At 44.8% G+C, this 72,089-nt stretch overlaps 2 protein-coding genes, 1 long non-coding RNA gene and 2 pseudogenes across 4 annotated transcripts; 1 reads left to right on the top strand and 4 right to left on the bottom strand.

The window, feature by feature from the left end:
- Positions 1 to 26,486: 26,486 nt before the first annotated feature.
- On the top strand, positions 26,487 to 33,604 carry LOC118477085 (uncharacterized; annotated as a pseudogene).
- Positions 33,605 to 37,081: 3,477 nt separating this feature from the next.
- LOC100274024 (ENT domain containing protein) lies at positions 37,082 to 40,704 on the bottom strand. Of its 2 annotated transcripts, none has more exons than XM_008678634.3 (8): positions 40,397 to 40,704; positions 39,693 to 39,892; positions 39,498 to 39,607; positions 39,202 to 39,376; positions 38,507 to 38,749; positions 38,374 to 38,436; positions 38,202 to 38,265; positions 37,082 to 37,568 (listed from the first exon to the last, which is right to left on the bottom strand). In XM_008678634.3, the coding sequence occupies exons 1-8, from the start codon at positions 40,422 to 40,424 to the stop codon at positions 37,525 to 37,527; spliced, it is 927 nt and encodes a 308-aa protein (XP_008676856.1). In that variant the 5' UTR covers positions 40,425 to 40,704; the 3' UTR covers positions 37,082 to 37,524. The 2 variants fall into 2 exon arrangements, with proteins under 2 accessions (XP_008676856.1, NP_001141881.1); NM_001148409.1 differs by having other exon boundaries at positions 37,157 to 37,568; positions 38,507 to 38,713; positions 40,397 to 40,622.
- A 1,681-nt stretch (positions 40,705 to 42,385) lies between these two features.
- On the bottom strand, positions 42,386 to 42,503 carry LOC111591479 (uncharacterized; annotated as a pseudogene).
- Positions 42,504 to 52,649: 10,146 nt separating this feature from the next.
- On the bottom strand, positions 52,650 to 53,406 carry LOC109945616 (uncharacterized). The gene is made up of 2 exons (XM_020551932.2): positions 53,152 to 53,406; positions 52,650 to 53,061 (listed from the first exon to the last, which is right to left on the bottom strand). The coding sequence occupies exons 1-2, from the start codon at positions 53,200 to 53,202 to the stop codon at positions 52,702 to 52,704; spliced, it is 411 nt and encodes a 136-aa protein (XP_020407521.1). The 5' UTR covers positions 53,203 to 53,406; the 3' UTR covers positions 52,650 to 52,701.
- A 149-nt stretch (positions 53,407 to 53,555) lies between these two features.
- On the bottom strand, positions 53,556 to 55,341 carry LOC109945615 (uncharacterized). Its single transcript, XR_002268874.1, has 2 exons — positions 55,154 to 55,341; positions 53,556 to 53,890 (listed from the first exon to the last, which is right to left on the bottom strand). It is a non-coding gene; the product is annotated as an uncharacterized lncRNA (long non-coding RNA).
- Positions 55,342 to 72,089: the final 16,748 nt, after the last annotated feature.

Here is a 72,089-nt window from a genome sequence, read left to right as displayed (position 1 = left end):
CGTCCTCATGCCCCCTCCCTCTCCGCGTTGCCATTAGCTGTGGCCAACGGGCGGCACTCTGTTTCACGGCCAGGGAAGAAGAGGACCCCGACATCCGGGACCTACTGGCAGTCATCCCACGCCAACTCCTTCCCTCTCCCCCTTTGTGTCGCTGACTGGAGGGCTCCATCCATCAGCATGTGTCCGCGAGTCCGCGCGTGTGGCTGCCGCACGTCGCTGACCAGCAGGCCCAGCCTTGTCGTGGCCTCGCCCGTTAGGCGCCAGTGCCCTGGCGTCCCGTCGCTCCCCCCCGTCGTCTGAGCCGCTAGCCCGTAGGCCCCGCCCGCCAGAGCGCGCCCACGCTCGCGTCCCGCACCGAGGATGCCCGGGCCGCTGACGTGTGGGACCCATCGGTCAGCCCTTATGTCTGATCTCGCGCGCCCGCTTCTAATCTCGGTCGTCTGTTTCCGACAGGATGGTCGAGAAGCCTAGATACCCTTTTGTTGTGGACAGTTTGCTTAGAACCCCCTCGGTTTCCTGAGAATGGAACCCGCAGTCCTTAGATCTCTCAGCCATGCCCCTAGGTTATTGCAGAAAGGACCCCGAGCTTGTATTTAATCTCAGAAATAGGTTTAGTTTAGGGTTTTAAATTCCAAAACTTGTATATTTTATATCTTTTGCATATGAGCTCCAAATTGGGTTATTCAAATTGCAAAATATTCATAATATTATTCTCTATCTGTTTAAAGTATAATATTTCACTGTATGCATGTCTGAATTTTATGACTAGATAATAGGTTCATTTAAAGTGGAGAATTATTTATTAAAAGGAAAATAGAAGGGTAAAGCCCTAATGAATAGTTAAGTGGTTAGCTTTGTGAAATTAACCTCATGCAATATATAATCCCATCCGTGGAATGACTTTAATTAAGTTATTTATTAAGATAGACCTAGTTAGGGAGTAATTTACTGAGATAAACTTGGTTAGAAAATAGTAGACCCTTAAAACATGGTGATCTACCCTAGAGCATAGATTTATATATGTACCTTTTCTACTGAACCCGTGTTTGATCTATTGCATATGTTTGGTGTAATGTTCTTTGTTATTCCCCAAGTGTGTTGAATGAATGATTGCTTTGCGTAGACAATGAGCAGTCCATGGTTCCCGAGTGTGTTGCCGGAGACTTCCCTGATGAACAACCTGGTGAAGGCAAGTGTCCTCTGACCCATTATGTCCTACTTACTTTACAAATCACTGTCCCACATTACTTAATCGAAACCTAAGGATTGACTAGCTTTGTATTTACCTTGTCCTTGATTACCTTTTTGGGTTATTATGGTTAGCTTCATGCTATTGCTTTACTTTAATCAACGAACATGATGAGAACATTTATGATACGATGATGTTGTCTTGATTATGATGATGAACTTGTGATACTTTAGGGGACTCAGGCTGTTTCCTGAGTACCTCTCCGTAAGGACCTGTTTGTTGAGAGACCACCCGGGATAACAGTACAACCATGTGGAATGGGATGCCCTTAGCTGATTAAATAGAGGAACTTGAGGTGTAGTTGGCTTCACCATCGTGCGGTCAATGGGGACCGGGCACATTACTTGCTCTGCCGAGGCTGGGTGCCGAGGTTCTTTCGTGTTTCTTTTGTTAGTCACCCTTCTTGTGGGGAGAGGTGCTGTGTTTATCAAACTGGAGAAACCTAACAGTTGGCTATGATCTCTGGGGAATCTTTGTAAAGGCTACATAGTGAATCCCTTGCCATTCACCTTGGCAGTGAAGATTGGGTCTGGACAACCCATGCTGAGAAGGGATCACGACTCATGGGTAAAGTGTGCAACCTCTGCGAAGTGTTAGAAACTGGTATATCAGTCGTGCTCACGGTTAAGAGCAGCCTTGGGATCCTCTTTGATTAGAATAACTTTGGATACTTTATGATGATGATTAGTGGTGATGATTATAACTATGGGTTCTAGTATTTCCTCATGGAGGGAGTACTTTTAGGTAATAACTTGGGTTTATTACTAAAACTTGGCTTTTCTACTAGTAATAAATACCTGACCAACTAAAAGTAATTGCTTTAACCTTAACCCCACATACAGCTAGTCCACTTTAGCCAAACGGGACATTTGCTAAGCATTTTGATGTGTACTCACCCTTGCTTTAAACCCCCCAACCCCATGTTGTCCCCATTGCAATCAGTGCCAGGGAGAAGATGAAGGAAACATGGAGGACTTTCAGGAGTTTCAGAACTTCGATGAGTTCTAGTTGTGTTAGTGGTAAACCCCTAGTCAGCTGCCTGTGAAGGCCTTATCCTTCTATGTTTCATATCCGCACTTTGATTATGTTAATGACTATGTTAAGTTAATGACTCTGTGAATGTTTTGGACATCTTGATGTAATAAAGTACTAATTCTGCTATTTACTTTGAGCAATGTGTGATGATGTCCAACTATGTAATCGTTGTGTACGTGAGTTTCTGATCCTGGCACGTACATGGTTCGCATTCGGTTTACCTTCTAAAACCGGGTGTGACACTAGGGCATTAGGGGTCAGCTGATGGAGCTATATGGCAAACTTCTTAAGAACCTCGGTATGCTAAGGCTGGATAGTGGGGCTCTTTTCGATATTGAAAGTTATAACAACCAAAGTTATTATGAAGTCATTCCTTCCTAGTCGCCTTTGTCTGATAATGGAGCTCATGGATCTAGCAGAAGCATTCTGCATTTGGCTTCAGACCCTAGCTCCTCACTTCCTAGATGACGATCACAAGCCTCACTAGGGCATTAGGGGTTAGCTGATGGAACTATATGTCAAAAACTTCTTAAGAACCTCCACAACCATCTTGTGGAGTGGGATTTGAAGCCCGACCTTTAGAAAGCTTCGAAATACTACCACTTCATTCTTCTCAAGAAGAGGGATAGTATTTTCTCCACCAAGCCTAATAATAGCACTTTCACTAATGTAATTAGTATTCTTCAAAACCTAAATATTGACCTTCATCATGGTCAATTTGCTGAAGCATACATGGCTCGATTTTGATGGTTGGTCTTTGTCGTCATTCTCGTTGAACTTAAATTCTTCGTGAAAGGGAAATTTGCTAGATAGACATTTCTACCTGTTTTGGTGATTAAGTGTCCAACAGACCACATTGAAATAACTAGTTTGATATGAGTATGAGCATAGTTTCAAAAGAAGGCAAAGTGAAGGCACTAAGTCCAAATGGTCTTAATTGAAGGCTAGACAGTGCAACTTGTGGTAAAACATGCAATTTGGACCTAGGTTGAGCTAAATAGGAGGCTAGAAATGCAACTTGGATTAAAATGGTAAATCTGTGAGGTTTGAACCCTTAGACATGTTGCATAGGTCCATTACAATTTTTCTAGCACTTGCTTTTGGGCTCTAACTCTTTATGTAGCAAAAAGTGCATTTTGGACTCAGTTTTTGTCCATATTGCAAATCCTAGAGAAACTATGGCAAAGAGGTAAATTTCCCAGACTTAGTAAATTGGATTATGTGCTAATTATGTTTATCTAAGTCATAAGGAAGCTACCAAGAATAGCCAAAAAATATTGGAGGATTTAGGCTTGTCGAGTACTCGGGAACCAGGAACCCGAAATAGGCCATGGCCTCTTCAAAAATGACCCACCTGCCGACCAAGTCTTTGTAGAGCGACTCTACGAGGCAGACCGGTTGACCAACTCCGCTGACCAACTCTCCGCCGACCTACTCTGTTGACCAACTCTCCATCGAGCAACCCGGCGAGGTAGAGATCTGAGTCCAACACTACTGACCCACGTCAGCTTCAACGAGATGTGTCGCCATCAAGCCACATCTAGACAAGCGCACAACACGGCAAGGGGGCACCGAGGAGTCCCTATCAACATGATGTCTCTATAGTAATCCACATACAAGAAAGGACGAGGTGATACACCACACTAGGTGTATGCCTACGCATGCAGGAGAGTGACACAAGGTTTGTGATGAAAGACAAAGCTGCATTGCCACCACGACAATATCGGGCTCGCTAACCCGTACACTGGACGGATGACACGGTGCACCATGCCGGGAGTACGGCCACGTTCGACCCAACGGACCTCAAGGATACCGCGTCAGCACCCAAGGTAGTAGAGGTCTCTATCTGGTGGAAAGCAGGCCACCTCTGTAAGGTTCTTCCCTTGAACTATAAAAGAGAAGCACCACCCCTTTCTTCAATACACAAGCACACCAATTGTAACACGCTCCATATCAATGCTATGATCAGCACTACACTGGACTAGGGTGCAAGCCTAAACCAGTACAAGCCCTCTATCTCAACCGCCATGCTCAAGTCCCAGCGATTCACCATTCGAAGTGAGTTCGTGCTAGCACCCCCCATCGAACACAAATCTTATTGTCCCCTAGTTTCCTAAACCGCGATAGTTAGCGCGCTAGGTAGGGGACCATTAGCGTGCCAAGTGACATCTTCCACTCTGATGGCCCAGTCCTCAGCATACCCAGCGGCAAGACTTCCACTCCTAGAAGCCACATGACGTTCGGCTCCCTCGACTTCCTCGCCACCGCCACTGGTGAACTGCGCCTCACCGACCCCGACATACTTGTGGCCACAAGCGCAGGACCCACGCGCTTCACTAGGAGCAAGGCAAAGAAGCGCCTCAAGAGGCACGTCGCCGCCCTACAGCAACACCTTAACCGGCTCGCCACCACCATAAAGCATCGGGCGGAAGGAACCTCGCCTTCAACACTCGTGGCCGTCATTGGCCACCAACCAACATCCGTTCTCAACCTGATCGAGGAAGACTCGAGCCACAGCTCAACTGAGTCCAACTTTGATGCCAACGAGGTGGCTGAAAGGGCATGTTTTGTGGCAACACGACCACGGAACAACAATGGTGGAGGGGATGAGGAGTCCCCTAACCAGGAAGAAGAGTACTAGCGCCAACTCCAGGCACGCATCCTCGCCCGTGAGGCCACCCTCCACCAGCAGGAGGAGGAGCTCGATCACCTAGAGGGGTTGAATAGGTGATCCTGAAAAATATGACTTAAACAACACAAACTTGGTCGAATAATTGAGTTAGAGTAAATCAAACCAAGTTTGAGAGAAGAGGAGAGAAAGAAAGAGTCTTCCCTTGGTTGCTCACTTGAAATGTGTAAACTAGGAGCAATATGTAAGTAAAGTTTATGCTCAAAGGAAGATAGAAATCGCAGTAAAGTAAAGAGACAAGAGACACAGTGATTTTTATCCCGTGGTTCGGTCAAGCGCAATATACTTGCCTACACCACGTTGTGGCGTCCCAATGGACGAAGGTTTCACTCAACCCCTATCAAATGATCCAAAGATCAAACTTGAGTACCACAGTTCTTTTATATCACGAATCCCGTTTTGTGAGGAATCTTCATATGTTGGAGCCTCACACCTTACACAAGATGATCACAATCCAAATCAGAGTATGGGAGGGTGTAGAGTACGCACACAAGAGCACAATCATAGCAACACACGCACAAACGCAAAGAATAACAAAGCGATAGAGTAACGACACAAAAAATGCGCTCAAAACCCTCTCAAACACTTCAAATGCGTGGTCGCAGAGTCTCAGAGTTGTAGTGTGCTCCAGGAGTGCTAGGTTGTCTTGGTAAAGGCACCTAGGGGCATCTTTTATAGCCCCAAGGGGCTAAGCAGCCGTTGCTCCTTCATTTGGAAGGCGTTGATTGCCTTCTGTTCGCGGGTGCACCAGACTTTCTGGTGGCACTTCCCCCATGTTGCATGCTGACGTGGTCAGCACTGATTACGGTGTCGACCCTTGCGCCGCTTGGGAACTGTTGGCCTCTTGGCACACTGGACATCTCCAGTGCACGCCGGACTATCTAGTGAATTATAGTCAGTGTGCCCCGGCGGATTCCCGAGAGTGGCCAGCTGGCTAGCTGACCAAGCCAGGCACCGGACATGTTCGATGCACACCAGACTACCTGGTGATGCCCAGTCTAGCCCAAGTTTGTCTAATTTTGAGCCAAACTTCTTAACTCCTTTTTGGCTTGACTTGAGAAGTTCTCTAGCACTTAGATGAACATTGTTTGCAACTAAAACAATTGAGAAGTGCTAGAATCATACCTTTGCAACTTCATTTCAATAAGATTTGCAATATGTGCAAACTCAAGCCGAAAAAGTACTTTTCTTTACAAAATGAGTTAGAGCCCAATCAGAAGTACTAGAAACATTACAAAGGACCTATGCAACATATTTAGAAGTGTAAACCTCACACTTGTACCATTTTTCACAAAGTTGCATATTTGGGTCTATTGGGGCCTTCGTCTTTCGAAGGTCCTCAAAAAGACGGACTAACCATTGGTCATCAATATATTTGTCAAGCATTGCAGGAGCTTCGGAATCAAACTACCTTCAGCGTAGAATGATGGAAGAGTAATGAAGGTAGCTTCGTCATAACAACAAAGGGAAAGCGGTGCAAGGAGAAGGTATCATCATGAACACCGAAGGCAGAAGACAATGTTATCCCTATACCATTTGTAAACCTTGTATGTAATTCTTAAGGGCATAAATATAATTTCGTGTGGGGCTATACGATTCCCTATAAATAGATGAACAGTGCCCTCGCACAAAGTACCTTTTTGGGGTGGATTGGACAATCATTGTGTAATTTTCTCTCTACGACACCTTCATTGTAATTCTCTCTGAAGAACCAAAGGTCCAATTTTAAAGTTAATTTACAAAAAGGAGAACATGTTATTGATATATCTTAATTAAGTTATCATGTTAAATCCTTTTATGCTCCTTGTATATTCATTCGCATTAGTAAACAGTGATTTACTCATCCAATAATTAATCTTCGTCTTCGAATGAATCATCTCGAAGGGATGATTCCTTCGTGACGAAGGTTTTCTATCTTTTTAATATTGGGTTGCCTTGTTTTTGGTTGTGTATAGCAATCGAGAACGAGTGACCAACAAGGTCCATGTTTATGCTCTTTAGACTTGACACCTTCCATTTGCTTTTTATACACCTGTGCTCATGCTCATTCCAAGATGGTTAGTTCAAAGTGGTGTGTTGGGTAGTTAATCACCAAAACACTTAGAAATGGCCCAAAGGAGCATTTCCTATTCAATCTCCCCCTTTTTGGTGATTTATGCCAACACACCTAAAGCAAATCAAAATTACTAACTTAACCAAATATGAGCCAACTTTCAAAAATTCAAATCAAATTAAAAACCAAATGAATAAGTATAGGATTTGGCATATTTGGATCATTTTGCCACCACTCATTTTGAATTTTGCAATCAGATTCATTTTTATTACTTCTAAGACAAATTATTTGGTTTTGCAACTCAAATCATTTTTAAAGACTAGTTTTGATCAAATACCAAAAACTCCCAATTTTCCCATAAGAAAGGTTTATCCCCCATAAGAGAACAGTTTTGCAATAAGAGAACTCCTATTTGCAAACAAGAGGGGTTTGATCAAAAAGACATGTTTAGAACTCAAAAATTTTAAAAATCTAAGTGGTGGTTGATCTAGTTGCTTTGGCCTTAATTTATTCCGTTTGGCATTAAGCACCAAAACGAAGAAACTAGTGGTCTTAAACCTCATTGCCTCAACAAAAAATTGCGAATTAAGAGCAAACGACAATGAAACACTAAGGACAACTTGGAACAAAGTACAATGATACTGTTATGCAGTGGAAGCCTTTTTCTTTGACCAAGTCCACCATTTCCCTTCAATCCACCTTTGAGACTACATCAACACAGCTCAAGCAAAAATATTAGTCTCAAAGGGTCAAGTTGTAGCATATCCCCCTAAAGATATGCATCAATGCACAAGGACTTGTGAGGTCCGGGGATGACATTTTACAACTTGAGCACCAAAATAAGCAATAAAGCATAATTAAGCTTAAGAGAACATGAACAAAGGCATCAAGACACATGTATGCTATAGATCAATCCAAGTTCTGTGAATCTAAGACATTGAGCTCATTACGCACTTCATAGAACCTTGTTTCATCCAAAGGCTTGGTGAAGATATCGACTAGTTGTTGATCGGTGCTAGCATGGAAAATATCGATATCTCCCATTTGCTGGTGGTCAATCAGAAATTGATGCCGGATGTCTATGTGCTTAGTGCGGCTGTGTTCAACGGGATTATCCACTAGCGGATTGCACTCTCATTATCACATAAGTGTGGGACTTTGTTCAGATTGTAGCCAAAGTCTTGGAGGGTTTGCCTCATCCAAAGTAGTTGCACGCAACATTGGCCTGCGGCAACATACTCAGCTTCAGCGGTGGATAGGGCAATGAAATTTTGTTTCTTAGAGCTCCAAGACACTAGAAACCTTCCTAGAAACTGACAAGTCCTTGATATGCTCTTCCTGTGAACCTTGCACCCGGCATAATTGGAGTCTGAGTATCCAATCAAGTCAAAGGTAGACGCCTTAGGATACCTGTAGCACCCCAAAAATTCAAATCTTGAAAATTTCTCAAAATCGCTCTAAATTCAAATTTCATTTTAAAATTCGTTTCAAAATGTTTGTTTGCGAGTTGATCTCAACAAATAAAATATAGTGGTCTATATTCTCTCCAAAATCCTCCTCAAAATATCCTACAAATATTTCCCCAATTGATACCCCTCCAATTCTTTCCAGAAATACTGCCCAAATATTCCAGCGATATTTCTCCAAATATTTTCCTCTAGAGAAATACCTTCGAAATCATTTTTAAAGTCCCTACAAATATTTCCTTACTAATTTTCCTCATGCTCATACATATACATACGCCTCCGGTGTCATACTGTGAGCTCTACAAACTAACTTCACTTATACACGACTAATACATGCTTATCTCCCACTAATCCTCGCCTCCTCCCTTAATCCCCCCACCTTGCCTATAAATAGAGGGGCAAGGGCCTCCCCTCATGCCACCCTAAGCCATTTCATGGAAAATCACTCCCCCCACTCCCACTCCCACTCCCACACAAGCACAACGATCGTTCGGTCGTTCATTCAATCGTTCATCCACCTGTTCATAGTTTGTCCGTCGTTCGTCCGATCGTTCGATCGTTCGTTCGATTGTTCATGGTTTGTTCGTACATTTGTTCGTCAAAGTAATCTTTGTTTAGTCGTTATACTGCCGAAATTCTGATCATTCGTTCGTCTGATCATTCGATCGTTCGTCCGTCTGTTCATAATCCCTATTCATCGTTCATCGTTCGTTCATACGAATTATTCCTCATTCGTTCATCATTCATTCATACAGACTATTCATTGTTCATCGGATCGTTCATAGTCACTATTCACCATTCATCGTTCGTTCAGACGACTATTCATTGTTCATCGTTCGTTCATACGGATTATTCATTGCTCATATGATCATTCATAGTCACTATTCATCATTCATCGGATCGTTCATCTTACTATTCATCGTTACTATTCATCATTCATGCGATCGCCCAAATATTCAACTGCTCATACATCATGTTGTCCAGCTCACCTAAGACCTACCAGACCAATATTTCAGTCATACGGACTCCGGTGACTGTGATTTTCCTTCCAGTAAGAACTTTCCGTCTGGTCACCCATCCCAGATTTCTCTAAGTTGAGCACGCTTAACTTTAAGATTCTTTCAAACCAGAATTCAAAAAAAAGGTGAACAATGTTTGTATGGATACACCATCGATTCTATAAAACCTGGACCAAGATACCACAGCTCGCTTGGACCAGAATACCATAGTATTCCAGCTATTTGGGTCCCACCTTATTGTTGTCCCATGTGACACATTAGGTAGGAACAGTTGCCACCAAGAATAGCCCAGGAATAATTTCTGGCACTCTGCTAAAAAATACATTAGTATTTTAGATTTTCCAAATATCTCTAAATATTCAAATCCAGGAATATTCCTTATTCTTTTTCTTTTTATTCCTATGATTATAAAATCCAAAACTCCTCCATCCAAACTCAGATTCCAATAATTCTTGTTTCTAAATTCTTGTCCAATTATTCTCTTTCCAACCATGTCATCCCTTGAGCACGGCTCATTCCAGAAAACTCCAAAAATACTCTTGTTCTATATTCTGCCTATAATTTCCCTATTCGGACTGAGTTAGACGATTCATTCGCCACTATCACAAACAGTGAACTCTATCGTACTAAACCATATGCACCCAGGTATAAATACACCCAGTTACCCTCTCCCTCTCCACACCCTCAGCACCCTGAGCCAAAGCAACCCCCACCCACTATGTCGGCTACACGCCTAGTGTCGCTTTGCCTCCAATCCACCCTTCTGGTAAGCACCTCCACTCCACCACCAGTAATATCACAACACCACATGACACAGATTCTGCTCAAAGACTCTACCCATCCATATATCACCATTCTGACCACTATACTAAATATTTTTTGATATACTTGCTAGTTTGTATGTTTGCTTGTTCATGCTGCATAATTATCGGAGCGTTCGTGCCGTCTCGTGAAGGCCAGTTCTGCAAGTCTACACCAGACGGTGGAGCCAGAAGCCAGTTTCGCGAGCTCTCACCCTTTCACCGGTTAAAGCACGACAAGCTCACTAGATCCCTTTGATGCATAAATTACCTATGTTTTTCAAACACAACCCTCAGCCTGTTATTTTATGCATTATATGATTTTGCTGCTAAGAGGCATGTTAATATGGCCACCCAGCCTTAGAACATTGCTGCAATTCATCATTATACTCCGTGACATTTTTGTTACAAAATGGTTTGAGAAAAGGTGTGAGTTCTTTAAAATAAAATGTTTTTCAAAATGGGTATGATGAAGGGTTATCACCCTTATCACCTTTGAGCGGGATGATCAGGGACCCCCTAGTTTGGGGAGGGCCTTAAGGTGATGGCTCAGCCGGGTTAGGTGTGAGCATGAAGGATTGTCCCTCTCACTTAAGGACCGATTTGTCATCACTCCTTACCTATACTCTTATCAAGTAAAACCACTCGAGACTGTATGGGCAGTCGTTTGATCCGAACTTGCAAAGTCGGTGCCCTAGGGTTATGATGGCTGGGGAGCACCGGGAGGACAAGGAGGGGGAATGTTTTGTCCTGGTTTGGGCATGGATGTGGCCTTGTTCCTTTCGTTTTAACCGTCAAGGTAAAGTCGTGCAAGGGAAGAGAGAGTTTAGGATTCGGGTCTCATTGGCTATGAGATCGCAGAGCCGGACTAGTAGGTAAAGTGTACACCTCTGTGCAGAGTCAAAAACCTACTCGAATAGTCTGTGTCCACGGATATGGATGAGTTATGACTTGGATTTGATAATTAATGTTTTGTTCTCCAAAAATGCTTTTGAAAAGTGGTTTTAAAAGTCCGACAATTGAGTCGTGAGCTGCGGTGGATGGTAAGTCCAGTAGCTGTTTTTAAAAAAGAAAACTGGTGGAAAACTACCGAGATTCCTGGATGGTTTAGTCCATGGGATTTTGTTCTATATTGAAAAACTTTCTGCTCCTTTGGGAGAGGATGTGCTTTGAAAAAGATAAAATGTTTTTACAAAAATAGTCCTGCATCAAAATTGTTTTTTCTGCAAAAATATCTTGAGCTTCACATACTCCATGCATTATATCTAATTTCCCCATTCTGTGGGTGAAGGTGGACTGCTGGGTACGTAAGTACTCACTCTTGTTTATTTGTTGTTTTTCAGAGAAGGAGATCATTGATCGGGTAAGAGTTATGCCTGTTCCCAACCATGCTTGTGGCTGTTGGACCGCTGATTTGCTTCGCTACGTATATCGGGCTACTTCAGCCCCACTCAGATGATATGTCCCGAGTTGTGGACCAACTCTTAAAGTTGATCGCCACCTTTATAGGTTTGTCTCGTTTAAGCAAATCTGGAACCATCTGATTTATAAATGTGTTTACTAGCCTTCTAGGACTAGTAATTGTATCACATTTGAGTCCTAGAGGATTGGGACGCTTCAATACCAGAGCCTAATCATCAAAACATCTTAGCTTCTCCTCCTTGATATCTTGGCCTTTCCTAAGTCCTTGTTGGTCCTCTCCAAGGTTCCTAATCATCAAAACATCCATGGCACCAAGCGTAATCTCTAAAACATAATTGAGTAAGTTAGAACAAACCTAGAGATTTAGCTGTAATGCATGTGCTTGTGTTGTCGATCCATGCATTGTTTGTACGGGAGTGATGTCCTCATCAACCTCGGGCGCAAGTTCCGCCTTGCCCAACTCTAAACTCAACCTCGGGCGCAAGCTCCACCTCGCTCGAACTAGGCCTCGGCTACATGCTCCCCGTGAATCCTGTGGAAAGCCACTCCATCGACTATGGCACGCGTCATCAAGTCTCAAGACAAGGCTTGGTTGCGACTTCAGATGGACCTCTGCCTCGCTCGAACTTGGATATTCCCTTGATATCTATGACAGAAGACTTCCCAACGTCATCAAAAACAGTGGAACTGATGCATCCCGTAAGAACCTTTTTCCCGTGATGGGGACTGTGTCAACCACTGCGGTATTGGCAACTCCACGCTAGGAGGGCTCGGATACGTGACCGAGCCCTCAGCCTCAGCCTTGGCTCTCAACAGAAAACAGGCAAGCACACGTCAACAACAAAGTATCAGGCCATACTGTCTACAGGACATAAAGTCACCCCTTCACAGAGTGTAGTCAACTCCCGTCTACGAGGCGGCTCTCCCTGGCACTACAGGAATCCCGTCGATTCCTGTCAGCCAAAGTAATTCCTGTCGGCCAGTGAAAAGCCGACGAGAATTAAGTAATTCCCGTCGGCCATCTATTAGCCGACGGGGGTTAAGTTATTCCCATCGGCCAAGTCACAAGCCGACGGGGGTTAAGTTATTCTCGTCGGCCACATCACAAGTCGACGCGGATTAAGTGTTTTAGAGCCAGGCCGGGGACGCGCGGGCTTATTTCTTCTTCTCCGTCACTCGAACCGTCGCCGTCTGCTACCCGCGCATCCGACCGCCTGCCGTGCCCAGCCCCCGCCCGAGCGCCGCCGTGCCTAGCCCCGCCCCCAGTCAGCTCGAGCGACGTCGCACCCAGCCCCGTTGAGCGCCGCCCTCCATGGCCGCACCCGCACGTGCGCCGCCGCCCCTTGGCCCGGCTCGAGCACCGCCCACCGGCCTGGCTCGAGCGTCGCCCCCCCCCCCCCCGCTCGCCCTGGAGCGCCGCCGTCCCTGCCCGAACGCCGCCTCTAGCCCTCGAGCACCTCGTACCTCGAGCATCACCGTCTCTAGCCCACCGTCGTCCACCGTCCGTCCGTGTACCGACGCGTCGTTCAGCCACCGCAGGCTCGTCGAGGTATAATCCTACCTATATGTAAATACATGTGATTATTTTCGTCGGTTTTTTATGGCCGACGGGAGTTAACTTTCATGTGATTAGAGTTAGTTTAATATCACATGTGATTAGAGTGTGATTAGAGTTAGTTTAATATCACATGTGTGGCTTGATGTTAGGTAAGTATTAATTCTATTATTATAGTAGATTTAACTTATGCTATTGAATTGTTGAATTTGATGTTATTTATTGATGTAGTAATAAATTTGATGTTCTGAAAATATTATTTAATTTAATGGATTTAATGTTGCAAATATTGTTTATTTTCGTTGGTTTTTATGGCCGACAGGAGTTAACTGTAATGCGATTACAATTTATTTAATATTGTTATTTGTTAGTATGATTTGACCTAAATTTGGATGTTGCAAATATTGTTAATTAATGATTATCATGTTAATGTGATGAAGGTGATGTTATGTATATATATAGTTTTACTACTTACCTATAGATGTATGTGTGACGTGTAGAAACATGAATGTCTCACACGCACTCCTTACTCGTACACACAGCCGCAATAATGGGTGATAGACGTGATTGGATGTATGAAGGTTTCAAGAAGGGTGGGTGTCACACAAGTGAATGGTTTGCCAAGACGCAGATGTTTCTGGACCATGCAGCAGCTTTGTCACAAATAGATAATATTAGGTGTCCATGCAATAAATGTAGAAATATGACAAGCCACACCAAGAGGCAGGTCACACTACACCTGTGCTCGCATGGTTTTGTGCCAGGCTATAAGGTCTGGTATCTCCACGGGGAGTCACGTCTTGAACGAGCAGCAGAAGTAGAAGTTGATGACGGTGAAGATGTGGATAGGATGGACCAGATGCTTGAGGATCTGCAGCCTGAACTGGCCCTAGATCATCATGATTCACCTACACCGGAGGTTCAGAAGTTCTTCGACCTCCTCAAAGCGTCAAAAGAGCCTCTTCACGGGCACACTGACGTGACTGTCCTCGAATTCGTGACCCGGCTGATGTCAATTAAGTCCAAGTTTGCATTCTCAATTAATTGTTACAAGGAGCTTGTGGATTTGATTAGCGAGGTTCTTCCTACGGGTCACAAGATGCCCAAAGATATGTACCAGTCCAAGAAATTGCTTGAAGGTCTTGGTATGGAGTATGAGAAGATTGATGTTTGCCAGGACAACTGTATGCTTTTTTGGAAGGAACATGACAGAGAGCAGAAATGCTTAAAATGTGGGAAGTCGAGGTACGTGGAGCTTGTAAATGAAGAAGGGGAGAAGGTGGTGACAAAGGTTGCACATAAACAGCTTCAGTACATGCCTCTCACTCCTAGAGTGAAACGTTTGTTTCTCTCGAGGAAGACCGCTATGCACATGAGGTGGCATAAAGATTGTACGGACAGACAAGATGGGTTAATGGTGCACCCGTCAGATGGTGATGCATAGAAAGCTCTTGACAACTTTGATCTAGATTTTGCCAGCGATGCAAGAAACGTTCATATCGGATTTGCAACAGATGGTTTCACACCTTTCAATATGACCGCTGCGTCATATTCATGTTGGCCTGTCATTGCCATACCATACAACCTTCCACCTGCTCTTTGCATGAAAATGAGTTTATGTTCCTATGTCTTGTTATACCTGGGCCTGAGCATCCTGGCGTACGCCTCAATGTGATGCTTCAACCACTGATTGAAGAGTTAAAGAAGCTATGGCAATGAGTGGAAGCCTATGACTGCTTCAAGAAGCAGAAATTCAATCTTCGTGTTGCGTATCTGTTCTCGGTTCATGATTTTATGGCGTATGGTATTTTCTCTGGATGGAGCGTGCATGGTAGATTGACATGTCCTTATTGTGCTAAAGATACAAATTGTTTTCGTCTTAGTGATGGTGGCAAGATATGTTACTTTGATTGCCATAGATGTTTTCTACCCTTCAATCACCCCTTTAGAAGGCAGAGAAAGGAGTTTAGGAAGGGCACCATCGTCACGAAGGGACCGCCCAAGCGACGTAGTGGGATAGAAATTACAGAAGAGCATAGGAAACTTGTCTTAGACGAGAGTGGGGGAAAAGGTATCAAGGTTTTGGTGAGGACCATAACTGGACTCACATATGTGGCTTGTGGGAGCTTCTTTATGCTAAGTTATTGATTTTGATGCACAACATCGACGTTATGCATCAAGAGAGTATCTTTTGCTAATCCCTCATAAATACATGCATGGATTTCCCTGATAAAACGGAAGACAATGACAAGGCACGCATGGACTTAGCCGTGATTTGTGATCGTCCAACCCAAGTGCTTAGAGAAAACGGAGGCAAACTAAAAGCTGACTATTGTCTGAAACCTAAGCAACGAAAAGAAGTGATGAAGTGGATGAAGGATATTAAATTCCCCGATGGTTATTGTTGGGGACTTGTTCTCAAATGCTATGAAGTAAGAACAAGGCAACATAAAATGTTAAATATGAAAGCCCTTCGTCCTTTGAAGCATTATTTCCCTTTGGATATAATGGATTTCGGACGAAGGTTATGAAGGTCACACCTTCATAATCATAATGAAAGATAAGAGAGATTTATACATAAAACACGGAAAATAACATGATTGCTTTGAACATTATTATTAATTTATTTCTATTTATTTTACTTATATAAACAACAACAAATTACAAATGTACCTTCGGCTTGAAGGAAAGTAAGGGTACAAGCGTGATGCTAATGCCAAGTCAGCGTGAACAGTACGGGAGTACTGTTCATCTATTTATAGGCACGGGACGCAGCCCGTGTAAAATTACATTAATGCCCTTTACTTTTATCAATAACTCTATAGTAATTCTTCGAGGTCTAATTTGGCTTTTCATCTTTAAGTCGGTTTCCCCTTTCTGCTATCATGCCGAAGCTCTTCTGCACATAGCTTCGTGATCGTTTCATCCTTCGTCATGATCGTCTTCCATTTCAGTCAAGCCTCGTCTTGACCATGCTCTTGTATACCCGCAACCTGATTCCGAAGATACCTACTCGCATACTTGGAAAACATTGTCAAATCATATTTTTGAGGACCTTCGGAAGCCGAAGGCCCCCAACAGTAGCCCCTCGCAATATTAATTTGCTAGAATGATAAATTCATATTGCGACATGGACGAAGGCCTTAAGCCGAAGGTCCGAAAAAACACCTTCTCTTTGCTAGAATAGCAACAGTCTTTAACAAGCGGGACCCTCCAGTTTTCAACGCACTAGGTGTATAAATAAGAGCTCATCACGAGTTTATTTGGCACGCTCTCTTGCCAACTGCTTTTACTCACCCAACTTTTAACCTGCGCGCAACAACACTTGCTTGGCTTTTAGATTTTTAAGCTTCGGGTTCGAGAGCACTTTCTCAGCGTTTGCAAGGATGTCTGAAGATAAAAAAAGGTGTTGGTGATTCGAAGCTAAGTCTTTCTGAGGAGATGCATCTAGGCTTTCTTCAATCAATGTCGAAGACTAATACAGAGAAGATTACTAAAGAAATTTTGGAGGGTTTATCTGAAGATACCGGCGACAGTGACAGTTATGATGTGGATAGCGGTGGTGAAGACTCCGAAGATCGACCTTGGCGACCAAGCCATGCGGTTTTTGGTAAATCAAGTATTAAAGAAAATCATCTTGTCAATATGAGGGGCAGATATTTCCGGGACTTGTCCGTTGTGAGGGCTGATGAAGGAGAGAAGACTTGTTCGACTCCTGAGGAGAATGAAGTCGTGGTATTCCGAAGCTTCTTGAAAGCTGGACTACGATTTCCCTTAAGCAGTTTTGTTGTAGAAATACTGAAGATATTTGAAATCTACCTTCACCAACTTACCCCCGAAGCAATCATAAGGATGAATATCTTTGTGTGGGCCGTGAGGAGTCAAGGTTTGGAACCTAATGCGAAAAGTTTCTGCAACATACATGAATTGTTGTACGAGACAAAACCCTGGGGTAAAGAACAGTATCACAACAATTTTGGCTGCTACAGCTTCGGCTCCCGGTCTGGGTCAAGCTGCCTCGTGCCTACCTTTCGAAAGAGGTGGCCCGGCGACTGGATGACGGAATGGTTTTACGTGAAGAATGACTTGAAATCACGGGAAGATATAAAAAGGATCATTATGCGTCCCATCTGGCAACGCTTCGGCCTGCGGAGGCCGAAGGTGGAAATGAATGAAGCAGCCGAAGAATGCCAGAGAGCCTTCGGTGTTGTTTGCTCTTTTATTGGGACAAGGGATTTGGTCCAAGAACACATTGCCTTCAGAGTATGGCCGCTTGTGGAAAAATGGGAAATGCCAAAGGAAACCATTAAAGAAACTGACGAAGGTGGACTAGTCAGGCTGAAATACACATTTAAATACGGAGATAAATTCGTTGAGCCGGATGATGACTGGTTAAAAAGTATTGAGGCCATCAGTGATGAATTGCTTGGTGTATACTCAAAGGCCGAAGATACTGCATTATCAGCGGCCTTCGGAGGCCGAAAGAGGAAGAGGCTCAATCGAGTATTTGATGCAATTGGGTTTGTCCACCCCGACTACCGCTATCCAGCGCGAGGTGAAAAAAGAAAGAATACATCTTCGGCGAAGGAAACTGCTCCAACCGCTCCTAGCGAGCCGGCGCCGAAGAGGAGAAGGGTAAAAGTTCTCACACACCGGCCACGTTATATTGAACCGGCCACAGTGCCTGCATTTGTCGGTGGGACTCTTTCGGCTACTGAAGCTAAAGAGATAGCTCCCCTGCCAAATATTGAAGTGCTGGCCGAAGTGCCAGTGACTGAAAAAATAGAAGAAACGAGGGCTGAAGAAGTAAAGACATCAGAAGTCTTGAGTCCTTCGGCAAAAACTGAGGCAACAAAAAGCCATAAGGGTCCAGCAGTGACCCCTAAAAGAAAAAGGATGGTTAATGTGCTAGATGTTTTAGAGACAATTAAATCTTCAAGCACAACTCCAAAGAAAATTGCTAAAACTTCCGAAGTGCACACTGAAACCTTTGACGCCGAAGCTTCAAAGCCACAGTCTGAAACTGAAGCCGGGCCTTCAGAGCCCGCCAAGGTGAAATGCTTGGAAACTGAAAAAACAGAAATGGCAGAACAAATTTTGAATGAAGAAACTGGCACTGCTACCCCCGAAGCATCTTCCAAAATACGTGATTATATTGTACGACATGCTTCGGGGAAGAGATTATCTGAAGAAGAGATTTTTGAAGCTAATCACTATGCCCGAGAACTGAAGTATCCGAAGGGGGCCTTAGTGTTCAACGGCACAAATGAAGATGACTTCTTATACTGCCTCCCAGACAACAAAGAATTATCTGTCTACCGGGAGATGGCTAGAAGTATGGGGTTCCCGAAGCTTGAAGCTGGGCTCTGCGCTATGACAAAGGACGATCTTGCGGATAGCCTTGCATATAATAGTCTGAAGGTATGAAAATTGTATATTTGGAAATTTGTAATTTTTGAATTATTCTTTTATTCTTATACTAATTCTTTTTTCATATAGGGTTTAATACTGAGCAACGCTTTGAGAGCGCAAAAGAATGCCGAAGACGAGAGCTATAATATTGCTTTCAACAACCTACGAACAGAGGTTATTAAGCTGAGGAACGAAGCTTTGGAAAAAGATAAAATTCTGCTTACATTGGTGGATAAAATAAAGGAAGACGAAGCTACCTCTAAGGCTCAAGCTGAAGCCCAAAAACGCGAAATTCAGGATCTTCGGAAACAGCTGGCCAGAGCTAAAGAAGAACGTATACTTGATGAAACAAAATGAGAACTTAGTGATCAATGGGCAAATCATTTGGAAATAAATGTTGAAGAGCTTCGTGCAGCCAAGAAAAGGTGATATGACAAATCCATAGAGTGTGTTAAGAAAATAAAATCCAGCTTCGCCAGCGTTGGCGCATTCTCTAGCGAAGAAAATTTCACAAGGGGGAATCCAGAAGGCCCGATTGAATGGATCAGCCACGAAGCCGAAGCCTTCGAGGAAATCTTGAATAGCCGCGGAGACATATGTGCTTTTTCAGGCGCCAGGGGGATTGCTACTGTTTTGGAAAGAAAAGGCTGCGATCATGTGAAATCTTTAGCGCAATCCGAAACTGCCTTGTCTTCCGAAGATATTAAAGACCCCTCGACCGAAGCAAGCCTGGTTGGTGGAAAATTTTTCACCGACATCTGGGACAATGGCGGCCGAGAAATGGCCCAAGAAATCATTCAAAAAAGCGAAAAAGGCATCTATGATGCTAGGAAGGTAGCAGAGGCTGCTGAGAAAAGCACAGAGCCCGAAGGGCAAATAGGTATTAATTAGTGATAACTGACTCTTCATTGTAACTTTTTGATTTTGAACTTATTCATTGTTTGTAATAGTAATATATTGTATCTTCTCTTCCCTCAGAACCTGCTGAGCTATCACCAGGCCCCCACACGAAGGGGGATGACGAAATTAAACAAATGGCCGAAGCCATCATGGATAGAGTTGTTGATCAGCTTCTAAATGAAGCTGCAGAAGTAGTCTTAAAGGAAGATTAAATGCTGATGTAAAAACATTTAGATTGTAATGCTTGCTGAGTATCATGTGTAATATTGTGTAACTTTGGATATAGCATTTTAGCTGTTTATAATTCTATTTTTGACGATGCATGAAACATCACATACGTACCTTTTTTGAGCCTTCGGCGAAAAAAACATCTTCCCTTCTTTTCATGCTTCGTAAAAATCAATGATCAATCCTTGTGAAATCAATAATCAATAGGTCCTTCCATTTCAGAGTTTGACGATGGTATAACTTTTCAACGGCTATTTTTTGTGCCTTGTCACTATTTCTTCAAAACAATCTTCGAATACCAATATCGAGACCCCCCTTCTTGCGTTGTTGATGCACTATGATGTATGATGTTATGCTATGCAAATGATGTAATGATGTAATGCTGTGCAAAATGATATTTACCGAAGGTTGACATTAATTTTTCTCTGTAAGCCTCCCTTAGGAGCTTCTTCGCCTTTTACTTCAGCGGAATCAGCGTTTATTTTTCGCTGTAAGCCTCCCTTAGGAGCTTCTTCGCCTTTTACTTTCAGCGGAATCAACGTTTATTTTTCGCTGTAAGCCTCCCTTAGGAGCTTCTTCGCCTTTTACTTTCAGCGGAATCAGCGCTTATTTTTCGCTGTAGGCTCAGAAAACTTACACTGCGCTCCCTTAGGAACGACTTTTTGCTGCTTCGAAAAAATTGCGTTGCATTCCTTAGAACAAATTTTTGATAATTCGAAGGTCCTCCTTGCCATCATAAATTCTCATGCTTCGGCAACTTAGGCCTGTGGAAAAGATATATTTTTATTATGGTAAAAAGCGAAACTATTACAAGAAATTGAAAGACGATAAAAAACATTTAGACTCTCCATAATTGTTCCTTATTAAAAAGAAAATAATACTGAATGTGAAAATGCGAAAAGATGCTGTCGAGGTAGGATATTTTCAGTAAATGTGCTTCGACTCCGGCACAATGCTATTGACTGTGCGAGCTTCGGACTCCTCTCTGAAGTCCCGCTGAAGGTGAGTGTGCTGACTCCCTTCTGGCTGCTGACCTCGTTGTGTTGGTGGTGGCGGTGGAGGCTGTTGCCAAGATGCTTGGGGTTGGCTTGCCGAAGCAACAGAAGCTGCAGAGTGATTGCCTACATATTCTGGAATGTAAGGCGAATGGTACGAAACAGTATGCATGACCTGCTTCGGCTGACTCTGTTGTGCTGCAGCTTCTGCTATCTCCTTTTGCTTCTGGATTGTAACATGGCACATCCTGGTGGTATGGCCCTTGTCTTCACCACAGAATAGGCAGTAGATTTTTCTTGGCTGATCCCCAAATCTTCCCCCGAAGCCCCTGGCGCCTCTGCCCCTTGGCGCTGGCGGCCGAAAAGAGCTTTGCTGCTGTCCCGAAGCTTGCGAGGAGTATTGTGGCCTTTGCTATTGGCTCCCTCTATCATCATTCTGAGTGGAGTTATGAATTGACCTGACGTGCCTCGGATGAAATCTTCCTCCGAAGCCCATGGTCATTTCAGAGAACCTGAATGCCTCCTCCCTTCTTTGGCAGAAGTCATTGTCAGCTCGGATATACTCGTCCATCTTCTGGAGCAGCTTCTCCAAAGTTTGTGGTGGCTTCCTGGCAAAGTATTGCGCTGAAGGTCCCGGCCGAAGTCCCTTAATCATGGCCTCAATGACAATTTCATTGGGCACTGTTGGCGCATGTGCCCTCAGACGCAGAAACCTTCGGACATACGCCTGAAGGTATTCTTCGTGGTCCTGGGTACACTGGAATAAAGCTTGAGCAGTAACTGGCTTCGTCTGAAACCCTTGAAAGCTGGTTATCAACATATCCTTCAGCTTCTGCCATGAGGTGATTGTCCCTGGCCGAAGAGAGGAGTACCAGGTTTGAGCGACACTCTTGACAGCCATGACAAAAGACTTTGCCATGACTGCAATATTGCCACCATACGAAGATATGGTTGCTTCATAGCTCATCAAGAATTGCTTCGGGTCTGAATGACCGTCGTACATGGGGAGCTGGGTGGCTTGTAAGACTGGGGCCATGGTGTAGCCTACAATTCTGTTGATAGAGGAGAAGCATCATCAAAAGCAAAATTTCCATGATGGAAATCTTCATACTAGTCGTCCTCATTGTAGAAGCCCTCCTGATGAAGCTCTCTGCGCGGAGGCCTTCGGTTCTGGTCATCCTGAGCAAGATGACGAACCTCTTCCGAAGCTTCATCTATCTGCCTCTGAAGGTCAGCTAGACGAGCCATCTTCTCCTTCTTTCGTTGCACCTGTTGATGGAGCATCTCCAGGTTTTGGATTTCCTGGTCCAAGTCGTCCTCCGGAGGCGTTGGACTGGTGGCCTTCCTCTTCTGGCTTCGGGCCTCCCTAAGAGAAAGGACGTCCTGATTGGGGTCCAGCGGCTACAGAGTGACAGCCCCTGTCGCTGAAGCTTTTTTCGGCGGCATGACGAAGGTGATGCTTGCCGAAGATGTTCAAAGCTCAAGAAATGGAAGTGAGTTCACCGGAGGTGGGCGCCAATGTTGGGGACTTGTTCTCAAATGCTATGAATTAAGAACAAGGCAACATAAAATGTTAAATATGAAAGCCCTTCGTCCTTCGAAGCATTATTTCCCTTTGGATATAATGGATTTCGGACGAAGGTTATGAAGGTCACACCTTCATAATCATAATGAAAGATAAGAGAGATTTATACATAAAACACAGAAAATAACATGATTGCTTTGAACATTATTATTAATTTATTTCTATTTATTTTACTTATATAAACAACAACAAATTACAAATGTACCTTCGGCTTGAAGGAAAGTAAGGGTACAAGCGTGATGCTAATGCCAAGTCAGTGTGAACAGTACGGGAGTACTGTTCATCTATTTATAGGCACGGGACGCAGCCCGTGTAAAATTACATTAATACCCTTTACTTTTATCAATAACTCTAGTAATTCTTCGAGGTCTAATTTGGCTTTTCATCTTTAAGTCGGTTTCCCCTTTCTGCTGTCATGCCGAAGCTCTTCTGCACATAGCTTCGTGATCGTTTCATCCTTCGTCATGACCATCTTCCATTTCAGTCAAGCCTCGTCTTGACCATGCTCTTGTATACCCGCAACCTGATTCCGAAGATACATGCTCGCATACTTGGAAAACATTGTCAAATCATGTTTTTGAGGACCTTCGGAAGCTGAAGGCCCCCAACAGTTATGCTGCTATTTTTAGAAGATCTGTGAACTTGAAGACAATGAAGATGAATGAACTCAAGAGCCATGACTTCCACATAATTATGGAAAGGCTCATGCTTGTAATGTTTCGTGGGTGCATTTCCGATGCTATGTGGAAAACGTTAGCTGAAGTTAGCTATTCCTACAAACAGTTGTGTGCTAAAGAAATCAGAAGAGATGTGATGGAACAGCTGGAGAAAGAGGCACCGATGCTTTTGTGCAAATTGGAAAAAATATTTCCACCGAGTTTCTTAATTCCTATGCAACATCTCTTTATACATCTTCCATATGAGGCTAAGGTCGGTGTTCCTGTTCAGTACAGATGGATGTTTCATATAGAAAGAGCATTAAAGAAGCTTAGAGCAATGGTGGGCAATAAGGCAAGAGTTGAAGGATGTATTGTGGAACAATTTAAACTGAAGGAGGTAGCACACTTCACAAGTTGTTACTTTGCAGAAGAACATAATGTATTTGCTCGAAAGAAGAGGTACCATGATGATGAACGAGAGATGCCTCCATGTAGTGATCTTTCGATTTTTCAGACAAACGGCAAATCCATTGGTCCACCCAAGGCATATCACCTAACTATGGAAGAACAAAAGTCTGCTTTACTGTACATGTTCACGAATATGCCTGAAGTGGAGAAATACTTTGTGTAAGACTCGTTTCCTTAAATTGTTCATATGTGAATTAGTTTATGTTAACAAATATCTCATGTCATACAATAATATTTGACAACGAGTTTGATGAAAAAAACATGAGGTGTCTTGGTAGGCCAACAGCGAGAGACATAGACAAATTGCGATGCGATGGTATGCATGGGCGACCTAATTTCATTATGTGTCTTTGAGACCGTGTAAGTCTCAATTATGTGGCTCCGAGACCTAATTTTAGTTAACTAATATTACAGAATTTGCTAATGCTTTATGGCATAATTGACAGTTTGGGGAGGAAATGAATTTGAATGATGACTTACGTCAGTTATCTATTGGAAGCGTAACTGCCAAAAGCTATGGACATTACGACGCCAATGGATATCGCTTTCGATCAAGCATTTTCGAATCAAGTCATCCTATGGCTGCCACTCAAAATAGTGGAGTCGTTACTAGGGCAACCGACATGGAAGGACACGAAGCCTGCTATTACGGGAAAATCAAAAATATAATCGAGATTACATTTGCTGGAAATAAGCCTTTAGCGCTAGTGGTGGTGGAAAATCGCATGGATGGTAAGCTCTAACTTATGAAATTACATGGTTGACACTAAATTGATTATGCTGTAATCATAATTTTTGAATCACTTATAGATACGCACTCTTCGACGGATTCATTGACTCGTCGTCGGTAAGATCTCAGAGGACGGGTTTGTCTTCCCGTAGCTCATGCTCTTGTCGACCGAACGAGCAGAAGTTGGAGATTATGAGGATGCGTGAAGAGATGAGACAACAACGAGAATATATGGAGGCTTGCAATGCACATAACCAAGCGATGTATCAAGTGAGTATACATAATACGAACTCTAAATTATTATATTTCTATACAACATCTTCAATAGTAACACATATGTTTAACATTTAATGCAGCAATAGGGCATGACAACAAATATTCCACCGCCACCACAATGGAGCCAGTTTGCATCCACATTGGCTCCGCCACCACAGTTCAACACTCCTCCGACACATATACCTGCACCTGGATATAGGGTACGTTTGATAACTCTCGATGAATTTATACACTTGTATACTTTTTTATATTTGCATTTAACGTGTTGATATTTGTATTAAAAATGTTGATATTTGCTAACTTGTATAGGTTACGCCTGAAGCGGGTGATAGTGGGTCTAATCCCACAGCAGGGACTGGATTTGTTGACTCCCTCTTCACGTTCCCTCCTCCTGGTGGCAGCAGTGGTCAAAGCTCTAACCACCAAAGTGGTGGTTATCTCTAAACACTTGAACTCGTGCACGCTATGTTTCTTAACTAGTGGACGCTATGTTTTTCGTGAACTAAACACTTGAACTTATCTCGTTGTTTGAAATGTTTGTGTAAACTATGTTGGTGATGTTAAGTATGTGATGTGTGAATTAATTATCAATGCATGTGTTTGTAATGTGTCTGTTCTGTGTGATGATATATATGTTTTGTGTGCAATTGTGGAGAAATAGTGACATAATTTGGTGCTGGTTTTGCAGCAGTATAGGTTATTTCTCGTCGGCCCAGTTAATTCCCGTCAGTTATGGTCGAACCGACGGGGATTAACAATTAATTCTCGTCGGCCCAGTAACTCCCGTCGGCCAGGTAGGGCCGACGGGAATTAATTGTTAATCCCTGTCGGTTTGACCTGGCCGACGGGAGTTAATGCTAATTCCCGTCGGCTTATACGTGGTCGACGGGAATTACTTATTCCCGTCAGCCGCCGACGGGAATTAGCTTATCCCCGATATCTGATGGCCATCGGCTTAAGGCCGACAGGAGTTAGCCATATACCGACGGGAATTAGTTATTCTCGTTGGTTTATAGGTTATTCCCGTCGGTTTTTAGCCGACGGGAATTAACTAGATTCCTGTAGTGTTGGCCTATAAACAAGACAGTCCATAGCTCCACGAAGGGGAGAGAGAGGGTGAACACTTAGCAATATTCTCCTCATACAGTATTGGCACTAGCCTCAGTCACTCCCACGGACTTATGGTCCTCCCCTCTCCCGTCGTGCTTGTAACCCCTACTGTGAGCATTTAGGTGCGAGTAATATAAGCATCATCACTCCTCCGCTGGAAGTAGGGCCCTTCGTAGCCCGAACCAGGATAAATTGTGTGTGTCAACTCGCATCACCATCTGGGTCTAGGGCATGTGATGCTATTTTACTGGTTGGTTAGTCCCACGGGTCCAAACACCGACAATACCCGCTAATCATCAAGGACAATTAAGAAAACTCACATAAATTAATGGTATTACAGAAATTGAAGATTATGTGCAAACCAAACACTCTTGAACCTTGTATTCTAATTTATTGAAGTTGTTTCATGTTGAAGCTAGAAAATCGAAGCTGCAATTATTGAAATGAAGCCCTTCCAAACAGGGTCTTAGTATCGTCTATATAATAGGTGAATTGATATCTCGGGTATCCATTTGGATACCTATGAATAAAATATGTTATTTAAATCTGCTCGATATATTTTAGATACCTAAATAATAAAACTCGTGAGTAAATTTTTCTTCACGTATCTATATCCCATATAACGTACGGATATCCACATTAATGTGCCCACCAACTGCCCAACTGTCATCCCTAGTGGTGGGGCCGGAACCAAAACCTAGATGAACCACATAGGGCACAGGAGAGATAGATAGGCAGGTCGCAGGTAGGGGGGCGGCGGCAGCATGGGGCGGGGCTAGCCCAATCAGACTAACCAAACCCTAGTCGTGACGTGGAGTTGGTACAGCTGGGGAGGATGACGAACAAATTGGACGATCCCGGCGTGTCGTCAGAGACCTCGGCGGCGGCCGACGGCGAGATCTGGGGCACGTGGGAGGAGCTCCTCCTGGCGTGCGTCGTGCAGAAGCATAGGCAAGTCGCAGGTAGGGGGTGGCGGCAGCACGGGGCGGGGCTAGCCCAACCAGACTAACCAAACCCTAGTCATGACGTGGAGTTGGTACAGCTGGGGAGGACGACGGACAAATTGGACGATCCCGGCGTGTCGTCAGAGACCTCGGCGGCGGCCGGCGGCGAGATCTGGGGCACGTGGGAGGAGCTCCTCCTGGCGTGCGCCGTGCGGAAGCACGACACAGCCAGTTGGGACTCCGTAGACATGGAGATGTTGTACCGCTGCCCTCCCGCCGCGGCCGAGAGCCTCATGCCTACCGGGTGCCGCCTTCGCTATCGCCTCCTCCACCGTCGGCGCCGAGGAGCCCGACGCGGCCTCCGCCGATGAGTGCGTGGAGGAGCTCCGCATGCTGCACGTCGCCGAGCTCCGTCACGAGGTCGAACGATACGATCTCTCGATCATGTAAATGGCCGCGAGCACGAGCAGAAAATACAAGCATCCCTACTCGTGCATCATTTTTTCTTTTTTTCCTTTTTCAACCATACCTAATTAATACCTTCGTCCCAATTTATAATTCGTTTAATTTTTTATCACAAGTTTGACCAACTTGTCTTATTAAAAAATTATAGAAAAATAAAAAAAATGTTATGGTTTTATTTATTATCACAGATATTTACATATGACTTAATTTTTTATTTTTTTATGAATTTTTTGAATAAGACGAGTAATCAAAGTTAGGGTTGAAAATGTCAAACGAATTATATTTTAAAATGGAGACAGTATTATTTTATCCTCCACCACTGTAGATGACCTTACCTCCCTCTCTTTCTCTTTACTTTATTTGGATCTATATTTATTTTTATTAGTTTTTGCTAGTCTATGTTTGGCTTGATATTTTTCCTTTTCCACACTTTATTTTGATTATTCTGCTCACTAACTGATGGGCCTAAAAACGCTGCTCGCAGGATGACGAGAAATACAGGAGCACGACCATAAGGCGCCACGTGGACCTTGGGACGGTGAGGTCGAAGCTAGATGGTGGGGCAGGGGCTACACCTCGGCAGCTGAATTCTACCAGGACCTGATCCTCATGTGCGCCAACATGCTGGTCTTCTTCCCACGCGGCTCGCTCGAGCACGTTGTGTGCGTGTGTTAGATCGAGTATGCAGCTCGCCATGCACGGTGCGTGGACGAACTGCATGCATGCACATGAGGGCGTCGAGAGCCGGTTAAGAGGGAGGCCGTGACGTGCGCGTCGTGCGCGCGGCAGTACCGCTAGAGCGTGTGCGTCTGCATGCTGGAAGGAGTGGCGGAGAAGCTAGCGCCTGGGCTGGTGACTTGTTCGTGCGTGTGAGGAGGTTGCTTGCATGCAAAGCAAAATGAGTGGAGGCTGGTAGTGGATGGGTGGAGTTTGTAGCTCTCTGTATGATTAGTCTATAAAGGCTCATGTACTGCTCAGTTGCAAACTACGGCAAGGAAATAGAAAACGCAACGTCCGTACGTTGTAGGTGTGTGCGCGCCAAGTTCCTGTGTCCATTGTCTTGTGTACAACTACTGTTCATCTCTGTCTATCTCTGTTCTTGGCGTTCCAGCGAGCGTGTGAGCGCCAGTAGATTCCAACAACATGTTCAACGACCAGCTACGACCCTCGGGGAAGGCCACAGGGCCGCTGGCGGTGGCCAAGATGGCCAAGGCAGAGGCCAAGTGTGGCGGAACCACCCGAATTATTCCAGCTTAAGTGCCAAAGTCACGCCTCAGGGGTCGTAACACACTTAAATCGGAATAACCCGTCAGTCCCTCAGATCTAGTCTGATGGAGCCACTTAACCAGGATCAAATTCTACAATCTCACTCGAAGGTGAGTCACAGAAGAAATACAATAAAACAGGAATCCTCAAATTAAGTGCTGAATTATTACATAGATCGGAGCTTTTGGGTAGCAAATAAGAGTTCTCAAAATAAAATACAGCGGATAATCAATGTCGTCGGTAATGAGGAAATGGGCAAGGCCTAGCCCACTACTCCTCGTGCTCCTCTCCTGCCGGAGCAACATCCCACTCGACCGTCCAACCAGGTGGCAGGGTGGTAGGCCAAGTCACACCATCAACCATTTCCTGAATGGTACTTGCAAAAATTATGCCACAAGCAAAGCTGAGTATACTAATACTCTGCTAGACTTAACCGGTGTGAGGAGTCTACTCCTCTACCTCTAGACTATGCAGTTGTTTGGCTGAGGGGTTTGGTTTGCCAAAAGCACTAGCGGTTTCTAAAATCAATTTTTAGCTTTTCAAATTCTATCATCATTAACTTAGCTAGATTTGCTCCTTCTAAGCATCCATGGTGACAAGCATTTAGTTCAATCAACAAATTATCTCATGTAACCTCATTTCACTTCTTACTCGATGCAGTACAAGGGGTCAAGCAGTCTCATTAGCTGCGAGAAGCAGACGATTCGAATCGAGTTTTAACCTTGCAAGGTAAACCTAAACACACGGCATGTCAGGGTACTCCGACCGCACACATGACAACCGTCCCCATCGATTCCCCGTTCGCGTCCAGGCCTCACCGCCTTGGCATACAATGCTCCACTGACCCCGGCTGCCACCGTGCAGTGACCGCACTTGTACTCACCATAGCTAGCATGGGAGACCCAGTCTCAGGTCGCATGAGGGATAAAGTCCGCGCCCGGCTTCACTCAGGTACTAGGTTTACCGGTTACCATTTTTCCCGGCATGTGCTTAGTACGTTCAAAAGCTTGACTCAGGTATCCACACATTAATCCTTAATTCCTTTTTCCCGTCTCGTGGACAAGGCATCCTCCCTGGATCCAAGTCCATAGACCAACATAGATCCCGTTATCAAGATGAATACAATCAATTCCTGACCTCGCGCGAGTGCTAGAAAAATCACTCGACTTCTACCGAGATCCTGATTAGCAAGCAGCTACTCGACCTAGCATACTAGTATTCATCTCAAAAAGGAATCCTAAGTTCATGCAACTAGAGGTTTCAAGCAACTCCTACACTTAAGTGCACATTACAATCCTACAAACATTAAGTGTAGTAAAGTAGCATATAATAATACGGTTATGCATATAAACCAGGGCTTGCCTTCAATTGCTGGGGCTGCGGGGAGATCCTCAATAGCAGCCTCGGAAGCTTGCTCCTGGTCCTCCTCTTGGACAAATCCTTGCTCGGGGATGAGCACGTACTCTCCGTCGGCAAGATTACAATCTAATGAATGCAATGCGTAAGATATATGCATGATATGATATGTGCTTTAGAAATTACAACTTTTGACGGTGTATGATCTACTTGAGTTAGACAAGGTTAACTTTACTTATGTAAGACCCTTGAGTGGTATACTTGGTAAATTGGGTCAAACTTTAGCTAAGGTAAGTGGTAGGTTTATTTTTTTGGGGTTCCACTGAATTCTTTTTAAGCCTTAGTGGGAATTGATAAGTACTCAAGTTAGACTTATTGGGGTGAGGTTTATTTCTTCTTCCCTTTTCTTTTATTCTCTTTAATGTTTTGGAGTGGGTTTGAACTACAAGTTGCTTTAATAAAATTACAAAAATTCTGCAAAAATTACAGAGGCTTGGTACTGGTGTATAATTCTTTGCCTCAAAATTTGGGGATCAGAAAGTGAATAGTTTTCTCTAGATAAAATTACCAAATTTTAGGGCAGAAGGGGTGCTTGAACTACAACTATTATTTAACAGTGGGTAATTCTCTAAAACTTATTTTTGCTGGCTTTTAGGTGCTATAATAAGACTTGATACAAATTTCTAGCTATTAATATCTTTTAGTTATTTTACTATGGTTTTCTCAAGTTTCTAGCCCAAGAGGTGCTTTCTACTACCACTATATTTGAAAAATACCAAACAATAGAGTTCTTATTTTTCTTAGCTTTTGTTTTGCGTAAGAGCAATGATTCTGAAGTTTGGCATCTTTTTGCTTAAGGGAAGGGGTGGTATGCATTAATTGGATTAAGTGGCTTTTCTTATAAAGTTTGGACAATAGGTATTATTTTACATCTTTTTAATGGTTTTGCATTTTTTTCTGGTGGCTTATCTCATTATGGACTTAGCAAATTTTTGGCTGCCCATTATTGCATCATTATGGGTTATACATTATTTATTTGGAAAATGCCTCATTATCATCTTATATTTATTTTCCTTACTAAAAATGTTGGGCTGAGGTGTTCATTATTTTTGCAGTGGGGCTCTGGTGGTTATAAGTCCACTAAATTTTTATTATCAATTTTGGGTCTAGTTTTGTAATTCTAATAATTGATTTTCAGTTCAAATAATGCTAAATAAAACATTTTATTTTAAAACTGATCTGGACTAAAGGTCTATTTATTTTTCCTAGGTTCTTTGTTACTTAAGAAAATTAGGAAAAATAATTCCACTCACTGCTCATTACTTTCTAATGCCTTTCTTATTTTTCCTAAGTTTTGGGCAAAATAGCTTTAAATGAGTATCTACACTATATTCTTCAATACTGGGGTTCCTATTATTTTTAAACAGTGCTTAAGTGAGGTTTGAACATCTACAAATTTTCTTAGGTTCAGCACAGAAGTAAAACTAATTTTCCTTAATTAAACAAGGTTTGGTCAGTTTCTGTTTTTAATTTTAAACTCTAAAATTTAGAACAGAAAGCATAGGGTTTATCATTTTTAAATGATAGTTCATAATATTTAGGATCTAGCAAAATTAGTTTGACAACTTTTGATTAAGAATTCATCATGTTATGGTTTTTCTAAGTTCTCTGGTTATTTAAAAAGATTAACAGAATTGATTAAATGGAAAACTACTTTGCATTGGGGTCCTTGGCGGGTGTTTTAAGTTTTCTTCACGGATCAGTCCCTGGGCTACTATTCAAATGAGTCACTGACGTTACAGAAAACCCCTCGGGTTCTTCTAATCCTAACCCGAGGTCCTTCTCCTAACTCAAACAGTAACCGCGGCGGAAGAAAGGGCGGAGGGGCTTACCGGCGGTGAGATTGCTCCGGTGAGGTGGTCGAGGACGTAGGGGAGGTCTCGGGGATCACAGCGATGTGCGGGTTGCCGTCGGGGATGGTCGGAGTCGGCCGGTCCACGTGCACAGGCGGGGATGCTCGTCGGCGGCGAGGAGTTCGGCCTGCTCACGGCGCGATAGTTCAATTGAACGGGTCAGAGAGCTTCACCAGGGAACAAGAAAGGGGTGTGCGCGAGGAATTGAAGAATGGCTCACCGGAGAGCTTGGTCCACGCGCGCAGGCGGGCGACCGAAGTCCGGTGAAGTCGATCTCGGGCTTCCGGTGAAGTCCTGCCGGGTCCGAGGGCTTGAAAAGCTTCACGGGCCACTGGCGGAGCTAGCCGAAGCACTGGCTCGACTTGGGGGCGGCTGGAGTGGGCTGGCCACGGTTGCCGAAGCTCAGGCGGTGGTGGCGGGCGGAAAAGAGCTCGCCGGAGCTAAGGAGGGGTTGCTGGCCGGTGAGGGTGAGCGCGGGGTGAAGTGAGGCGCGCCCGGGGAGGCTTTATAGGCACGGACGGGCACGACCGAGGGCCAGGGCGCGCGGCGGACTTGACCGAACGCCGGGGCAAGCGCGCGCGCGGGTTGGGCGAGCGCCGGCGTGCCGACCAGGGTCAAACACGTGTGGTCGTGCGTTCTGCGCAAGTTCTAGCGCGTGTGGTCACTCATCCAAGCTTGCTCTCGCCTTGGTCAGTGCACAAAACCTCTTCTCCTCCCTACAAGCTACCGATCTTGTGTGGGGGTCATAGGATTTTGCCTACTGGTTGCAGAGATATGGAGCCCGGAAATCTGGTCTGTCTCCCTGCTCAAAACCGAGGCAAATCCAGGGTTTTGTCATGTCTAGGGCTCGCGTCCCAATGCCATCTTCTGGCACACGACAGAGGGGTTAGTTAGGCACATTTTTGTTAATGGGGCCATTAGGATTCGAGTTAGGGATCAAGGTGAACAGGCTTGATCTTTGGCTCAAGGTCTGAAATTCAGAATTCTGAAATTCAGAATTCCCATTAAGTCCCTACATGAGAAGCTTGATTTGGGGTTTTATTTGAGTTATTTTGGCCAAGCTTTCTCAACCTTTCTTGTTGCTTAATGAATATACTTCAATGTTTATAATTGGCTCAAGCCATGATTTTAAATTTTTCATACCCTTTTCCCTATTTTCTTGAATTTTGCTCATAGGGCTCACTTAGGGTTTTCATTAGGGTTGCAACATTATTACCTTTTTGAAGGACCCATTTGTTTTGATCATGATACTTTTAAGTATATGCTTGGTGGATTCTTCATTCTTAAGTCAATTTGATGCTCATGCTTAATTTGGTTCACATAAAATGATGGTTCTTGGTTTGGCATTTTGAGAGAAACCCTAGGTGACACTGGGGTGTCACACCAAGGTCGGGTCCCTGTTGGAGAAGACGACACCCATCATCGTGTGTCGGAAGCGGAGGTCTGTCGCCAAGGCCGCAGCAATGACGGTCGCCAAGGAGAAGGCGAAGATGAATGACAAGGAGGAGGTTGAAGCGGTGGTGGGCAAGAGGAAACCGGTGGCGCGGGGCCTAAGGATGAACAAGACCCATGGCAGCCCTACTGTCCGGAAGGAGGTGGTGCCGGCGGTGGCAGACAATGTCTCTGGCAGCGACACGCTGCCCAAGGATGCCAAGAGGCAGCCTGCCGCTGACAAGAAAGGCGACGATGGGGGAGTCGCAAAGAAGCGCAACGCCGTCAACTTCCTGAAGCGGATAAAGCAAGGCCGCTCAGCGTCGTCAACGGAGCGTGTGTCACTGCTGGAGACGCTCAAGCTATCGGTCGCGGCGGAGCAGAAGAAGGTCGGGAAAGGCGAGGACGAGAAGGAGCCCGCGAGTGGATCTAGGTCTAGGTCCAGGTCCAAGGCCCAGCCGGGGAGGAGGAACGTTGGCAGGCCACTGAAACGCCCGGCTGCGACCGCGACCCCGATCCCGCCGTCGTCCAAGAGGGCAAGGGGCGGCGGCGAGGGGAAGCGTGGGGGAAGGAAGTGAAGGGGATAATAGGGTGGGATGGAATGGAACGAGCCATAGGTCCAGTCTCAAATTGTCTCAGCTCAACTGTGTGTAAATGACATAGTCACGTAGGAGAGTTCGGACCGAGCTTTTGTAATGTATGCCCATTGCCAGTGACTAGTGTTGTAGGGGTGAAAATTTTGTAACTTCTAGTGACTTTTATTACTTTTATTTTAACCATGAGCAATGAGCAATGCTCATTTTCATTAATCAAAAGTCTGATTGTTGCCCACCCCATTCTCTCGGGATCCCACCGACCCTTACCCAAACAAGCCCTCATATCGTGTCCAGCAGTAGACCAATATAGTCACATAAAACATTGTTTTGCACCGTGTACTATATTATTAGCATAGTAGAGTTTAAATATAGGTATATGAATAGGTAAGCTGTTGGAGATAGTCTCAAGGGTTTAGTTTGGGAGGTAAACCCAAAGTAGAAAATCACACATAAATAACTAAATATCTTAAAATTTTTATTGTATTTATTATTCGAGAAAATGACAAGGATCCTGAAGGTAATTTAGGTTTCCAAACTAACCTCAAATGTCGCCTAGGCACTACCGCCCTCGGTGCCCCATCCAACATACGACCTTCATATCTACAGTCTGACGTCCTCGCTCCCATGTTTGTCTCATTTAGGGCTTGTTTGTGTCAATGTTAATCTATATAGATTAGATGGGATCGAGTTTTACTGAACAAGGCCCTTATGGAAGTTGAAATGAACGCACCTAAGGAACCGGTCAACAGAGACTAAAACACAGCCTTCCTATCCTGCAATATAATGTGTTACTATTATAGATGTCCAAATGGGTGAGCCGTGTTGACCTGGCCCAAGCACGGCTAGGCCTGACACGGATTGGGACCGTATCAGCCCGGCCCGGATTACCTAGCGAGTCGTGTCGTGCCGACCCACGAGCCCTAAGCGAGGTACAGGCACGCCTCTAGGTTAATAATCGTGTCAGGTCGGCGCACGGCCCGACGGGTCTAACGGGCTCATAACGACATATGGCGTCTAAATAATAAAAACATCCTAAAAGTATTCATATTTGAGGGATTAAACCATATTTATTAACTCTAAACATTTATTTACACTCACATAACTAACAAAAATATATGTTTCTTGTGTTTTATACTCTATATTCAAGTATAATATATGTATTTATAGAAAAAAAATAAACCAAGCCATGCCGGGTCTAGCCCGATGTGCCACGACTTCGGCCCAGACACGGCCCGGTGATCGGGCCGAGCCAGCACATGCCCCGTTCACTACATGCCGTGTCGAGTTCATGCCGTGCCAAATCCGTGCCGGGTTTCGGGTCGCCCAGTAAGCCTGGCCCGTCTGGACATGTATAGCTACTGCTACCTGCCGAGATTCCTATCATACAGCATAACATATGTCTGGTTTTCCAGCAGAGCCTGCGAACCAAGTTCAAAAAAACTTACCCACGTATCATCGGTTTTAAAGGTATCAAACCGTTTTTTTTTCAATGCAGAAAGCAACTTTTTTCGTAGCAGAACCAAATGTACCCTAAAATCTGTTTGTGTTTAGCCCGTGCAATAGTATTCGAGCCTGTTTGGTTCAGCTTTTCTCTGACCATCTTTTCTGAAAATCTGGCTATGGGGAGAATCTGGTTGTGGAAAGAATCTGAGTATCATTACGATTACGTGTGGAGAAAGATAAAGTTGTTTATAGGGCTTAGGATCTAGAAAGTGACGGATTTCTACTATTACAACGACTCAACCGATTATGTGTTTATGTTGATTTTGGATGGTTTTTGCCCCCAACGAATTTTATAGAAACTGGCTGAAAAACTGAGCGTTTGACAGTTCGCAGCAGCTTTTGTTGGCCATAAGCTGCTCGAAGCCGAAACAAACCGGCCTTCGTGCTGGCTGCTGTAAACTAAGAGGGCTGCTACAAACCGGCCTCTCTAGACAACTCAGACAGAACTTCACACATATGCCCATGCCCACTTCAAATGCCGATTCTAATTCTACCCCCCCTCGTATTTAAACTAAGAGGGCTGCTACACGTACGACTCCAGTAGTAGACTCAGGTACGAGTAGAGTCATCTAATGGCTCATTGATTTATTAGTTCAGAATAAAAGGCAACAACAGCCGTAGATTAAGGTTGGTCGTACTACCGGTGGGTCATACGTGAAGCATTTTCGTTAAACTAAGCTTGGGGTGAACTCTGGTAAAGTTTAAATAGCATACCATTTCAGCAGACATCCTAAGATATTAGCAGTTGTGCAACTTGAAGAGTAATGATTCTACAAGACTACAAGACTACAACTAGTGAAACCGACCCATATTTCTAAGTTGTGCATGTTATGGTCGCTAGATCGGTGAGGGATTGGAGAGGAGTATCGATGGACAGGAACGTCGGTCGGGGGCCTCTGCCCATGGCCGAGCAAAAGGGGTTTCTCCCTTCTAATTCTTGCGTGCTTTATTTTTCATCCATTGGTTACATAAATAGGCTAGATGACGTCCCTATCTAGTTAGAGATCATTATCTTCTTAAAACTCTTCTAAAAACTCTCAACAACTACAACAACTACTAACTGATAAACTTCATAGATAATCTCAACTAATATCCTAGATAATCTCAACTAATCTTCTAATCTTATCTCTATCTATCCTTATTTAATCCCCCTTAGAGGGCCCATGACTGCTACTGCTGCAGCCCCTCCGTGGGCCTCCTTAGGCCCTGACACTACACCCTCCCTAGACATTCAGCTCGTACTCGAGCTGCAGCATCCAACAAACGACATGTAATGACCTAACCTATCACCGAAAAATAAATCTTTTACATCTCGACTCATCTTTTAATTATTCTAGGTATACTGTAACTGCAAGCATCATCATGCGTCCCAAGGAAACGTTGCACAGCGAAGAGGAGGACGCGAGCTGGAACCACGAAAGTAAAGACACAGCAGCCTTTGGAGGCGGGCCTGTAGAGGCCAACGTTGGTGTTGCTTGCAGCAAGTGAATCTCGTGCAGTGCAGCCCCTCATGGTTCTGCGCCCACCAGCGCGCAAAGGATGGTGTGGCTGGAGCAGATGGTCGCGAGGCCAGCAGACCCCTTTACGAAGGAGAGTAGTCATGGTAGCTACCTGGTCGCCGCAAATGAGGGCCAGCACCGAACGGAGCGTTGCAGAGGAGCGCCATGTCTTGCAGCCTCTTGTACGCGGAGGTGAACAACCTTAGTAACCGGGAACTGGGAACTTAGCCACGTTCCTCGTTCCGGGAACGTTCGTTCCGTTCCGGGAACATGGGAACAATCTCGTTCCAGTAGTGTTAAATCCTAGTTTTAGTAGCGTATCGCGTACCACGTTCCCGTTCCTCGATCCCATCGATCCGGGAACCTGGTTACTAAGTAAACAACCACCATGTTGCTCTTGTACCGGTGGGTCATACGTGAAGCATTTTCGTTAAACTAAGCTTGGGGTGAACTCTGGTAAAGTTTAAATAGCATACCATTTCAAGGGACATCCTAAGATATTAGCAGTTGTGCAACTTGGAGAAGGGCAATGAATCTACAAGACTACAACTAGTGAAACCGACCCATATTTCCAAGTTGTGCAACTTGGGGAAGGGCAATGAATCTACAATACTACAACTAGTGACCCGACCCATATTTCCAGGAGTCGGGCTTACTCACGTTGAAGATGAAACGAGACAGCATCACATCACATGTGATGGTGCTCAAGACATATATTCCCATCACACTGCATGGTGCATACACAGATTTGCCTGGCTGCCAAAAGAACCTAACCTACCGGACTAACAACAGGTAGCGTTTTACTTACACAGCACTATTTCACATATCGTTGCCTCTCCGCCTGCTGCCAGAGGTCTGAACTCCAAAGCATCGCCCCCTGTCAGAGGCGTGCTGCCCGCGTCACCCAATGGCGGCGTGTATCCAGCTCCCAACGAGTGTATCATCTGTTACATAGGGGAGGAGGAGCTGTTACTGAACTTCTACCAATATCACAATTAACGTGCAAGGTCTGATGGGATCACCATACAAAACGTTATGAGATGTAATATGCTCGGCAGAAAATTTCCCAAATTCAGTTCCCCACCCACTCATTGACAAGCAGTACAGCTCAGCGAACCTATGAATGCCAAGCCTTCTACAACAACAGGGCAGAGTAGCAATGCTACGTATACAGTGTATGTTGGAGGTTCCAAAAAAAAGTGATCAATGTTTCCAGTAAGAAACATAGCTATCCTTATTAATCATTTACAGTAGAGTTCCTTTGTCTATACACAACCCTTCACCTGCACACGCCACAAGTTGCCAATTCGCTACGGCATTTCAATGGCGTTGTGAAAGCTGTCAGCATGCATTCAAAACAATATGTTGCTGGACTACGTACCAGAAACCAGACAACTACTACAGTACACGAAACATCACATGAAACCTCCTATCGCATGGAAATATGTCGCTATGTTGAAGGGAAATAATGCAGTAATAAAGTTTTGGTACTTCACCATATCTATTTACACTGTCCAGAGAACAACTATTCATTTAAATAGAGCATTCATGAAATCTAGCAATCCATGGCAACTTACCGCTTTCATGGTCAGATGCTTCATCAAGTTTGGCAATTGCATCAAGCAATGACTGCTCTTGGCCCTGCAATGATAATAATATGCATCAGCTTTTCAAGAAGGAACGGACGGTAGCTTCCCCAGTTCAGATTCTCTTAGGAACTACTAGAGGGAATAGAGAAAACCAACTTACTATAAGCAGTTCCTTTGCCCTTTCAATTGCATACACATCTGGCCGGGATAATACCCTCTCCACCTGTTGACAACACAGAAGGCATTGAAATAACAATCTTCCATTCAATTTCACCAAACTGAGAAATATGTACCTTTTTCACAAGAGTTTCAGTATCAGGTATGTCAGTACGATTGAAGTTCAAAAGCCCCATGTCATTATGTGAAGCATAATACTCGTTCGTGTGATACCTTCCGCTTCTCCCATCCATACCTTTCGTAGCACCATCAGATGCCAGCCAACCACCCTGATGTGGAAGGGTTTGATAGGCAGATCCCCGTCTTATGTTTTCAGGTGCCAGCTGTCGGGGTGCGGTGGGGGGTGGGGAACTTTTTAACTGCCAGTGCGACACAAAGCATGCTACACTAACTACACATGAGTGTTCAATGATGATTAAGATTTTGAAACAATAAAATGGGCGTTGAACCCAACTCATTAAGCAAAATATCAGACGCTAGGTTAGGGCAATGCTTGATCAAGCATTCACTAAAAATGTAATTGATCAAGCAAAATATCAGACGCTAGAGAATTCTGGCTCCTCGTCAACAAAACATCGCCAATGAAAAAGGATGCCACAACATGCTTTCATATTACCTTTCCTGGCTTGCCTATTTTTCAAAAGATTAATTTTTCATCTTGGTTCAATTTGTGTATGTGCGTGTGCCACTTGAACATAATTTGTTTGCAACTGGCATGTTTTTCGCGCTTGACAGGAGGTCAACTATTAAGAACTATAAGCACACTCTTGATGGTGAACAAAAAGCAGGATCAGGAATACTCCAAACCTACTGTATATATCTTGTTGTCCACCAATGCTTTCAAAGGCATGCTGGGTGAATGGGGATCCACAGGGAGTGAATAGATGGGATGTGATTTCTTCTGCCGCTTGATAGGTCCAAGGTTGTGATCAACTACGCTATTATAAGGCAAGCTAGATTGCATTCCACATCCCTGCCTTGACTGCCTACAGAAGTTTAGAAAATACAAAGCACACTTTAAAGATCATGGAATCATTATTGAAGTTATCAATTTGTTCACCTCAATGAATGCAAATGCTTTAACCTTTATACAGGCCTACCCGGTACCTTATTCTATGGATAGCCTCCTCTTCATTGACCATGTTTAATAGCATCCTGTGTTCCACATCAGAGACTTTCAACTCTCTTCTTAGTTCAGTAATTAGACTTTCTTTTTCCTGCACAAGACCTTTGTTAAAAAATTTCGGTAAGGAATATAATATGCCACAGTAGTCACCAGTAATTTTCCATTGATGAAATTACCCATGTCAGGGCATCCGATTGCATTTTGAATGCTCTAAGAACACCAGTATATGCCTGTTGCTCAATCTGATGTATATCGCTATCCAACTTGTTGTGTGGTCTTGGCTGAGAAAATGGGCCTGCTAATTGCCTTCTGTTCCCACTGAAATGCATTCTCGGTACTCTAATTTGATATGTTGGAGGGAGATCATCATCACTCCCTGAAATCAGACAAATAGTCAATACAAAATAATGCAAATACCAGAAACTTCTCTGAAACAGTAAACTCAGGTTCCAGATTAGTGGTGTTCAGATAAGTTCCATAGCTTTATGTTGTTTCCACAATGATAAATTATCAAAGTGTCCGTCTGGATCTGCCTCTCTTTAATATAACAAGCAGGCTCTCCAGCCGGTTCAGTTTTTTTTTAAAAAAAAATCAACTCAATCATACTACAGCAGTCATGCTATCCAATCCAATTCTTCACGCAGCCATGCTACTTTTTGTGAATTCTATGATAATTACATCACATTACATGGTAATAATTTACATGCAACGAAGAAACAATAAATAAACCCGTGCTTACTCCCAGTAATCTAAATATGTGGTCCATCTTCCATCATCAGTATTCAGAAAGCATCAACATATACAAAATCGCATCACCACGCCACCCCGAGCACGCATCAAACTCTGCATTTGCCAGACGGATCGGCTAGACGCGACTCACCGCTGCAGTCGAAGGCGCGGTGCTCCATGACCTTCCGCGACGCCACGGAGCCAGCAAACCTCGCAAACCGTCGGCGTCTCCTCCGGAAGCCCACCAGATCTCAACTCCAGCAAGCGTTGGGAACTTGGGACCTCCAGAGCCAGACGTCCAAGTCCAATCCACGTAGCTGCTTGCACCGCGGCTCCGGCCTAGGTTTGGAGCTCTGGGTTCTGGGGGGGCTGGAACGGATGGGGATCCCGGTCACACTTTCCACTTTGGTTGGACTACGCTTTCCATTTGGCACCTAGAAAATTGGTTTGAACTCGTACGGAACTGTCAGCAAACAAAAATATCCTAAATAGTCAAACCGAAATTAGATTTCTAAAGACGCATCGCATTTTAAGATATAAGTTAAACTAGTCTAATAACCGTGTGTTGCGACGGTAACCAACCTATTTAATAATACTAGTCGGTTGTCCGTGCGTTGCGACAGCTTACAACAATATCCATCAAAAAAATTTCAAAATTTTTTATTGATTGTCTCCGCTCTCTGTGTAATATATTTTTTGATTTGGCTAACTGATGTTATTGTTTACTCCATGCAAATATGTCTTGGTACAACATGGCCAATGAAGTGAGCGATTAGAAAAGAGTTCATAACGATTGACTGAATGAACAGAGATTATAAAATGACATAATTCCATCATACAGAGACCAAATAAGAGAAAGTTTGTGAGATCAAGTTTCTAAAATAGGTCCCATGAAGTCAAACTTATAAAAAAGAAAGATCAAAATATGGAGTGATTGCTAAAGTCAGGCATCATTAAAAACTGGATACGCTCCATATAAATTATGCTACTTCGTAGCAATTACTAACGTTTAAAACTAACAAATAACCTTTCATTTTGTTGTTAGTGTGACAAATCATTGCTGCTCCATCCAATGCAGCAACCACAAACACCATATAGTTTATTGCGCCAATGTGGTCTCAGAAATGACATAATGCTTGCAAGAGCCAAGAACGTCATGACGTGCTTGGGCTGTAGCCTCGGCCCGTAGTGCTGGTCCGACCCGACACGATTATTTTTTTATTTTACAAAAAAACCGTATATACCTATATACGATTTATATTCAATATTAAAAATATCTTAGCGTGATGTTCTACTGGTTAGACAGTTTCACCCAGTGTCTCCCGCCCTTCTTCTATCAGGGCATTGGTTCGAACCCCACCTCTCACACCATTTTTTAACATTTTACGCTGATTTAATTAAATGGATCGACGGGCTGGCCCGACACAGTTAGCAGGTCGGCATGACGTGTCTGTGCTATAGTTGTGGCCCGCGTGCATCTAGCCCATGTCGGGCGTTGTTACGCTGATTTAATTAAATGGATCGACGGACTAACGGGCTGGCCCGATACAGTTAGCAGGCCTGCATGACGTGCCTGTGCCATAGTTGTGGCCCGCATGCATCTAGCCCGTGTCGGGCGTCGTTTGGTATCTATAGACGTGCAGCGGATTAATTTGAAATAGATGTGAGGGGTTATTTGTAAAAAAATGACGCATGACGACCGTTGAAACTGGTGCTTTAAGTATAGTATAGATTGATTGGGTGACTAAACAACACTTGAGAGTCTTAATGGACCCTTCACATAAAAATACTCAGGCCCCATTTGTTTCATTGAAATTCAATTCCATTTTAATAATTATAATTTAGACAAAACTAATTAAGTTCATATATTTATATATGTAATATATTTGTATATTACCATAAATCATATGATAGAGATATTTATATACCATATTTATGTTATAGCAAAGTAAGTAAAGAGTGTGCTATAAGTTGTATATCGGAAAAATAGTATGTAAATCTATAGAATCAATTTTCATTTCTCACACCATGAATTTGAGATAGCCTTATATGATAACTTTGGAAAATGGTGGAATGTCGTATCCTAAAAAAATAGTCTATTCCATTAGTAAAATTCAAATTCCTCAAAATGAAAGGAAACAAACGGAGCCTCATAGTAAATGAATTTAATGTCAAAGTGAACATATTGTTCATATACTAGATATTGAACTGGTAAACAAATATTACACTTGATCTTACCAAAAGACCGAAAAATGTGTTAAAAAGTAGCCCCTATGCTCGAATTAAATTAGAGCCAATGTTTTGGCTTAGGACTTGGAAGCGAGAAGATAATGTAGATCTAATGCCCTAACCAATATTATCATTGAGATTCCATAGGTAACCCATGCAAATTCATTTATGGTGATGGCTTAACAATTTTCTCCAAGTTTAGCAAAACGTAGAAAAGCACAAGTACGCCAACAAAATCATTCATGAAATACCAAATACAAAAAGTTTATCATCTAATACTTAACATGCTTAATTAAATACATAATTGCTCTTACCTTGAGAGTATCATATCAAACAACAAAAACATTTTCCGCTTTTATAGATCCTTGTACTCATTTTTAATTGGTTTCACTTAAAATTCAATGTGAAATGAATTCGGCATGAACAAAACTTTTTCATAGTTATGCTCTAACAATGTTTCACAGTTAAATGGCTAGAAATCTGTATAAGACCTCGCCACATTTGGTGATGTGTGGAATGCACAAACTACACCCTATTTTGAAGCGATTAAAAAATGAAAGGAGAAAAGGAAGTGTTTTCCAAAAATAACTCTCAAGAGCTTTTCTGCCATATCTTGTTCCTATCATTGCTGGAAGTTCAACCTCTTCATGCAGACTACGTACATGAAAGCTAAGAATGTTGCAAAGAGCACAAGAACATGTGCAACGACTGGCATAAAATCCCTATGGTAGCCAAAATGATATGTTACATAGTAGCTAATCTTCTGCTTGCTTTCGCTAGGGACTGTGATGGGGTCTTCTAGGTCTCCATATTGTGTCACGATAAGCCCATACATTGTCCATGCAAGTTGGTAAATCCAGTAGTACCAAATCCACAATCTGGAAATTCTATGAAATAAGAATAGAGAAAAGAAAACAAAAGCACTCTTTTATTCCTATAGAAAAGGATCACGAGAATGGTGATTGAAGAAACAACTAACCCATCATGGAATGAAGAAGCCTCGGAAGAGATTGAAGAGAAAATAGAAAAGATTGTCAACAATCCAACATTCTCGTATGGTAATTTTTTTACCTAATCAATGATTAAAATTGTGAGTTCTGCATAAGGCTTATACCAGAAAAACTGAAGCAACAACTGATGTTGTAATGTCCTTTGATCGGCTACGACTTCTCTAGGATGAAGTTGCTTCATAACTCAAACAGATAAAACATTAGCAACAAAATGGGGATAATTTGATTTTAAGCTCTACAACTCTACTATTTGTATCTATGAAATTTCAAACATACAACTTTTTTCTGGATTCATCTCATGGTATTTATAACTGACAAAACAGTGTGGTCCATGTATTGCAGCGGGTGCTGGATAGGGGTACTACTATATATTCTGTTGGAATTGTTTCCACATGTGTAGTGCAAGCGCAGCTATGTGCAATTGCAACTCTGCGTGCTAGAGCATTGCTTGAGCATCGTGTCTGAAACTCTAAGCATGCAGCATATCGGAACGGGACACCAAAGCAAACGTGCAGTAGATGTAGTACAAAGTTTGGATGTGAATTTTGGTCCTATCACAATGGTAAATGAGTCGGGGTTCTCATTAAGTAAAGACCCTACAAAAAATAAAAGGGTGCAAGGTCACAAACACAAGACGACCGTCGACCGTAGCACTTGGGTTAACTTTCAGTGAAAAAATGTAACTACCTCTGCATGGATCAGAAACATACATCGAACCCAAGTAGCTTAGTGACCCGCTTGGCAATGCAGTGTTTCATCACGTCCAACTTGACCTTTGATGTATCCACCTACCAAGCACAAAATCGCTAAATCAGAGGAAGCCCTTGCAGACAACAACTATATATCCCTAAATTATTGTGCGCTTGTTACAGTCAAATTGAGAAACAAAGGGTATGAGTGAAAGAACGAACTGACCAAATGGTCAAGCTTAGACACGAACTTCTGTGTCTTGAGCAGCTTGGCTTGCTTATTTGAGAAGCTTGTGTCCTAGTCAGTGGACGTCCCCTGCGAAAAACACGGCAATTAGAGTGGTTTCTACCAATAATAGATGAAGCACACGCTAGGTAGATCTACCATTGATGCCACGTCGCCCATGGGATGGGAGGAGCCGAGCGGAGCTCGCGCCGGAGTGGAAGACAAGTGAGCTAGAAGACAGGCTCCCAGTCCCTAGGGCAACGAGGAGGTTCGGAGTTGGCTGGACTTGATGCAACTTTTATCACCTAGTGAGCATCCTTATCAAGAGGCTAGCACCCTAATCCTCCTCGCCGGTGGCGGTGCAACGACGAAAGAAGCAGGTGGAGATTGTTGTGAAATGGATGGATTTGTTGCTAGAGCGACAGCAGCGAGAACGCTACTGTGCGAACAAATAGGATATGGATGGAATATGATATGGGACCGTGGGTTGATTTTGAAGAAATACAAGGGGTTCATTGTAAAAAGATGATGTGGGACGACCATTGAAACGGGTTCTTTAATATAGTATAGAAACTCTCTCCGTCCCACAATAGTAGTTGGTTTAGCTCTTTATTTTTATGTCTATATTCAAATAGATGATAATGAATCTAGACACATATACAAAATATATACATCAAGTGTTGTATGAACCCACTAATTTACTAAAATGAATTTTATTTTGGGATAGAGGGAGTGCATCATATCCACGTTAGAGCTGGTTTATCTTAAAATATGAACCATATGTAATTATAAAATTATCCATAAAGTAAAGTAAAAAATAGTACTTCATCCGTCCCAAAATATATTTATTTCTAGGACACTTCTTTTCCGTTAACATTCCAATAAATGATAATCAATATAGACATACATGACTGTTGGAGTGAAGGTCGAGCCCGACCTCAATCAGACTGCGCTGGCCAGAGCTAACCATGTTTGGGTGCAGGGCCCTATGTAACGGGAGACTTCACCATATCAGCAAGTAGGCCCTCGGTCGTTTGTGACAAGGGCGACCACATAGAGGCCCACACAAGAAGGCGGCTCATCGCCATTCAAGCCACAACAGACGAAAGACCCTCAGGAAGCAAAGACAAAATCCCAAGGGAGGCATCTTCAGGGCCATTTGAAAGAGAAGTGTGCCTTTGGGCCATTTATATATTGTTTTGGTGATTAAATGATCAACATGTTATGTTTATACTAACATCTTACATGAGCAATGAGCATAGGCACGTAAAGCAAATTGAGCTTGGAAGATGGCAAAATACAAATCTATGTGGTGTCAAGTGAAAAAGGTAATCTCTGGACACTTAGTCAATTGTTTTGTATACTAATCATATTTGTCTAAGTGCTAGGGACCTTATGAAGTCAAGCCAAAAGGAGCTAAAGAGACTTCGATTGACAAAGGAGAAGGTGGACTACTCTTCGTAGCATCAGACGGTCCGGTGCCACCCACCGAACAGTCCGGTGCACGGTCCGTCGTACAGCCTGCTCTCGGGAATTTCAGCCTACGTCAGCTATAATTCACCGGGTCGTCCGCGCGGAGCGCTGGAAGGTCTGGTGTGTCATCTAGCCAATGGCTAATGGCCATGTCGACCAGGGGCCAACGTCCACATGGTGCACCGGACAATCCAGTGCCCCCAGAACAGGAAACCAGCCAATCAGGGATTTCGTAGTTGTTGCAGTGTTCACTATCTGATGTGCACCGAATAGTCCACTGCACCCACGGACAGAAGGCAACTAGGGCTTTCCAAATGGAGCTCCAACGGCTCCTAGATCCCTTGGGGATAAAAAAGGGACTCCTACGCACATGGAGCACTATACCAAGCATCCTTTGAACATCCTACAACACTGAGACACTGCAACCACACCATTGCTTTGCTAGACAGAGGTTCGAGCACGTGTTTGAATTGTAACTCCGCTGTGTTGTCTCCTGTGTTCTTCTCTTGACTTGTGTGTGTTGCTTTGATTTTGTCTCTTGTGTGTGTCTCTACTCCCCCTTACTCTTGTGGTTTATTTGAGATTAATTGTGTAAGGTGTGAGAGACTCAAAATTGTGGAGATTCCTCACAACGGGAAAAACTTGAGATAAGAAAGAGAACTGTGGTACTCAAGTTGATCATTGGATCACTTGAGAGGGGTTGAGTGCAACCCTCGTCCATTGGGACGCCACAGCGTGGAGTAGGCAAGCATTTTATGCTTGACCGAATTACGGGATAAAAATCGATGTGTCACTTGTTTACTTTACTGCGATTCTATTTTTTAGCACTTCACTTATAATATTGCTCTAAGTTTAATACTCATCTTGTGAGAGCAATTAAGTGAAGAAGGTGTCTCCTCTCACACTCTTCATTCAAACTTGGTTTTCGATCTCACTAATCCATCTTAGACCAAGTTTGTTTTGTAGAGCTGTTTTTTACAGGATCACCTATTCACCCCCCTCTAGGTGCTCTAAATTGGTATCGGAGTCGTTCTCTTCATCAAGGGACTAATCACCCAAAGAGATGGACCTTAAGGGCAAGGGGATCATGATCAACGATAGGGAAAAGGAGATTCTCAACATCGACGAGTCAAAAGTTGATAAGATCACTGACTCAGGCTCAAACAACAATAGGAAGGACGGGAAGAAGAAGAGGTGCTTCAAGAAGATCATCTATTATGACAGCAATGCTTCCTCTTCATCACCAAGGGACGGCGACAACGAAGATTCCTCTTCAAAAAAGAAAATGGTTAATCAAAACTATTCCTTTGATTATACTCGCATTCCTTACAATTCAAATGCCCGTTTATTGTCTATTCCACTTGGCAAACCCCCTCACTTTGATGGGGAAGACTAATCATTTTGGAGTCATAAAATGTGTAGCCATTTATTCTCTCTTCATCCTAGAATTTGGGAAATAGTGGAAAGTGGAATGCATTTTGATAGTAGTGATAATCCTATATGTATTAATGAGCAAATTCATAAGAGTGCCCAGGCTACTACTGTTTTGTTAGCATCTCTATGCAGGGATGAGTACAACAAGGTTATCGGCTTGGACAATGCCAAGCAAATATGGGATACCCACAAAATATCTCATGAGGGAAATAATGCCACCATGATCACAAAGATGGAATTGGTGGAAGGTGAGCTGGGGAGGTTCGCCATGAAAAGGGGGAGGAGCCAACTGAAACATACAACAGGCTCAAGACCCTGATCAACAAGATCCGAAGCTACGGGAGTATAAGATGGACTGATCATGTTGTCGTTTAGCTCATGCTAAGGTCATTTACTGTTATTGATCCTCATCTTGTAAACCTTATTCGTGAAAACCTCAGGTGCACCAAGATGACGCCCGAAGAAATTCTTGGAAATTTTGTAAGCGGGCACATGATGGTAAAAGAAGCAAGGTACGTTGATATCATTGCCGATGGGCCTCTTCCTCTCTATGAGCCACAGCCTATTGTACTCAAGTCAACAACTAGCAAGGAGGCGCTACCAAACAAGGTAACACAAGTGTAGGTTGTCGGACTCAATGAGGAGGAAATGGCGCTTGTAATTAAGTGCTTTAAGACCGCATTGAAAGGACGCAAAGAGTACTCCAACAAGAACAAATCAAAGGGAAGGCGTTCATGCTTCAAATGTGGTAAGTCTGGTCATTTTATTGCAAAATGTCCCTATAATGACAATGACCAGGAACAAGAAAAGAAAGGGAAGAAGGAAAAGAAGAAGAACTACAGGAAGGCGAAGGGCGAGGCGCACATTGATAAGGAATGGGACTCAGACTGCTCTACATCTGACTCCGACGATGAGGAACTTGCTGCCTTCGCCTTCGACAAGTCCTCCCTCTTCCCCAACAAGCGACATACATGCCTCATGGCTAAGGAGAATAAGGTACATACACGAGATACTCCTAAGTACACTTCTTCTAACGATGAGGATTCCGGTGATGAGTTAGATTACAGCGATCTCTTTAAAGGCTTAGATAGATCCAAAGTTGACGAAATCAATGAATTAATTGATACCCTTAATGAGAAATATAAATTGTTAGAAAAGCAAGAAGATATTCTTTATGAAGAACATGATAAATGTATTAATGCTAAAAAATCTCTTGCTTTAGAAATTAAGAAAAATGAAACACTTGCTTCTGAATTGTCTTCTTGTCATGATTCTATTTCTAGCCTTAAGAGTATAAATGTTGATCTAAATGCTAGAATAGAAAAAAATTAAGTGTTGCTAATTCATCATTGGAGCATGTTTCTATTTGCAATAGATGCAAAGATTTTGATATTGATGCTTGCAATGATCGTACCTCTACTATTTTTAAGTTGAATAATGAAATTGCTAATCTTCATGCTCAACTTAAAATTTGCAAAAATGAATGTGAAAAGATAAAGTTTGCCCGGGATGCCTACACCATTGTTATACATCCCTCCATTAAGGATGGACTTGGTTTCCAAAGGGGAACCAAGGACTTAAAGAGCCAAAGGGCCTCCTACATCATTAAGGAGAAAGGGAAGACACCCTTGGCTAATAGTTCGCATTCTTTTCATGACAAGAAGAATCATGCGTATTTATATGCTCATGTTAAGAATGCTTCTAATGATTCTCATGTTGCTCATCATAATGTTTATGTATGGGTTATAATTGCTTATTTACAAATATTGATGTATCTATCTTTAGAAGAAGTGATGGTTCATTAGCTTTTAAAGGTGTATTGGATGGCAAGCTTTATTTAATTGATTTTACTAAGGAGAATGCCGATCTAGATGCATGTTTAATTGCTAAAACTAACTTGGGCTGGCTCTGGCATCACCGTCTAGCACATGTTGGAATGAACCTTCACAAGCTTCTGAAGGGAGAACAAGTGTTAGGACTAACATATGTCTGTTTTGAGAAAGACAGACCTTGTGTAGATTGCCAAGCGGGGAAGCAGGTGGGAACAAGTCATCCAGGAAAGAACGTAATGGCGACATCAAGACCATTGGAGCTTCTCCATATGGATCTCTCCAGGCCTGTTGCTTATCTTAGCTTCAGCAGAAGTAAGTATGGTCTTGTAATTGTTGATGACTATTCCTGCTTCACTTGGGTATTCTTTTTATAGGATAAATCTGAAACCCAAGAAACCCTTAAGTGCTTCTTGATACGGGCTCAAAATGAGTTTGAGCTAAAAGTGAAGAAGATAAGAAGCGATAATGGATCTGAGTTCAAGAACCTTCAGGTGGAAGAATATCTTGAGGAGGAAGACACCAAGCATGAGTTCTCCGCTCCCTACACGCCACAACAAAATGGTGTAGTGGAGAGGAAGAACAGGTGGCTCATTGACATGGCAAGGACGATGCTTGGAGAGTACAAGACACCAGAACAATTTTGGTTGGAAGCCATGAATACGACTTGTCATGCCATAAGCCGTCTCTACCTTTATCGCCTCCTCAAGAAGACGACTTATGAACTTCTTACCGATAACAAACCCAATGTCTCTTACTTTCATGTATTTGGGAGCAAATGCTACATCTTGGTGAATAAAGGTAGGCATTCAAAGATTTCTCCCAAAGCCGTTGAAGGGTTCTTACTTGGTTATGGCACAAATACAAAGGCATATAGAGTATTCAACAAATCTTTGGGTTCAGTTGAAGTCTCTAGTGACGTTGTATTTGATGAGACAAATGGCTCTCCAAGAGAGCAAGATTATCTTGATGATGTAGATGAAGATGAAGTTCCAATGGCCGCAATAAGAACTATGGCGATAGGTGATGTGCGACCACAAGATCAACAGGAACAAGATCAACCCTCTTCCTCAACAATGATGCAACCCCCAACTCAAGATGAGGAACAGGTACCTCAAGATGGAGGCATGGTTCAAGGGGGAGCACATGAAGAAAAGGACAAGGAGGAAGAAGTACCACAGGCACCTCAAACTCAATTCCGGGCCACCATTCAAAGGAATCCTTCGGTGGATAAAATTCTTGGTGACATTAGCAAGGGAGTAACTACTCGTTCATGATTGGCTATTTTTTGTGAGCATTACTCCTTTGTTTATTCTATTCAGCCTTTCAGGGTAGAAGAAGCCTTGCAGGATCCGGACTGGGTATTGGCCATGCAGGAAGAGCTCAACAACTTCAAGGGAAATGAAGTGTGGAGCCTATTGCGACGTCCGAAGCAAAATGTTGTGGGAACCAAGTGGGTGTTCCGCAATAAGCAAGAAGAGTACGAGGTGGTGACAAGAAACAAGGCTCGACTTGTGGCAAAAAGGATATGCCCAAGTCGCATGTTTGGATTTTGAGGAGACTTTTACTCCTATAGCTAGGCTTGAGTCGACTCACATTTTATTGGCCTATGCTGCTCACCATTCTTTTAAGTTGTTTCAAATGGACATGAAGAGCGCTTTTCTCAATGGGACAATCAAGGAGGAGGTGTATGTGGAGCAACCCCCTAGCTTCGAGGATGACAGGTATCCCGACCATGTCTATAAGCTCTCTAGGGCGTTCTATGGGCTTAAGTAAGCTCCAAGAGCATGATATGAATGCCTTAGAGATTTTCTTATTTCTAATGCCTTCAAGGTCGGGAATGCTGATTCTACTCTTTTTACTAAGACTTGCAACGGTGATTTGTTTGTATGCCAAATTTATGTTGATGACATAATATTTGGCTCTACTAATCGAAAGTCGTGTGAGGAGTTTAGCAGGGTAATGATGCAGAAATTCGAGATGTCAATGATGGGCGAGTTGACTTATTTCCTCAGATTTCAAGTAAAATAACTCAAGGAAGGGACGTTCATCTCCCAAACAAAGTACACACAAGACTTGCTCAAGAAGTTTGGGATGAAGGACGCAAAGCCTGCTAAGAAGCCAATGGGAACCGATGGACATTTGGATCTTGACAAAGGAGGTAAGTCTGTTGATCAAAAGGCATACCGGTCTATGACAGGTTCATTACTTTATCTTTGTGCTAGTAGACCGGATATAATTCTCATTGTATGCATGTGTGCTAGATTTCAATCCGACCCCAAGGAATGACACCTTGTGGCTGTGAAGAAGATTCTTCGATATTTAGTTCATGCACCTTGCCTCGGGTTCTGGTATCCAAAAGGGTCTACATTTGACTTAATTGGATATTTAGACTCCGACTATGTTGGGTGCAAGGTTGATAGGAAGAGCATATCAGGGACTTGTTAGTTTCTAGGAAGGTCCATGGTGTCCTGGAGCTCAAAGAAACAAACATCTGTTGTCCTATCCACCGCCGAGGCCGAGTATGTTGCCGCAGGTCAGTGTTCCGCGCAACTACTTTGGATGAGGCAAACCCTCTAGGACTTTGCCTACAATCTGAGCAAAGTCCCACTTCTATGTGATAATGAGAGTGCAATCCGTTTGGTGGACAATCCTGTTGAACACAACTGCACTAAGCACATAGACATCCGGCATCACCTTTTGAGAGACCATCAGCAAAGAGGAGATATTGATGTTTGCCATATGAAGGAAACAATGACGCCTAAGAGGGGGGGGGTACTACAACCTTTTAGGCCTTCTGTGACATGATGATTACGTCACTAACTAGTGTTTATTTATCACATGTTATGTTTTGGTGACGTCATTGTGACGAAAAAGCCATTGTCACAGAAGGTGCGTGTTAAATAGAGTACTATGACAATAATCAAAAAATCGTCATAGATTCTATGACACATACTATCTTCGTCACTAAATCTATGACACTCTATTTCGTCATAATTGCCCCTAAAAACGTCACAATTCGTACTGACATGCATTGCCATGTGGCTAATGGTGATGACGTGGTATGTGACGTGGCAAAACATTTATGACGAAAATTTGTCATAGATTCGATGACGTGGCATAATTGTTGTGACAAAGAATTTCGTCACAAATTGAAAGGTGTTGGCCGCTTATGTGGCAACACATTTGTGACAAAAAAGTTTCGTCATAAAATGTGATGACACGGCAAGTGATGTGCTGACAAAGCATTTCTGACAAATATAATCATCATCGCAATGAATACAACATATGCATTCATATCGTCATAGAATATTACACATCAGAACCAAAATATCATATGAATTTGTTCAACACAAATATTTCATCTATAAGATAATAATATAACTTTAAAACATATATCTACAAATCCTTTAACTTAATATCCAAAACAAATCCAATAACTTCAACTCAAAGTATTAAACATTAAGCATAATTGAAAAATGATCCTATAACTTCAAATCTAGAGCTACTGTAACTAGCCACTATAACAGCCATAAGGCTGCAGGTCCTATAGTGGTCAACCAGACTTAAGATGGAGGCACTTGGCCTCGATTGAAGCTTAATAGTTGATGAAGGAGGTTGTTATTTTCTTCCATCGACCTCTTCATACTATCAATTGTCTCCTGAGATGCTTGTGCTTGAGCCTTCAAGGTTTCCACTTCTTCCCGAAGGCCATCTTTTTCTTGCTTCTCGGTCTCCAGTTCATCCTGAAGTTGTTGAACCTTTGCAAAAACAGTCGTTATGGAGCTTTTCTTGGAGGCGGACTTAAGACCAACATTGCATAGGAACACACTGGAGCCTGGTAGCACATTAGAAATAACTTCTGTAGGAGATTTTGGTTGTTGTCCATCTTGAATTGGTGCTGCTACCATTTCTTCCATGTCAACCTAATATAAAATTTGAAGGTTATTCATCAGTATAGTATACCACAAGTTGCAAGTTGTGAGTACAAACATGAAAGGAAAACAAGCACTTACAATAGCTTTCTGAACATTTTCACTAAAACCTTTCTTTTTGCTACAGTGCATCTCCTTGAAAAGATCTATTGCACTAGGTTCCAGGTCCTTATATTTTTCTTGCTTCTGAAATGATATAAAATGAGTCCGGTGAGAATGAAGGTCTTGAAATAAGGTACAGGTAGGTTTTCAAAATAACAATTTAAAATGCATTTTAGATATGAATAGTGCTAAAGCATTTAAATAAAACTGTAAATGAAGCAATCAGGAACAATGCTCAAATAAGGAGGATTAGGAAACTTGTAGGTACTGTAGCTACAACCTAAAACATTATAGTTTGGTGGATGACCTGTTAATAAACTATTAACAATACAATAAAAATGATTTAGGAGACATGCTCTCTAATTAATGGACGCAAGCACACATAATAACCACCTCTTTAAATGGTTATGGGTGTTCATTTGCAGCATTACACATTCATAGATTATTCAACTATGCACATAAAATAAAGGTTGTTGCATAATCAAGAAATGTAAGTGAACACAAATGTAACAACCAGGGGCAACTATATGAGGTAACATAGATGTTAAACTGACTCTATTGGCAATATTACACATTCACATATCATTCAACTATGCAGATAAGTAAACAATGGTTATTTTCTTACCAATATAAAAGCCTTTGCAATGTAGGACTTAGAGCATGTGCATTGTTGATACTGTACTTTTTCACGATTAAGTTTGTTCTTCACACAACTTTCCTATGTATCAAATAAGCATGTAAAAATAATATAGACTTAGAATATGTAGCTGGAGTAAGAAAAAACAAACATATGATGTGGCAACAGAGTAAGCAATCATGTCAGACATAGGGTTATGCAGAAGCCACCATTCTAGATCATGCCACACTGCTACAAACGTGAATACCACCCAGATACTTAGTAGCTTTCTTTGAGAAACACCAAGAGGAATGTATAAGTACATGTAATAAGAGTGGTCGATCAAACAAAGCAACACAGACTAACAAGCATAGAATCGTGAAGCTATAAAAAGACATGAAAGGCCAATAGATTTAACAAGCAAGACATAATACAAACATTTTCCATACATATATGTGGCCACTATTTTCAATATAAATTCAGTTTTGGTGTGTTGCTCTCTTATAAAAGTTGTTCGGAGAGTGCATAGACCTTGAAAACAAGCTAGACAGCTGCTTCCGATAGAGAAAGCTTTGAAGAGAAAGGCAAACTTTGAAGAGAGCAAGAAATTTAAAGAACAGTTGCAGGTTTACAAAAGGGAAATTGCAGTGAAAAAACAAGGAATAAGAACTTTGGAATGGAGGACAAGACCCTAGAGGCTCTTAATCTTTGATGGTCTGCCCTCGATTTGTGAAGGATATGTCGAGTGTTTTTGAACTGCATGTTTCTAAAAAACTATTCTACTCTTTTCCAAGTAGCAGTAAACCTGAGCAACTTAAAAAGTTTCTTCCTTGACTAATAGTGCTTTGTATGAGACAATGAAAACTCACTCTTATTGCCTAATATAGTATAAGCAGTTTATTCTCAGGTTCAAAAAAGATACACCAACGCCATAATCACATCATGTATAGACTAACATTTTACCAAAAAATAGGCACCTGTCACATTGTATTTCCCTTTTCCCATTATATTTGGCTAGCCAAACAAAACTGCCGCCATGCAATGCTTATTTGACTATGTAAACAAATATATGTATAACTTGTTGTTTTCAGATCAAAGAAATATGTTAGTAGCAGTTGCAGTAACAATGGAGTACTGAAGCAGTTCCCTGATGCAATAAAACTCTGCTCCCAGTCAAGTAATATGTCAAAGATTTGCAGCAACTAGCAGGCTGACCTAATACTATATATGCAATAGATCAAAGAAACATGTGTTATTTATAGAATGATCAATGGACTGGCCATCACACTGTGTTCCAAAGACGATGTTGATTCATAGGTTGGGATAAGCATAAAGATGTAGAAAACATCTGGATATTGCAAATACCTTGTGATTTGGGGTAGACCACTTCTCCACCAACTTTCTCCAGTCATTGTCAAACATGCTTGGAATAGGTGATGTAGTCCTCACTTGATTAGCAGGTATCCCATTGAAGTACTTCTGTTTCAGTCTATACCTCATTTGGCGTTGTCCACTCTTTAGCATGTCTAGACATGCATCTTCCACTGCCTTGATCTCACTATCCACGATGAAATTAACCTAGTAAAGAAGTAATCGTTGTTTGATTCTTGATTGAAAAGGTGAATGAACTTTATGACGAGTAAAACTAACTTACAGTAACTTTGCCAATGTAGTTTCTTATTATAGGTTCATTCTCTCTCTTCTTGTATTCCTTCCAATGGTTAAATATTGGAATGTGCTGCCTCAATGTGATTCCACCCTCTGATGCAAACTTAGCAGCTTGAATAGGTGGCTCTGGAGCAAGGATCTTTGTCACAATGGACACAAGCATAGTATCCTCTGGTAACTCTACCAGACAAAGTGCTCAAACCAGGATAGTCATGAATACACCATATTACAGCAGCATGTAGATCAAAATCTTCCTACTGAGTGCATCAAAAGTAGAAACACCCAACCAAAGTTCTTGTAAATCATCAACTAGTGGCTCTAGAAATACATCAAAATCTTTTCCTGGACATTCCCGACCAGGGATGAGTAGACACAACATGAAGTTTGATTGCTCCATACATACCCACGGAGGAAAGTTATAAGGGATAGCAAAAACTGGCCACATACTGTAAGAGGAGCTCATTTTGCCAAACGGATTAAAACCATCTGTGGCTAGCCCAAGCCTTATATTTCTAGGATCTTCTTGAAACCAATTATGTTTTCTGTCAAAGTCTTTCCATGCCTCACCGTCAGCTGGATGGCTAAGCTCATTTCCCACTTCTTTCCTCTTCAACTTGTGCCACTGTGCCTCCTCAGATATTTTTGCCGTAGCAAACATCCTCCTCAATCTAGGAATCAAAGGAAAATGCCACAACACCTTCTGAGGACTCTTATTTCTTGCATCACCATCTTTCCATCTTGATGCACCACAAACTGTACACTCATTATTTTTTATAATCCTTATGAAACAAAACACAATTATTGGGGCACACATGGATTGACTCATATCCAAGTCCCAATGCTTTGATAAGTTTCTTAGCTTCCTTATAAGATGCTGGTAAACAACACTATGGGAAAGCCAATGATAACAACTTTAGAATTGCGGAGAAAGCAACATTGATGATCCGGTAAAAAGATTTGATATGAAGTAACTTAACAACAAAAGAAAATCTTGTGTACGATGCACCAAGGTGAAGTTCTTGCTCCATATCTTCCAATACAACTGCAAACATAGATTTATGTGCACCTTCCTCTCCAGCTGTGAACAACTCTTGTACCATATCAAGCAATCTATCTTCTGGGTTTTCAGACTCATTCAAACTAATATCCTCATTCATACAATATTGTTCTTCTAGATGGTCAGCTTGTTGATGTATTAGAATATAAATTGTGCCTCCCCATGATGTATCCACGTAGTGTACGTGCTTGCCATACCATGAATATGTAAATGATCCTCTATCTTTGACTTTGGTCTGACAATTATATGATGATAATACATAATTAGTGCTTCTGATGATATGAATCAATTGATATCTATTCTGTTTGTCCTGTAATAGATATCCATTTGGTTCTGGTGCTTTAAATTGCTATCTTAATGCTGAATAGTGGTAGGTTGATATTCCTGTGGTATATCCATTTAATTGGTGTTTAACTCTGATTCTGTGCATTTGTGTGTTATACGCATCACAGTTTAATTATTGACACAAAACATCCCATAGGTGCTAAGGTGTAGTAATGCTTCGAATTAGCCTAAGTATGTGCAATTTGGCATATAAGGCCAAAGTTAAGATTTTAATGTAAGCACATATTTAGGGGGAGCATTCTATAAACTTAGAATTCAAAATTTGTGCTTTAAATCTTATTCCTGTGTAAGCTTTAATTGTGTTACCATCAATCACCAAAAAGGGGGAGATTGAAAGCTCTCTTGTGGGTTTTGGTGTTTGGATGACAACCCAATTAAAGGACTAACAAGTGTGCTAAGTGTTGAACAGGTGCTTATGCAAAGCTAATAAGGTTCAACACAAGTGAACAAGTGTGATGGTCCAAAGACTGGATTATAGATAAATAATGGACATCACAAGTAAGATGGACATTGCTTAAGTGAGACTCGATGTGTGTAACCAAGGATGGAGGCAAGAAGAGCTTCGAGGTACCGAGTGCACGAGAGAAGGTCAAGGAGACCAGGAACCCAAAGCCAGGGGTGAAGAAGAAGACTTGCAAAGTCAAGGTTGATCGAGTTAAGAGTTATGGTGCATCAAGGATCACTACATAAGGACATGACTTACAACCAATAAGGTAACATCTACAGTTATGTGGTGTAAGTCATAAGGCTCAAGATCAAGCTCGAGAAATGAATAAGGGAGTTGGAGCTCAGATATGTCAATCTAGATCAAGTCAAGTTGACTTAATGGTTTAGAGTCCAACATCGACCTCAAACATGCCAAATTGGGTAAAACGATGAAAAAGTTAAGTATGTAAGGTTTGAGTGTTCAACCATGTTGCATACACCTCTTACTACAAGTTTGGTGCTTTGGTTTGCTCTCTAACTCTTTCTGTAGAGAAAGTACCATTCTGAGCTCTACTGGAGGAGAAACAGAAAAGCTAGGAGAAGAACAAGAAAAATGTAAGTTTCTAGGACTAAATCAATTGGATTATACTCTAAATGTGTTTGTTTAAGTCTCAGGAAAAGCCTCCCAAAAGTTGAAGTCAAACGGATAAAGAACAGAGGAAAAATCACTTAGTGTGATGTTGGCTGGTGCACAGGACAGTGAATAGTAGCTGTCCGGTGCACAGGACAGTGAATAGTGACATGTCCGGTGCACAGGACAGTGAATAGTAGCTGTGTCCGGTGTACAGGACAGTGAATAGTAGTTGTGTCCGGTGCACAGGACAGTGAATAGTGACCTGTCCGGTGCACAGGACAGTGAATAGTAACCTGTCCGATGCACCAACGGCTAGCTGTTCCAAAGAAGGAAACTGTCAATCAGATCCATTACTGTTCACTGTTTGGTACGCCACCGGACAGTCCGGTGCACCCACAACCAGGGAAGGCTGGGAGCTTCCAAATGAAGCTCCAATAGCTCCTAGGCCCTTTGGGGCTATAAAAGGGACCCCTAGGCGCCTTAAACAAGTACACAAGTGCAGCCAACAAGTGCATACATCATTTGGATCAATTCTCTCTCCCTCTCTTGTGTATCTCTCAAGTTTGTGTAGAGGCAAAGTTATAAGCCTTTAGAGAGAGGGGAAGTGCTGCTGAGAGCTAGAGCAAAATCTTGAGCGCATTGTTACTCTGCCGGAGTGCTGTCGAGAAGGTTGTAAGCAGCCACGACATCGTTGTAACTGACATCAACATAGTGGAAGGCTCTATCTGTCGCACTGACAGAGCAAATGGAGGAAGGAGTTGAAATAGACTCCAAGCCAAGGTGTGGCTAACTCCAACGAGGACTAGGCAAGCATTTAAGGCTTGGCCGAACCTCGGGATAAATCCCTGTGTTTGTGTGCTCTGCTCTGTGCTGTGTGCTATTTCTCTGTCTTATTTGTGGTTTATACTTGCACTTCTATATTTATATGTGGTACAAGCTGTCTTCGAAGTGCAGGGTATTTTAAGACAGGAACTTCTATTCCGCTGCAACCTACTCGAAGGGTCTTTCATTCCACTGCGATCCAGCCTTCGAGTAGAGTAAGAATTTCTAGTTTTAAAGTGATAATTATTAACCGTCTATTCACCCCCCTCTAGGCAACATCCATATCCTGTTCCCGGGCATAGGGAACTTTCATTATTTCGGTGCTCAAGTTGAAAAATGTCATCCTCGGACCTCACAAGTCCTTGTGCAAATGATGCATATATTTAGGGGGAGGATATGCTACAACTTGACCATTTGGGACAAATATGTTTGCTTGAGTGATTTTGATATAGTATCAAAGGTGGATTGAAAGGGAAACGGTGGACTTGGACAAAGAAAGGCTTCCACTGCATTACGGTATCAATGTCTCTTGTTCCAAGTCACTATTGTGTTTTCTCATTACCCTGGTTATTATTTGCAATTTTGTGTAAGGCAATGGGGTTTAAGGCCACTAGTACTTCAGATTTGGTGCTTAAAGCCAAAGGGGAGAAATAATGGTCAAAGCAACTGGATCAGCTACCACCTGTGAATTTTTTAAAAACTTAAGTGCAAGTATATTTGGTTTTTGATTAAGACCCTCTTATTGCAAAAATTACTATCTTGTGTGGGAGAAACTTGATTATAGGAAAAGGGGGAGTTTCTGGTTTTTTTATCAAAACTAGTCTTAAAAGGTATTTTGATTTGCCAAAACAAAGTGATTTGACATAGAGATAGGAAAATGAATTTGTTTTATGAAAACAAACCAAGTGGTGGCAAAATGATCCAAATATGACAAATGTTGTGATAATTCAATTGGTTTTAAGTTTGACATCAATTTGCACGTTTTGGCATAATGTGGATATGTTAGTGCATTTTGAGTTGCTTTTGATGTGTTGGCATAAATCACCAAAAAGGGGGAGATTGAAAGGGAAATGTGTCTTTGGGCCATTTCTATATTGTTTTCGTGATTAAATGATCAACACATTATGTTTATACTAACATCTTGCATGAGCAATGAGCATAGGCACGTAAAGCAAATTGAGCTTGGAAGAATGCAAAATACAAATCTATATGGTGCCAAGTGAAAAAGGTAATCTCTGGACACTTAGTCAAATGTTTTGTACACTAATCATATTTATCTAAGTGCTAGGGACCTTATGAAGTCAAGCCAAAAGGAGCAAAAGAGACTTTTGGAAAAGGAGAATGTGGACTGCTCTGCGTAGCACCGGGAGAATGTGGACTGCTCTGCGTAGCACCGGATGGTCCGGTGCAACCCACCGGACAGTCCGGTGCATGGTCCGCCGAACAGCCTGCTCTCGGGAATTTCAGCCTGCGACAGCTATAATTCACCGGACCATCCGTGTGGAGTGCCAAATAGTTCGGTGTGCCAACTAGCCAATGGCTAGTGGCCACGTCGGTCGGGGGCCAACGACCACATGGTGCACCAGTCGGTCCGGTGCCACCCACCGGACAGTCTGATGCCCCAGAACAGGAAACCAGCTAATCAGGGATTTCGTAGCCATTGCATTGTTCACTATCCGGTGTGCACCGGACAGTTCGATGCACCTATGGACAGAAGGCAACTAGGGCCTTCCAAATGGAGCTCCAACAATGCCTAAGTCCCTTGGGGATATATAAAAGGGACCCCTAGGTGCATGGAGCACTATACCAAGCATCCTTTGAACATCCTACAACACTGAGACACTGCGACCACGCCATTGCTTTGCTAGACAGAGATTCGAGCACGTGTTTGAGTTGTAACTCCATTGTGTTGTCTCATGTGCTCTTCTCTTGACTTGTGTGTGTATTGCTTTGATTTTGTCTCTTGTGTGTGTCTCTACTCCCCTTACTCTTGTGTTTATTTGAGATCAATTGTGAAAGGCGTGAGAGACTCTAAATTGTGTTGATTCCTCACAACGGGAAAAACATGAGATAAGAAAGAGAATTGTGGTACTCAAGTTGATCATTGGATCACTTGAGAGAGGTTGAGTGCAACCCTCGTCCATTGGACGCCACAACGTGGAGTAGGCAAGAATTTTATGCTTGACCGAACCACAGGATAAAAATCACTGTGTCACTTGTTTACTTTACTATACTGTGATTCTATTTTTTAGCACTTCGCTTACAATAGTGCTCTAAGTTTAATACTCATCTTGTGAGAGCAATTAAGTGAAGAAGTCGTCTCCTCTCACATTCTTCATTCGAACTTGATTTTCGATCTCACTAATCCATTTTAGACCAACTTTGTTTTGTAGAGCTGTTTTTTACAGGATCACCTATTCACCCCCCTCTAGGTGCTCTCACCTTCACAAAATGGAGAATATAACCAAGCACGAAGACCCTAGACCGCCTCGGCAGGGTCTAGGCTTCGCCTGGCGGCGGTGGCCCCACTTATATGCCCCCAAGAAGAGTAGAGTATTAGGTGTAGTTGGGTAGTTGGGTTTTGCTATACTATAATGACCTCGCTGTATGTAATATTCCAGGAATGTAGCAAGTAACCAGGGGGATAATTACACTTAAGTCTACATGCCCCCGGGTGCCTTGTAAATACCCACGTTGTGATATCTTGACCCCTTGGGATGGTGATATCCTGGCCTAAGGCTTAATAGAATTAATAGAGTATCCATACCAATAAGGTGCATCTTCTTTTTCGGAAGCCTATCTCGGAAGAACCTCCAAGTTAAGCAAGCTTGGCTTGGAGCAATTTGGGATGGGTGACCGACCGAGAAGTTTTCTCGGGTGCGCATGAGTGAGGACAAAGTGCGCACAAAAGACTCATGTTGGTCTGTGGGGACAATATATGATCCTAGAGAGCTGCCAGGAGTAAGTACCACTGGTCCAGGATTGGACGGGGTGTTACAAGTGGTATCAGAGCCTACCCTCACGGTTTCACGGGTGTGTGTGGGTTAGGGGTTTGGGTATATGGCGCATGGCACATGTGGGCCTGGAGCGGTCACATGGCATGGCATATGACAACACTAGACACACAGACGTGGCTAAGAGGGAAGGTTCCTGGATTGGGGTTGACCGATGAGGACATCGGTCTTCTAAGGGGGTGGATTGTGATATCCTGGCCCTTAGGATGGTGATATCCTGGCCCAAGGCTTAATAGAATTAATAGAGTATCCATACCAACAAGGTGCATCTTCTTTTTCGGAAGCCTATCTCGAAAGAACCTCCAAGTTAAGCGTGCTTGGCTTGGAGCAATTTGGGATGGGTGACCGACCGGGAAGTTTTCTCAGGTGCGCATGAGTGAGGATAAAGTGTGCACAAAAGACTCGTGTTGGTCTGTGGGGACAATATATGATCCTAGAGAGCTGCCAGGAGTAAGTACCGCTGGTCTGGGATTGGACGGGGTGTTACACACGTTCTATAGATTGATGAGACACGTATAATGAGACACATAGTTCCCACCTAACGTCTTGTCACGCACCTGAGTTCCATTTGCCCCAAAGTGTTTAGCCCCGCTTGACCACGTGTCAGTAGGTCCAACATTTGGTGCCCACCGTTTGTGCAATGAAGACCAACCCCACGATGCCTCCCAAGAAGAACACCCAAGCTAGCTCTCCGCCTGATGATGACATAGTAAGGGCAACCCTTGCCACCAAAAAGGGCAAGGTGGCCTTCACCGATGAAATCCCACCACCATCCAATGATCTAAATACCACCATTGTGCTAGAAGGCCTAGACGACACCACAACCCAAAAGTTGATACCATCGCTCGAGCTAGAAGTCCATACTTCTAGCTCAGACACCCAAGAGACCCACCACCCAATCCAAAAAGCCTACCCTACTAAGCCATAATATGACCAGACTTAACAAGATACATGCCATCAATCCTCCCTAGTTATGAAGCCTCTGCAAGTCGCCAGCCCTTGCTACAGATTCCCATCCCAGATGACAACAAAGACCTAATGGATGGTGAAGACCAAGGCCTCAACACAAAATACCAGCTCAAGCTATGCAGCCTTCGCTCGAAAATAGACACCTCGAGAAACAGAGGGAAGTCCTCGCGGCCAGAAGACAGCGAGCCACCATGCAGACTAGAATCAGACAAATGATTCAAGGTAAGGAAGAAAAATCAAGAGCACTGCAGCAAGAAATAGCAGAGCTACACCATGAAGGCCCCCTCGTCGGCAGTCGCTCGATGCAGCCCATCATCAGAATATCAACGAAATCATCAGGCCAGTCTCAACGCCAGGTGCATTCCAAAGCCTCAACTATCTCGACAAGCAAAAACCTCTCCCAGCATAGCTCCAGGCCACACAATGGTCACATAATGAGTTACCAAGTCGTTGTCACATCATCAGGGGGGAAGATCACACCATGGACAAGTCATTCATCCTTGCCCTCGAAGGCCTAGCTCTCAGTGATACTCGAGACTGCCTCTGATGTCAATAGACTCCTTGAAAACCCTCCGAGACAAGTTTTTGCTCAATTTTAAGGCTACAAACCTGAGATAGATGCACTGAGCTATCCCTATGCAGGCAGCTAGAAAAGGAAAGTCTTCGAGACTACTATAAGAAAATTTTACTGTTGAAATCCTAGATGCCATTAGTTGACGACCAGATAGCAATCCACTATGCAATCAGTGGCCTTTGCGCTGGTCAGTTGTACAGTCATTGTACCAGGGAACCTTGTCCACACTTCAATACATGTACCAGCTCTTTGAAAAATATGCTCGTTCCAAAGAGCTACATTTTAGGAAAGTGGAGTCGCAACGCAAATCGAAGGAGATATCACATTCCAACAGATAATGGGCTAGAGGACAGCAACAGGATCACCCTCGCCAAGAACGAAACCAGCAACAACCCCAAGCGCACAACACAACAAGTCAGTAGTGTCGGGTACCGTAATTAGGGGTACCCCCAACGCTCCTAAACACGGCTGGTAACCACCCTCAGCACAAACTGCAAAGACTGATGGGCACGGTTCAAGACAAGACCTCGTCTACCAAGGGACGCAATCTCATCTCACCCGAGCCTGGCCTTGGGTGGGAACAGTAGTCCCGGATGAATTCACGCCTCGCCCGAGGGCTTCCTCAGGCGGCGGGCGTACCCTCGGCTCACCCGAAGCCTAGCTCGAGCAGGCTTCATCGAGAAGCAACCTTGGCCAACTCGCCTTACCAACCGACCATATCGCAGGCGCATTCAATGCGAAGATCGCCTGACACCTTATCCTGACACGCGCGCCTCAGTCGGCAAGGTCGAAGTGACCGCAGTCACTTTGCCCCCTCACTGACCGATCTAACAGAAAACAGCACCTCCCGCCCCGCTCCGACTGCTGTGCCACCCATCGGGGTAAGGCTGACAACGACCGAGTTCAGCCTCGGGCGCAACAGGAAGCTCTGCCTCGCCCGACCTTAGGCCTCAGCCTCGAAAGGAGGTCTCCGCCTCGCCCGACCCCAGGGCTCGGCCTCAGCCTCAGCCTCAGGAGGAATCGCGTCCTCGCCCGACCCCGGTCTCGGCCTCAGGAGAAGCCTCCGCCTCGCCCGACCTTGGGCTCAGACCGACCGCGCCACAGGGGATACATCATTGCCCTATCCCTAAGCTAGCTCAGGCTACGAGAGAACAAGATCGGCGTCCCATCTGGCTCTCCCCGGTAAACGGGTAATGATGGTTCCCCGCGTGCGCCCATGACGTCGGTGGTTCTCAGCCCCCTACGGAAGCAAGGAGACGCTAGCAGGATCCCAGCCGCACCGCCAGCTGTGCTTCTACAAGGCTCAAGCGCTCCTCCGACGGCCATGTTATCTCGTACACAAGGCTCAAGCACTTCTCCGGCAGCCACGTTGGCATGTACACAGGGCTCAGGCACTCCTCTGTCAGACATGTTAGCGCATAGCTACACCCCCATTGTACATCTGGATCCTCTCCTTGCATCTATAAAAGGGAGGTCCAGGGCCTTCCTGAAGGGGGGTCGCGCGGGGGAAACGGGCAAACGAACAGGCTTTCTCCCTCTCTCGCGACGCTTGTAACCCCTACTACAAGCGCCCCCCGGCGCGAGATAATACATTTCCTCCTTGTGTTCCATCTTGCGCCAACCCATCTGGACAGGGGCACGCGGCGATAAATTCACTGGTCGGCTCGGTCGAGGGTCCCCCGGGGTCCGAGACGCCGACATTTGGCGCGCCAGGTAGGGGCCTGTTGCGTGTTAACGAACACCTTCCCGTTGAGTTCTAGATGGGTAGTCTCCAGCAACCTCTTCAGCCCGGGACGTTGCTCTGCTTCGGGAGTCTCAAGTTCATGTCCCTCGACGTCAGCTACGACATGGTACTCCTCCCCCCGCAGTGCGACAGCGACAACGACGGCCGTCAGCTCGCCCGGCGGCGGCAAACTCGACGACGTCCTCCCCCCGTGGCGGAAGAGCAGCATCCGTGTTTGCCTCGCCACCCTCCTCGCCGCAGGAGGAGGAGGTGGGGCAACTGTGGCCAGGCAGGAGGCAGCACCTCGTCGGCTGTCGCTCTAGAGCGAGTCGACGACACCGGCACCCCAGCGGGGGACATGTCGGGCGTTGTCCTCGCGCCTGAGACAACGACGGGCGTCGCTTCCCTGCAACATGCCAACCCCAAGCGGACTAATGACGCCAGCACTCTCGCGAAGGACTTGCTGGACGTCAACTTTGTACCTGAGATGACGGTGCATTCCGTCCCCGACGCGACTTCGCCACCGTCCATCGATCAAGAGGTACCGTCCGTTTTCCACCCTGTGCCTTTTAGGATCAGTTTCGATCCACCAAGCGACCCCGCTTTGGTGAGCGCTTTCGTAAAGGCATATCCTAACCTTCCAGGGTACCATATTTGGTCAACCTGGGACCGACTGACGGCCGTCTCAACCTACGGGCCCCCGGGTTCTGAGGAAGAGGACGATATCGACTCCGGTTGGGATTTCTCCGGGCTCAGTAATCCCAGTGCCATGCGAGACTTCATGACCGCATGTGACTACTGCCTCTCCGATTGCTCCGATGACGGCCACAGCCTTGGCGATGAAGGTTGTGGGCCAAGTTGCGAATGTTTCCACGTCAATCTAGGGGGTCACGACGAAGGCAACCACCTCGGTATGCTAGAGGATGACGATCCCCCTGGGCCTGCGCCTCGCGTTGACATCCTGCGGGAGCTAGCTGTGGTCCCAGTCCCTGCGGGTGGTCAGGACACACAGCTCGAGCAAATCCGCGAGATGCAGGCCAAGCTCGATGAGGAAGCAAGGCAACTTGTGTAGCTCCGGCAAAACATCGAGCAGGAGTGGGCAGACCGAGCACTCGCCGGAGAAGCGCGTCATCAGACCCGGGACGTCCAACGCTGAATCGTTGACGATGCCAGGGCAAGGCTGCCCCCGGCCTCCAGTGGGGTCGGCCAGAATCTAGCTGCAGCAGCAATACTACTCCGAGCAATACCGGAGCCATCCACCACCGAGGGGCGGCGTATCCAGGGAGAACTCAAGAATCTCCTAGAGGATGTCGCGGTCCGACGGGTCGAGAGCTCTGCCTCCCGAAGGCAAGGGTGCCCCTCGGAGCATCGCGCAAAGACTTCCCGACTCCTGCGGGAGACCTCGGTCCACACCGGGCGCACGTGGGACAGGGCGCCTGCGGCCCTAGGTTGCCCCAGCGACAAGCACCACCGCCGTGACCGTCGAGCCCGCCTCGATGAGATGGTGCGCCGAGGCTACCATCCCAGGCGTAGAGGACGCTACGACAGTGAGGAGGATCGGAGTCCCTCGCCCGAACCGCCAGGTCCGCAAGCCTTCAGCCGGGCCATACGACGGGCGCCGTTCCCGACCCAGTTCCGGGCCCCGACTACCATCACCAAGTACTCGGGGGAAACAAGGCCGGAGTTGTGGCTTGCGGACTACTGGCTGGCATGCCAGCTGGGAGGAACGGATGACGACAATCTCATCATCCGCAACCTCCCCCTGTTCCTCTACGACGCCGCCCGGGCCTGGCTGGAGCATCTACCTCCCGCACAGATTTCCAACTGGGATGACCTGGTCAAGGCCTTCGCTGGAAATTTCTAGAGCACGTACGTGCGCCCTGGAAACTCATGGGTCTCCGAAGCTGCCGCCAGCAGCCGGGGGAATCTCTGCGAGAGTACATCCGACGGTTTTCAAAGCAGCGTACCGAGCTGCCCAACGTCACCGACTCGGATGTTATCGGGGCGTTCCTCGCCGACACCACTTGCCGCGACCTAGTGAGCAAACTGGGGCACAAGACCCCCACCAAGGCGAGCGAATTGATGGACATTGCCACCAAGTTCGCCTCTGGTCAGGAGGTAGTCGAGGCCATCTTCCGGAAGGACAAGCAGCCTCAGGGAAGGCAGCAAGAAGACGTCCCCGAGGCGTCCGCCCAGCGGGGCACGAAGAAGAAGGCCAAGAAGAAGGCACAAGCAAAGCGCGACGCCACTAACGCGGATCTTGTTGCTGCTGCCGAGCACAGGAACCCTCGGAAGCCTCCCGGAGGGGCCAACCTATTCGACAAGATGCTCAAGGAGTCGTGCCCCTATCACCAGGGTCCCGTCAAGCACACCCTTGAGGAATGCGTCATGCTTCGGTGCTACTTCCATAAGGTCGGGCCCCAGCGAGAGTTAGCAAAGGCCAAGACGACAACAAGAAAGAGGGCGACAAGGAAGAGGAGTTCCTCGAGGTCCATGGCTGCTTCATGATCTACGGTGGGCAAGTGGCGAATGCCTCGGCTCGACACTGCAAGTAGGAGCGCCGGGAGGTCTGCTCGGTGAAGGTGGTGGCACCAGTCTACCTAGACTGGTCCGACAAGCCCATCACCTTTGACCAAGGCGACCACCCCGACTGCGTGCCGAGCCCAGGAAGGTACCCGCTCGTTGTTGATCATGTCATCGGCAACGCTAGGCTCACCAAGGTCTTCATGGACGGGGGCAGTAGCCTCAACGTCATCTACGCCGAGACCCTCAGGCTCTTGGAGATCGATCTGTCCACGATCCGGGCCGGTGTGGCGCCCTTTCACGGGATCGTCCCCGGAAAGCGCGTCCTACCCCTTGGGCAACTCGATTTGCCCGTCTGCTTTGGGACTCCCTCCAACTTCCAAAAACAAACCCTCACGTTCGAGGTGGTTGGGTTCCGAGGGACCTACCACGCGGTGTTGGGAAGGCCATGCTACGCCAAGTTCATGGTCGTCCCCAACTACACGTACCTCAAGCTCAAGATGCCAGGCCCCAACGGGGTCATCACCGTCGGATCCACGTACCACCACGCGTATGAATGCGACATGGAATGCGTGGAGCACGCCAAGGCCATCGCCGAGTCCGAGGCCCTCATCGCCGACCTAGAGTGCCTCTCCAAGGAGGTGCCCGATGTGAAGCGCCATGCCGGCAACTTCGAACCGGCCGAGGCGGTTAAGTCCGTCCCTCTCGACCCCAGCAATAACGTCGACAAGAAGGTCCGGATCGGCTCCGAGCTCGACCCCAAATAGGAAGCAGTGCTCGTCGACTTCCTCCGCGCAAACGCCGAAGTTTTTGCGTGGAGTCCCTCGGACATGCCCGGCATACCGAGGGATGTCGCCGAGCACTCACTGGACATCCAAGCCGATGCCCGACCCGTGAAGCAGCATCTGCGCCGTTTCGACGAAGAAAAGCGCAGAGGCATAGGCGAGGAGATCCACAAGCTAATGGCCGCAGGGTTCATCAAAGAGGTATTCCATCCTGAATGGTTAGCTAACCCTGTGCTTGTGAAAAAGAAAGGTGGGAAATGGAGGATGTGCGTCGACTACACTGGGTTGAATAAAGCATGTCCGAAGGTTCCCTACCCTCTGCCTCGCATCGATCAAATTGTGGACTCCACTGTTGGGTGCGAAACCCTATCATTCCTCAACGCCTATTCAGGTTATCATCAAATCAAGATGAAAGAGTCCGACCAGCTCGCGACTTCTTTCATCACACCTTTTGGCATGTATTGTTATACTACTATGCCATTTGGCTTGAGGAATGCAGGTGCGACATACCAAAGGTGCATGAACCACGTGTTCGGAGAGCACATCGGCCGGATGGTCGAGGCTTACGTCGATGACATCGTTGTCAAGACAAGGAAGGCCTCCGACCTCCTCTCTGACCTTGAAACGACATTCAAGTGTCTAAGAGCGAAAGGCGTGAAACTCAATCCCAAGAAGTGTGTCTTCGGAGTCCCCCGAGGCATGCTCCTGGGGTTCATCATCTCCGAGCGGGGCATCGAGGCCAACCCGGAGAAAATCGCGGCCATCACCAACATGGGGCCTATCAAAGATTTGAAAGGAGTACAAAGGGTCATGGGATGCCTTGCGGCTCTGAGCCGCTTCATCTCGCGCCTCGGCGAGAAAGGATTGCCCTTGTACCGCCTCTTAAGGAAGGCCGAGCGCTTCACTTGGACCCTCGAGGCTGAGGAAGCCCTCGGAAACCTTAAGGCACTCCTTACCAATGCGCCCATCTTGGTGCCCCCCGCTGCGGGAGAAGCCCTCTTGATCTACGTAGCCGCAACCACTCAGGTGGTTAGCGCCGCGATCGTAGTCGAGAGGCGAGAAGAAAGGCACGCACTGCTCGTCTAGAGGCCGGTCTACTTCATCAGCGAGGTGCTATCCGAGACTAAGATCCGCTACCCACAAATTCAGAAGCTACTATACGCAGTAATTCTGACGCGGTGAAAGTTGCGACACTACTTCGAGTCTCATCCGGTGACTGTGGTGTCATCCTTCCCCCTGGGGGAGATCATCCAGTGCCGAGAGGCCTCGGGTAGGATAGCAAAGTGGGCAGTGGAACTCATGGGCGAAATGATTTCATTCGCTCCTCGGAAGGCCATAAAATCTCAATTCTTGGCGGACTTCCTAGCTGAATGGGTCGACACCCAACTGCAGATAGCTCCAATCCAAGCAGAGCTTTGGACCATGTACTTCGATGGGTCGCTGATGAAAACAGGAGCAGGGCTGGCTTACTCTTCATCTCACCCCTCGGGAAACACGTGCGCTACGTGATACGCCTCCATTTCCCGGCGTCAAACAACATGGCCGAGTATGAAGCCTTGGTTAATGGGTTGTGCATCGCCGTCGAGCTAGGGGTTTGGCGCCTCGACGCTCAGGGCGACTCACAGCTCGTCATCGACCAAGTCATGAAGAACTCCCACTGCCGTGATCGAAAAATGGAGGCCTATTGCGACGAAGTTCGGCGCTTGGAGGAGAAGTTCCACGGGTTGGAACTCAACCATGTTGCTCGACGGTACAACGAGACTGCGGATGAGCTGGTTAAAATAGCCTTGGGGCGGACGACGGTCCCCCCGAATGTCTTCTGCAGGGACATACATGAATCGTCCGTCAAACTCGACGACGCACCCGAGCCCGACGAGACCTCGGCCCAGCCCGAGGTACCCTCGGCCACCGAGGTTGAAGCCCTGTGCGTCGAGGGGAGCGGAATGGGGTCACGCCAAATCTGAACTGGCAGACCCCGTACCTAGAATATCTCCTCCGAGGAGAGCTACCCCTCAACAAGGTTGAAGCTCGACGACTGGCTCGGCGCGCCAAGTCGTTCGTGTTATTGGGTGATGAAAAGGAGCTCTACCACCGCAGCCCCTCGGGCATTCTCCAACGATGCATATCCGTCGCCGAAGGACAAGAGCTGCTGCAAGAGATACACTCAGGGGCTTGCGGTCACCATGCAGCACCTCGGGCCCTCGTCGGGAACGCTTTCCGATAAGGTTTCTACTGGCCGACCGCGGTGGCCGATGCCACTAGGATTGTACGCTCCTGCCAAGGGTGTCAATTCTACGCGAGATAGACGCACCTGCCCGCTCAGGCCCTGCAGACAATACCCATCACCTGGTCGTTTGCTATGTGGGGTCTAGACCTCGTCGGTCCCTTGCAGAAGGCACCCGGGGGCTTCTCGCACCTGCTGGTCGCCATCGACAAATTCTCCAAGTGGATCGAGGTCTGACCCTTAACCAGCATCAGGTCCAAGCAGGTAGTGGCGTTCTTCACGAACATCATCCATCACTTTGGGTCCCGAACTCCATCATCACCGACAATGGCACGCAGTTCACTGGGAAGAAGTTCCTGGACTTCTGCGAGGACCACCACATCCGTGTGGACTAGGCCGCCGTAGCTCACCCCATGACGAATGGGCAGGTGGAGCGTGCCAACGGTATGATTTTGCAGGGACTTAAACCGAGGATCTACAACGACCTCAACAAGTTTGGCAAGCGGTGGATGAAACAGCTACCCTCGGTGGTCTGGAGTCTGAGGACGACGCCGAGCCGAGCCACGGGTTTCTCGCGTTCTTTCTAGTCTATGGTGTCGAGGCTGTCCTACCCACGGACTTAGAATACGGCTCCCCAAGGACAAAGGCGTACGACGACCGCAGCATCCAGACTAGCCGAGAGGATTCATTGGACTAGCTCGAAGAGGCTCAGGACGTGGCCTTACTCCACTCGACACGGTATCAGCAGTCTCTGCGACGCTACCACACCCGAAGGGTTCGACCCTGAGGCTTCAAGGTGGGAAACTTGGTACTTCGGCTGCGACAAGACGCCCGAGGGCGCCACAAGCTTACTCCTCCCTGGGAAGGGCCGTTCATCATCGCCAAGATTTTGAAGCCCGAAACATACAAACTGGCCAACGATCAAGGCAAGGTCTACAGCAACGCTTGGAACATCCAACAGCTACGTCGCTTCTACCCTTAAATTGTTTCAAGTCGTTCATGTACCTCGTTTTTTCTTTACATACACAAATAAAGTCTAACCGTCAAGGAAGGATCAGCCTTGCCTTGGCAAAGCCCGACCCTCCCTCGGGGGCTAGAAGGGGGGAACCCCCTCTGCGTCAAAATTTTCCTCGGAAAAGTTTTCTACCAAAACAGCTTTCGACTGTATCGATAACGGAACCCTAAAACCGAGCGAGAGTACACGTAAACGACAAGGCCTACCGATCCGAGGGACTCCTACGCCTCCGGGATACGGATACCTCACTCATCACCTTCCGCGAAAAGTAACTCACGCTCGGTTAAGCGATTCTGACATCGAACAAGTCCTAAACGCTCGGGTAGAAAACGACTTTCGTGCCTTCTCGACTATATCGATAACAGAAACCTGCAAACGAGTAAGAGTGCACATAAACTGCGAGGCCGACCGAGCCAAGGGACTCCTACGCCTCCGGGATACGGATACCTCACTCATCACCTTCCGCGAAAAGTAACTCTCGCTCGGATAAGTGATTCTGCTACCGACGAACAAGTCCTGATA

The sequence above is a fragment of the Zea mays genome, chromosome 4 (assembly GCF_902167145.1).
Source record: "Zea mays cultivar B73 chromosome 4, Zm-B73-REFERENCE-NAM-5.0, whole genome shotgun sequence".
In the NCBI taxonomy this organism is placed as follows: Eukaryota; Viridiplantae; Streptophyta; class Magnoliopsida; order Poales; family Poaceae; genus Zea; species Zea mays.
This window is presented reverse-complemented; position numbering and strand designations above follow the sequence as displayed.

Excerpts from the sequence above, each read along its gene's own strand:
- LOC100274024 (XM_008678634.3), bottom strand. The coding sequence starts at position 40,424 with ATGGAGCACCGCGCCTTCGACTGCAGCG. Across the intron at positions 39,377-39,497 it reads GAGGCTATCCATAGAATAAG|GCAGTCAAGGCAGGGATGTG; the intron begins GTACCGGGTAGG and ends AAACTTCTGTAG. Across the intron at positions 37,569-38,201 it reads AGCATCTGACCATGAAAGCG|ATGATACACTCGTTGGGAGC; the intron begins GTAAGTTGCCAT and ends CCTATGTAACAG.
- LOC109945616 (XM_020551932.2), bottom strand. The coding sequence starts at position 53,202 with ATGCACTGTAGCAAAAAGAAAGGTTTTAGTGAAAATGTTCAGAAAGCT. Across the intron at positions 53,062-53,151 it reads AAAATGTTCAGAAAGCTATT|GTTGACATGGAAGAAATGGT; the intron begins GTAAGTGCTTGT and ends ATTTTATATTAG.